This window comes from Aquila chrysaetos, chromosome 3, assembly GCF_900496995.4.
Source record: "Aquila chrysaetos chrysaetos chromosome 3, bAquChr1.4, whole genome shotgun sequence".
In the NCBI taxonomy this organism is placed as follows: Eukaryota; Metazoa; Chordata; class Aves; order Accipitriformes; family Accipitridae; genus Aquila; species Aquila chrysaetos.
This window is the reverse complement of record NC_044006.1, coordinates 64,085,360-64,144,453: the sequence shown is the minus strand read 5'-3', so window position 1 is coordinate 64,144,453 and position 59,094 is coordinate 64,085,360. Positions and strand designations below refer to the sequence as shown.

At 36.9% G+C, this 59,094-nt stretch overlaps 1 protein-coding gene across 6 annotated transcripts; it reads left to right on the top strand.

Annotated features, from left to right (window-relative positions):
- Positions 1 to 3,074: 3,074 nt before the first annotated feature.
- CUL2 (cullin 2) lies at positions 3,075 to 58,445 on the top strand. 6 transcript variants are annotated; one of them, XM_030009210.2, is made up of 22 exons: positions 3,075 to 3,228; positions 6,742 to 6,880; positions 13,189 to 13,291; positions 15,207 to 15,301; positions 22,732 to 22,837; positions 27,697 to 27,779; positions 30,544 to 30,630; positions 34,039 to 34,135; positions 34,228 to 34,338; positions 35,644 to 35,806; positions 36,975 to 37,099; positions 38,696 to 38,803; positions 41,060 to 41,119; positions 41,513 to 41,641; positions 41,748 to 41,834; positions 42,342 to 42,494; positions 42,895 to 42,972; positions 46,592 to 46,658; positions 48,460 to 48,662; positions 52,038 to 52,139; positions 52,883 to 52,999; positions 57,799 to 58,445. In XM_030009210.2, exons 2-22 carry the CDS (start codon positions 6,762 to 6,764, stop codon positions 57,928 to 57,930), a joined length of 2,325 nt encoding a protein of 774 aa, XP_029865070.1. In that variant the 5' UTR covers positions 3,075 to 3,228; positions 6,742 to 6,761; the 3' UTR covers positions 57,931 to 58,445. The 6 variants fall into 6 exon arrangements, with proteins under 6 accessions (XP_029865070.1, XP_040978073.1, XP_029865069.1 ...); XM_030009209.2 differs by lacking the exon at positions 3,075 to 3,228 and adding an exon at positions 3,293 to 3,339; XM_030009212.2 differs by lacking the exon at positions 3,075 to 3,228 and adding an exon at positions 3,338 to 3,452.
- The last annotated feature ends 649 nt before the right edge of the window (positions 58,446 to 59,094 follow it).

The following is a 59,094-nucleotide window of genomic DNA, read 5'->3' as shown; positions in this document are numbered from 1 at the left end:
AGCAGCGGGTACTAGAGGGTCCTAAAATCTGGCCAGCATCAAGAAATATATTCACAGCAGCAATCTGTAGTCGTATTTACGGTTGATACTATCCTTGTTTTAAAACAAGACACTTAAGGTGTGGTTTATCTGAACCAGTCTCACTGGGTTTCCTTTATAACAGAGCTTTGGATGCTATTTATCCCATCCTAATGTAGAAATCTAAAATGAGGTAAATGACTTGCCTGCTTCTCTCAGTATGAAAGGGGGAGCTAAAATGACTAGCTTGGCTCTAGAAATCTACTTTGTAAATGCAGAATTAGCCTATTTTAGAATCTCCTTACTGCATCTTAAGAAAAAAAAAATGTCACCATAATATTGGTCACTACTTGAAGGCAAGTGTACTGACTAATCTCTGCAATGAATGGATGGAAAGGAGATTTCCAGAAAACATTTTTGCATTTTGATGCTCTTTGGCTATATCTACACTCAGTAATGTGATACATCTGTAGAAAAGAACTGTTGGTGCTGAGGGCTTGATACCCACCCTACATGATTTTCAGAGGTTTTACTTCAGACTTTTGATCCCGTGAACATTAACAGTTGATTGGCTGGACTACCTGCTGATGTAATTGCCTGATTTATTACATAATTTTGGACAACTTTTTTTTTTTTACAGCTGTCCATGTGAAGACCACTGCCAAACTGAGAGCCTAAAATATTCATATTTTTTTAAATTTGACATCAATTAGATGCAATACTTTTTGAATAAACATAGAATTAAGATATTTTGGAGTACCATAATTATGTAAACCTGATACCTACATACAGTTTTACAAAGATACAGAAATATGCACTATGACAATCTCTTATTTAACGTAGACTGCAGAGTTAGCACTCTTATCATATGCCTTTAGAACTTGATTTTCTGTTTTCTAATAAAAGTGCCTCTTTATTCAAGACATGTTTAAGCTTGCTTCTGCAGAACTGAGGAACTGGACATGACTTCTAATAAAAAAGCAGCCTGAGCAATATTTTTCTACAACCAAGGAAAAAAAGAGATTTCAAAATTTGAAGTCAGTGGTTTTATACATGCACATGTAGAAATAGATCTCTGGCTATCATTGAGGCCTGAAGAAGTTTGTTCTGGAAGTTACGAGGAGGACTGTAAAAGAATTTTGGGTCCCTTTTCAGAACACAACCTCACTGTACCAGCTGTATATTTCCAGTGTTGCTATTTTCAGTTGGAAAGGAAAAAAAGGAGTAGTTGAGTAGCATGTAAAGGATACAGGTATGAAAACTCTCTTGCATAATAGGAGCAGCTGTGTGGTATTTCCATAATTAAACAAACTTGTGGGCTGAAATCAAACACAGGTTTCCCTCTGGCAGGAAACATACTCCAAATAACAGAAAAAAGAAGTTAGAATTATAAATGTGTTATATTTTGAGTGATGCAGCAATTATATTTGTAATTACTACACTGAATTTGATATTTATTTGAGTGACAGTTAATGTTCATATTGTCCTCCTATCCCTCACATACCTGAACTTTCTAAGAGAAAGGAAAAACAAACTGAAACTGCTAAATTTATAGTGAGCTATTTTTAAGATTTTCTGAACACAGATACCTTTTTCAAAGGAAATAAAAAGCACGTCCTGAAAAGTATGTTGTACGATATAACGGTACACACGCACCTAAGGGAAAAATAGTAAGGAGATTATATAATAGCCTGAAGAGATACTACATATTTCTTTGTAATCTAGTACTTATCTGTTAAAGGATCTCTTAAGAGTAATCTTTACCCAGAGAAGGGATACAGTTACTAAAAAGAAAATACTTTAAGTTGTTCGAATATGTAAGAATGGATAGGTTCAGGAGCATTAAAAGATGGAAAACAGATTTCCAGAGGGAAGATGCAAGAAACCGCCACACAAAAATTCAAGTGTGAGTTTCTGTAGCGTTGCAAGTTAAACTAACCAACCCACAGTTCATTTGGAGAGGGGGAGGAGAAACAGGCTTCAGGAATCAGATGTCTTTCTCCCGCTCTTAGGAATTACAATAGGTATCCCTCTGCCAAACAGCTTGCAGAGCCATGGTAAAGTGATAAAAAAGTTACACTTTTGCACCTGACTTTTTATGGTTTTACATGTTTTCAGGTGTACATTCTCTCTCGTCTGTCAGTCCCACAGCCTTTCCCCCATGAAAGCTGGAGATGGCTTTAAAACACACACTGTTTTTGTCTCAGGCACAAGGCTCAGGAAACAGGCCCGCACTTTCCTGCGAAATGGAAGGAAGCAGACTTTAGTTACTGCGAGCAAGAAGCGGGACGAGAGGGAGTTGCGAGGGCTCTCAGAGCAGCAGACTGCTGTTCAGTCCTGCCTCACTGCAAGTCCCGAAGGTGTCTGCATCATCAGACGTAGGCCATCTCTGACACGGAAAATACGTGTGCTCAGAGCACGTGAAGACCTTAAACTACTTCGTCTCCACAGTGACTTGACTTAGTTGTTTCCAGTAAAAAGTTTTTGTTGCCGTTTTCCGCCAAGGAGACGGCAAAGCCAGCGGCGGGAGCCCTGGGCGGCCAGGGCCGGGCCGGCCCCGCACGGCACCGCCGCTGCACGGGGCCCTCTCTCGCTTCAGCAGGTGCTGGAAGTGGTTTATTCGCGATCGGAAGTCCCCGCCGGGCGCCGGGGCCAGCCGGCCGCCTGCTCCCTCCGCACCTCTCCGCGGCGGGACAGGGACACCTCCACCTTCTGGGGGAAGGGAACGCTGCTCAAACGGACCCCTGGGGACCGAGGCATCCCGCGCCCGGGGGAGGGACCCCGCCCAAGGCTTTGGCCTCCCTGGCGCCTGCGGAGCCGTACAGGCGATCGGAAGGGCGGCCTGCGCTGCCGCGTCCCGCCGGCTGCGCGCCCGCCGCGACTCCATTTCAGGCCGCGCGGTGTCCCAGCCTCGTCGCCCCAAGCGGGAGGGCAGCGCGCATGCGCAGGAGGGGAACGGCCGCCGATGGAGGAGCAACGCGTGCGCGGGGGCCCGATGGGACATGCGCTGTGAGGCCCGCGGCCGGCCCGCTGCGGGGAATTCCGGCCGCCCGCGCTTGCCGTAGAGTGGGCTGTACCAAGCTCCTCTCCTCAGGCGGGGGGGGGTGGGGTCGGAAAGTGACGGTGCGCCGGGACCCGTCGGCCCCCGCCCATCCTGTCGCCGGCGGGGAGAGCCCGGGGGCGGCGGCGCGGCGGCGCGCAGCGCGGCGGGTGAGGAGGCGGCGCGGCGGCAGCGCGGAAGGGCGCGGGGCCGCGCCGCTGCCCGTCCCCGGCAGTGGCGGCGCCGGCGGAGGGGCGGGGCGCGAGGGGTGAGCGGCTTGGGTAATGGCAGCGCTGTGAGGACGGAGCGGGGCAGGGACCGCGGCCGCAGGGCAAGGGAGCGAGGGAGGCCGGCGGGCGGGCGGGCGTCGCTGACTCGGGCCCCTTGCCGCCAGGTAACACCCCCCCCCCCGCCCCGCCCGACCCGGTCCGGTCCGGCCGGGAGCGCCGCCGGGCTGATGGGAGGGGGCCCCGCGCTCGAGGGGGAGGCGGCGGTCCGCGGCCCCGCGCGCTGTGGGCGGCCGGGCCGGGCCGGGCGGCTGTGGGGGCGCGGACGGAGGCCCTGCCTCCCCGCCCGGGCGGGAGCGCCCGCCGCGGTCCCCTGCCCGACGGCCCGGGGGGTCATCCCCGCCGGGGTCTGCCGCTCGGCCGGGTCCGCCCCTAGCGAGCACCCGTCCCTCGGCGGCGTTCGTGTGGCAGCGCCCTCCCCCCGCGGGGCGCCGCCGGGAGGGGCGGGGGCCGGGGCCGGGTCCTGCCCTTGGCCGGCGGGGAGGGTGTGGTGTGGTGTGGTGCGGTGCGGTGCGATGCGGTGCGGCTTCTCCGGCGGGGCCGGTCATCTCTCCCCGGTGCGTCCTCAGCCAGTTTCGCTTTTGTTTTGGTGGGGAGCGCACGTTCCCCCCCCGTCCCCCCGCCCGCGGCCTGGCGGAGGGGGCCGTGGGGAGCGGAGTCCTCCCGCGGCTGCCGGGCCGGGCGGGGGTATCGGGGACACGGCGGGTGGTGGTGGTGGCAGGCGACGCTGCCGACGTGTTTGGCGCGGGTACTCCTGCCCTTGGCTGTTCGCCCGCCGCTAGCTTGTAATACTGTTTGTCGAGATAGTTAAATAGGTTGGAAATTTGGGGAATGTTTTGACACTCGCCAAAAACCTACATTTATTTGCGTGTACAAAGATATTCAGTATGACAGTGCTATCTTTTAAAGAATAAGGTGATGGAAGCAACATCCTTACGTTATCCTCGTGTGTAAATATGTTTCAACAGTATCTGCTTACCTCAGGGCTTGTCAGACAGGTATGGTTTCCCACCCCCTGAATAGTATAAACCCTAGGGTAGCTACTCTGCTGTGCTGTAATTTTCATAATTTATAATTTAAAGGTTACTCGTATCAGTACAAAACACTTAATACCCTAAGTTGCTGAGCTTCTGCACTGCTGATACTGAAGCACAGCAAACCCCCAAAACCCCAGCATCTTACAGAAGTTACACTGTCTTTGTTAACATGTTTATAAAACAAGTTTAAATTCATACTGATGTGAAAGCTGTAAGAGAATGCTAAATAACAGTCAACTCCATCTTCTTAAACTATTTAACTCCAGAATACCTTTATGAGTACGTGGATGCATAGTGCTTTATATACTATTAGGTTTTGGTGATATCAAACACAGTGTTACTGATTCCGTGTGATGTATTGTGGGGAGGACTTTTTTTTTCACTCTTCCTTCCTCCCCTCACTTTTGCTTATCTGTGAAAGAATGGTTCTTTTATCTTGTGGGTACCAAGTGTGTTTCAGAGAGCGCAACCTATAATGTAACACTCAACTAAGTATAACTTCATTACCACAAGAATTTCTTACGATTCTTAAAATTTTTGTGGACCATTATTATTTTTTCTTGGGGTCAGCTGAAAATACTCTTGTGTTTTCCATAATAATAATAATAATATTAGAGCTTTCAGAAGACTACTGCTTTTTTTTTCTTTTTTTTTTTTTGTCCTCCTCTCCTGGAAGTGAGCTCTGCTGTTGTTTACTTCTACTGAAGTTCATGTTTCTTTGAAAAGTACATCAGTTTGTGTCTTTCAACTTACTTTCTTTGGTGGATATCTATTTGTTTTGTCAGTTCTTACTGGTTTTCTGTGTAGTAAGCTGCTGCTGATATACATGGATTGAAGATTTTATTTCCAAAAGTGGTAATAACCATGTTGCAAATATAACAACTTAAATGTTTCTGCTGAACTGAAAATATTTATGCACCACTTACTGAGCTTTACTACTTCTTTAAAAAGTTTCCTGTTCATAAAAGCTAGGATAATACCACTTCCTTGATATTACTTAGTTGCTACTTGGTTTCTTTATGAAATCAAAGCAGATGTGGTTTGGGTAATACATTGATTACATTTTAAATGGAAACTGTTGTGTTGCAGGTAGAGGAAAACAACCCTCTGCAGTTCCTGAATTCACAGCACTTAAGGAGCTTGGTTAGTTAGGGTGGCATTTTGCATGCATACAGTATAAAAGTTGTATCTGTTTTTTTTTTTTTTTTTCTTAAACTGAGAAGCTATATATCCTACAGTTTGAGAGAACTAATCTACCTGAGAAAAATGAAGAGCCAGTAGCGGTTAAGGTAGAAAGCTGGTTGCTAAATAGTTGTTTAGCATGACATTTGATTCTTTCCCTTGCAGAGGTGTGCCTCTTGTGCTAAAAGTTAGTCACTAACTTTCTTTTTTCCCTTCTGACCTTGAAAATTTGGAAAGACAAGTTAAGAGTCACTTGTCCATCTATTTAAAATGGAAATAGAAGTATTCTTTCCATTTTTTGATTTAGTCTTACAATGTTGGGTTTCTGAGCAGGAACTAGACTTGCTTTGTGTATGCAATGTCACACATCAGGTCTTTTCTAGATTAGGTGCATAGGACAGAGACAAATAGAAACAAAGAGGCGGCCTTCACAGTTGTGTCTCTCAGGACCTCTTTTTTTTTTTAAATTACATTACTTTTTTTCCTAGTTTTATTTCAGTAATTTAATGTTTTTATCTTAATAAATCTCTTCCAGTATTTTTGATATGAAATTACTAACACAGCTTCTGTATTTTCAAGCCACGTCTTATTTGAAAGAACTCACTATTTGTCCTGCTGCACAGTGCAATAAGCTGCACAAGCTCTGCATAATGCTCTGTGTTTAGATGTGTTTTCTTTTTGTCATCCTGATCAAAGCTTTTGGGTTTTGTGGCTTTTTAAGTATAACACCAAAAATGTCTCATGCAAGCTTGAGGTGAACATAGGTTGCAAACTGACAGTAGTAATTTCAAATACTCTGGTAATACATTCAGTGTATTCCTGCCCAAAATTCTCTCAGATACAGCTGAAATAGTCTTTGCATAAAAGTGAACAAACAAAAATTTGCAGGAAAGTTGTTTTCTTCATATGGCAGTGTTATGAGGCATAATGTTTTTAGATTAATTGGTGTTACGTTATAGGCTATTCATGCAACATTAACGTTCCATTCCATAACATTAAAAATAAGGATTTGTGAGCTTGATTTTTGGAGGGTGGGGAGGCGGGGTGGGTGTTCTTCATGTTGCTGTATCATGGTGGTGCAACAGTATACAAAGTCTAAATTGAAAAATTCAAAGGAAATGTATTTTTTTATAAAATGATTGTGCAATGTTGTCTGACATGTTTAATTCTTCTACAGATTAACACTAAAGCCCCACAATGTCCTTGAAACCACGAGTAGTTGACTTTGATGAAACATGGAACAAACTTCTAACAACAATTAAAGCTGTTGTTATGTTGGATTATGTTGAAAGAGCAACGTGGAATGATCGCTTCTCGTATCCTTTAAGTGAAAATCTGACTTAATGGATTTGTGTGATGTGTTTAGCATGGAGTAGGCCTGCATTATGTAACAATTTCAGTGGTCTTGATTAGAAGCCCGTTGTAAGGTCATATCTGTTATTAAGCCTGTGGGTCAGTGGATATGTTGAAAGGGATGGGAAATTCTGCATATTTGGGAAGTATTCTATGTGAAAATCACCATGGTAATAACAAGTAAACTGGTCTGAGTTTTACTCGCTTTTAGTAGCTCTAATACTTAGCTTATGCTATAGCTTTTCACAAAAGTACATGCATTGAATTTCCCCTATTCTGATAATGAGCTTTTCTTGTATGCTTAAGTGTGCGTGTAACAGGGGAAACACCTAAGGCAGAGAACGCACGTCTTTAAATTTGGGGGTGCGGGGTGTGGTGAGGTGGTTCTGTTAAAAGGTGTCTCTCTGTCTCCCTCTTCTTTGCACTTCTAAGTGTACTGATGACTACCATGTTAGACTTTTCTATAGTAAGGGTTTATAAAAAAGCCTTCTTCCTTTCCCTCCACTGTTATTGCCTCTGTATTCCTGACAGTTAAGCTATGTTTAAAAAGAATTACTCTTTCTAGCTGTGATTGTATGGTCTTGCTGTTCAAGTCACAGCTGTACATATACTGTTGCAGTGAAAGGTTTGCATTTTACATGCAAAATGGACTTGTAATTTTTTACAAGATTTAAGTTTTGGTGAACTTCTTTTAAAAGAAGTGTAACTATTCTAACCAGTTATATCGTGCCCTGTGCCTATGCATTCATTAGCCATTACAGTGTGGTGAATAATTAGAGAATTTTAGGAGGCTTTGCAGCTGTTCCACAGCAATTTGACTGAGTTCGGTTTAATTATAGGGAGGAAGAACAGTTTAGACTTACTTGATTTGTTAATTCTTCTGGGTGAAAAGAGAAGCTCCTGAGAAGATTCTTATACGTAGATTTTTACAACAGAAGCTTATTCTGTGTGCAGGAGCTAGACTCTAAAGTCTCTTATCTTTCTGAACGTGTTACCATTTCTCAGAATTGCTTTCCCATGTGCCTGTGTTTTGAGTGTGTTCATGTGTATAAATACATAAAACAAAAATTTAGTTGCTCATAGTCCTTGTGGAGCCTTGTTCTATGGTGCAATAATCTTGAAGGAGCTCTTTCATTTTAAAACTTTGTAATTAATTTCTGGGGGTGTGACTCTTCACCTTGTCTTGGAGTCAAGTTCAAATGACTCCAAAACTTACAGACTTTTTGAATTAATTAGTTGTGCACCTACGTGCTGACAAATTTGTGCTGTAGTAATTCTTTCTAAGCAGTTTTTGAGAATTGCATGTTTCAGCCTTCAACAAGTGGTTAACTTCTGTAGCTTAAAGCTCTAAACATTAAATAAGGGCACCTAAAATAGATTTAAATCTAAAATAATAATTGAATGAGATGTTGGATTGATTCCTCTTGTCATACTGTTTTACTTTGAACTTCTTATATGGAGGCCTTCTATACAAGTCTGCTGTTGATCCTCTTTTGGGATTTACTGTAGTTCATTGAACATAAGAAAGGGAATGCTTATGAATAGCAGACTCGGGAAGCAGTCTTGGAACAATCATTTGGCATGTAATTCTTAAGACCTTACTTACTATCATCTCTTAATTATGTTCCTTGGAAAGTGGCACTACTGGTGACTGATTTGGCACAGGCATGAGCCTTTTGGCTTACTCTATACGGCTGAATGGCCTGAGGATCTTTTATGACTTGTAACTTCCAGCTTAAATGTTGATTGTTTAGTACTTCTGCAACATTTAACCACTCTGTTTTAACACAAACTGCTCACTGAGTATTCAACAACTCAGTGAAACTGGTTGTTCTATACAGCTGGTGTGAAAGCTTTTTGCAGGTTTTAAATACATAAACAAACCTAAAGTATTAATGTTGTATTTTAGGAAGATGCGGCATTTAAAAAAATACATCGTCTTATTCTTTGTTAGCTTTTTATTCTCTGTTAAATTCAGTTTAATTGGAGTCATCCGTTTCTAAACATCTACAGGGACTTTAAAGGAAATGTCGTATTAACTCTATTTTTCTTGCTGCTTAATAAGCACAATAAAAAGGTGACAAATTATTTGAACTGTGTGTTAATGAAATTTATGCAGGTTATTTCATTGATTATAGTACCACTTGATATTTGTGGTATCTCTATAGCTGAAACAATGATGTGGAAACAAAGGATAAGATACAGCAAAGAATCATGATTTCAGTCTGCAGCACTAAGAAGTGTTTGCTTTCTCTTGTGCTGCTTGAGACAGGTGAGATCAAATGGTGTATGCAGACTAATAGTATTTTAGGGGTGAGAGGCTTGTACTGTGCATATTCCACTTCTAGAACTAATTTTTGCCTCACTACTTCCCCAGAACTTGTTTGTCTTGAATACAGTATTTTCTTTGTAAGTCTGGTAATTTTATTGTTAAACATAGCTTATCTTTAAATAAAGCTTACATCTCAAACTTGAAATGCTAGAATGGCAATGAGCTGGGAACCAGAACTGTGTAAGAGTTAAAATCTTCTGGAAAAGATCACTTGAAAGACCATATGTCACTTTATTTAAACTGTGAGTCATCTTGAGCCACCTTTGACCTTCAGATTTCCTTTAAGGTCCTCTGCAGAAAGAAATGTTTCTGGAGTTGTTTCATTATCTGGTAAACGAGTGACAGTTATGTTTCTTTATTTGAGATATTATTTACAATAATTTCGTTATTATGAATGCTCTGTATAACTTTCGAGACTTTGCTTCTAACTGTTCAGTAGGCTAGGGAGCGCTCTTTAAGTTAAGAGGCTGACCAAGCTTGAATAGAGAGTGGTAGTTCATCTGTACTTTGATTACTACCTTTTAGCAGTAGAACATTTTTGAACGGGTAGAACATCAGAATCTCCGTGTTGTTGTCTTGGGTCTTCCACCAATGAAATAAATAGGATGAACAGTACCCAGGGAGGAAGGTAGCCGAAGTGCAAACAGAATTATTTTAAAAGTATGCAACATGGCCACCTGCTTTTTTTCCGTTTTTCTGCATGTTTGCTCTCCCTCCTCTAATCTCCCATTTTACAAGGATCCTATGATGAACCAAAAACATATAAACATGTACCTTTGACATAAGAACCAGCCCAAAGAGAAGGAAGAGTAAATAAAGTTCATGTTATCATGATTCTTGACTGTGGGTCTTCAAGTGCTCTATGAATTTTGATTTTGTTACAGAGGAAGACTGACAATCACAGAAATTTTCCAAAAGCTCTACTTTGGTCTTCTAGAGAAGATCTATGCAAAACATTCTGTTAATATATGGTCTTAACTAGAGGTTTTTTTAGCCCTGAGGACAATATTTGTGAGATTTTATGGCCTTGGATATAGTATTTTCTTGTTGATGGTAATTATTTTTTTTTTCCGTAGTTTGGAATTGCTTCCGTTTCCCATTACTGGGTAATGCCCCTTAAACAGCAACTACTGGAGCACTTAAATCACACAAGGATTTTGATGTTCTTGCTCTCAACACAGAGTGAAGGCCCGTAAGCAGCAGTTTGGCTTCAGCTTCCTTTGACCTTTATCACCTTGCAAAGCTATGTGCTCAACTGGAAGGACAGATGGCTTTCACTGTTAAAGATAAATTATTGAACAGTAAAGGCTTCTTCCTGATCTTGTTAGAGCCAGTAGCATAAAAAAACATGCTTTAAGTTTATGGAGTAAAATACCAGTGATGATTAATGATTCATCTCCCCTCAAAGGTTTGGTGTTTGGGTTTTGGTTTTTGTTTTTTTTTTTTTGTTTGTTTGTTTGGTTTTTTTTAAGAGCTTCACAACATTTTGAACACTACACTTAAATTTGGATTCTGGACTGAAAGATATAGTTAAATGAATAAATTAGTACAAATTGAGCAAGAATGTGAACTTTCTGTAACAAAGCTACTCTAATATGTTTTTGAGACTCATGGTAGTTTGTTATAGAAATCCAGAGAAACTTAGTATCCAGCAAGTAGAATTTGGTGTTTATTTTTATCATTTGATTGATACAGGAAAATGTGTGATGTGCCTGTGGAAGGGCTTCTGTCATTAAGCTGTTAGTTTATTTTCGAGGAGGTATGCAGACTGAGTGTCATATGTCAAGGAAGAATACTAGATTCAGCTTTCTTCATTTCCAAGAAAATTTGACTGTTCTCTAGAATAAGGAAAGGCATGTTTGGAAGATGTGCATTTTCATGAAGGAGTACAGATAATATTCTTGTTCTTAAATAGGTTTATTACAACCAAGAAACTTGTTTACAACTATCAAGTCATCTGGACTCCTAACGGAAGCCAAGGGCACAGAGGCTAGATAAATTCAGAGATACTTGTTTGCTGCTTTTGTCAGATAAGCTGCCATTATTATTGTGCTGTTGTGGTGAAGACTGCCTCTTTCCTCTAACTTTGAAATAAGCTGTTCTTGTAGCAGAGATCCATAATAGCTTTGGTGATTCAGATAGTGTAGTTGTGGATCTAAAGAGGAAAAAAAAGTCATGTCCCCTTTGCTTGTGAGTAGCTTACAAAGATTTCTAATTCTGGAATTTACTTTCTCAGAAGTATCATATGCATAGTGAAGAGGCTTGCTATCTGAATTATATTGAGGATGTGTTTGTGTACTATCCTTAAACTGACAAAATTTGGTTGGGGGGGTGGAATGTGTAAAAAAAAAAAAACAAAAAACAAAAAACAAAAAAAAAAAAAAAAAAAAAAAAACCCCAACTGTTCTTTACAATCTCTTTAAGAGAACCTTTCATTCACTACTGATTTAATTGTTTTGATATTTTATTGGCCATAACTTTGTAAGTTGGTGCAATGTAATGCTAGCTACTGTGACAAAGCAGTGCATATTGCCTGTTTTGTTTGTTGTGGTTTCCATTTAATGCTTCTTGCCATTCCTAGGAGAATTGTGATAAAGATAATCTATATGGATGAAATAACTGTACTTGAGATTAGACTCTGATTAGGCTCTCTGAGATTCCAGTTGCCAAATAAAGGCTTTTTTCCATTTAGTTGTCCTACATCAGTATCTTCTCTGTTTTGAGTAGTACTTCCATATGAAAAATGAAACATGCTTTTGGGAAAAACTATGTGATGAAAGTTTGACATTATTCTGTAGACTAAGCAGGTGATATGTTAACTGGGCTTATGTCTTCTAACTCTTTTTACACAGGCTTGTGCTTTTTTAAGGTAGACTAGAGGAAAACAGATCTTGTGTTTTCCCGTAATTAAAGAGCTTACCTTAAAAAGTAATCTATACTAAATCATTATTTCTAGCATGGCTGGTTTTATAAAGTGCCTAGACTTACTGGATAAGCATGATGTTTTTAAATAATTTTTGCAGAACTAGTTTATTTCCCACAGTTGTTGACCTGAAGCTTGAGTTAATCCTTGCTTGACTTTTCTGAAAACAAAGTTCTTAACCATAAGTTCTTTTCCTGACAAAGTATCAAGTGACTTTTTTAAAACTTGATGTAAACCTTACAAATGAAAGGTGTAGCTCTGCAAGATGCTTCAGGGATAAAACCACCTTAAGGGGTTTAACTGTTTGCTGCTGCCCATTTAAGTGAGCAAGTATAACTGTTTTCTGTGGCTGTGATCTAAACAGGATTATTGACATCATAATAATAGTTAAAACAAAGTTTTTGCATCCACGCCACCATTGTGATGACTTAATTTCCAGTGTCCCACAAAATGGTTTTACCTGTGGAGCTGGGGGGCGTATGCAGGGACAGTAAATTGTTTTGGACTTGTGGGAGGAAAACTTGGAAGTCAGCTTCACTTCATGTTTGCTCTGCTCCATATACTTGGCTAATCATGTTCCTAACCTAATTAGTGCTTCTTTCCATTATCTGAAAAGAGTCTCAGTTTCACATTGGCTGCAGATACGGAGGAAGAATTTTGGATGAAAGCTGCTTTTTCACTTTGAGATAATCGTATATTATTCATAGATGGCAAATAAGTGGTAGAAGCCATGTCAATGTGGGGCTACCAGAAGTACCAGTATCTCAGCTGTAACAGTCCCTCAACTTCCACTACTTAAAATTTATTACTGATGCTGAAAACTTAGATTTTTCATAAATCAGGACTTAGACTAATTTCAGAAAATTATCCATTTTATCTTTAGTGCTCAATGTAAAAAAAAAAAAAAAAAAAAATCTAAAATGCATGTGTGGGAGCAAAAAAAGTTCTGTAAATCTTAAATTTTGTTGGTAAGTTTTCACACTTTAAGCAGATAAAAACCTTGACTCTGAGCCCAGAGACATTTATGCTTTGTGTGTGGCCTATCCTGAACCTCTTGGAGAGAGACTTTATACTGAGACTAAAATTTTTTTGGAAAATCATGTACGCCATTTGCACAAGGTAACCTATACAGTTACTGATGTACGTGTAGGTATAGTTTATCCTTTCTTGACTTTAGGGACATTTGGTTTTTTTTGTTTTGTGTGTATGAAAGTATGCAGATTTTATGAGGCTAAATCACAGATGACAGAGTTCCAGAGACAGGAAAAAAAAAAACAACCAAACCCTCTTGGATATATGCAACACATAACACATAGCGTAATGTAGACAGATATATAGGTATCTGTATATATGCAACACAAAAGAAAGAACTTTCTTTTTAAGCCAACAGTTATGGTTTATATAAAATATTGCTTAGCTTGAAAACTAAGTTCGTTCTTTTCTGTTGAATGCTTTTAGTCAAACAAGTTACAGAAATGTCATCTTTGTCCAAATGTGCTGTAGTTAGTCATTAGCCTTGTGTTACAATGTAAAAGTATCTACTCTAGTGTCTTGGAAACTGATTGTACATACTCTACTAAAGACAACTTCTGAAATACATGGGAAATAAAATAACAAAAAAGCCTGAGAGGGGAGGAAGTAATGACAAATTATTTATTATGACAAATAACAATACTTGTATACCTATGTAGCTGTGAATTAACTTTTGTCTTGTCAGCTAAAACAGCTCATTTCAACAGGGTCACGATCCATCATGTTGAATATATAGGCTGGATGAACAGTGTCTCCTTGTATTTCAGTAAAAAGAAGTAGATTTAAATAAGTTGTCTGCCTGCCTTTGGTGTCTGTATCGGGAATGAAGAATTGCAAATTCTGGATAGTACTGCTAAATGGCTTGATGCAATTTTTTTGAGCTTAGGTACCTATGTATTTGACAAGCTAGGCTGGGTATCTTAATGGGTAGTTCCACTGGTTGCAGAGAGGATACCTCCGACACTTTGGTAGACTAAATCAGTTCACTAAACTGGCAGACAACTCAGCCAAAAAATTTCTCATTTATTTAGTGAGCTGAATGAACTCACTTAGGATAATCAGGGAGGTGCCAGCACAGTAGAAGCTGTGGTAAGTAGCGGAAGGCATGTGTCCGTTTTTTTTAAATTGACTATCCACCATTTGTCTTTGAAATAATGCTGGAAAACCTTCACAAAATTCATGCTGCAGAGGAAAGCACTATGGATTCTGTTTTGTCTACTAGCTTTCCTCTTTTACATTATTTTTGCATAGGCTGCTTTGCTGCTTGGACCAGAGTTTAAAATTACATACTCTAGAGAGAATTGTAGTTGAATTCCTAGGATCTCATCCTCCTTCAAAATTGTACTAATTAGTTTAAATTGTTGAACTTATTCCTTTGAAGTATGAATATATTTTGAAGTTCAGTACATCAACTTTTTAGATGATTCGCTTAAATTCCAAAAGATTTGGGCCTAGATTTGCAGAACTTAAGACATGTTTTAAGTCTGCACATATCTGTGCTTTGTTAAACTTGTTTTATTCCAGGATTCTTGGTAGAGTATAAGGGCTTGTCTAACAAGTAAGGCATACTGATTTTAAGTGGTTATAGTTGGGCAACTCCTCCAGTGTGCATGTGGCTGTGTGAATTTAAAATTTATCTGTGTCAGTGAGGGCATAGGTATGCGAGTTATCCCACCAGTATGATGTGAGAATATGAACCATGCTTATTCAAGCAAGTACTGCTGTAAAGATTAATAGAAAATAGTACATTATAGAGATTGTTCTTCTTAAATGCAAAATAAAGCAACTTCAGGTGTTGTAGCTGGCTTACCAAAACTTTATATTATGAAGACTTGTTAGTTTTATGGTCGTTGCAAAAATGTTATTTTTAGACCAGTTAAAGCTTAGGTATGGTCTTAATTTTGAACATGTGTTTGTTTTTCCAAAATTACAATCCTGTTATAACTTTGTATGTATGCTATTGTAATACTAATTTTAGTGGGGTGTGTGTCTTCTTTCACAGAGAGTTCTGGAAGCTGAAGAACAAGTACTGGTTATGTATCACAGATACTGGGAAGAGTATAGCAAAGGGGCAGACTATATGGACTGTTTGTACAGGTAAGCTTTGCAAAAGATTTGTTAAACTTCTGAAATGATTACAGTGATCTGCTGCTTAAGTCGAAGAACGTTGCTTAAAGAGAGCAATAGCTGAATAGGCCCCAGGTCAGCTTTGGAGAGAATAGAGTTACGGTAGCAGAACATGAGAAAAAAGGAGTCATAGTCCAGCAGATTTTTTTCTGTGCACTGCTCCTTACCACTGAAGTAATTATCTAAGATGATTCCTACTATTCTTTCATTACTAATATATTCTACCTCTGTTGTTTCTGATGTTACAGTGCCAAATATATTGGTGCTAATCAACCCTGCAGTGAAGTAGCTCATAAACCTAGGTGTTCTTCTACAAGGATGGCATTGTACTGAAGCATCCAGTTGAACCAGCATGGTTTGTTGCAAAGCTTAGCCACATACCTTGGCAAAAACACAGCTCTCCCTTCTAGAAGAGCCTTTCAGTCAAGGCTATGTGCTCTTGGGTCCTTGCTTTTCAGGTTAATGTTTGAATTGCAGGGATTGGAGAGGGAGTGAAAATTTCTCCTTATTTCTTTTCTGAGAACTTCAGAAACAAATAGACTGTATACAGGCAATCAATTTTACAGGTTTTTTTCAGTAGATTACAGCCAAGTCTATAAATAAAACCACGACTAACCCCTGTTATTTTTGTACTTCTACTGTTTCCTGTATTGCGAATGTGTTTCGTTGCTACTAGTGATAGTTTAAGCATATAAAACTCAGCCATTCATGAGATGCTAGAATTATAACTATATTATAATTTTGGATTTACTAGGATTTGGATTTTAATTCCACTCTGTAGGTTGAGTATTCTAGTGTCCATTATGCATATAATACCCAGCAGGTAAATATAACTTATGAGGAACTGTTAATATTGAACTTACTTGATGGTAAGATGTGAGGATTTACAAAGGGTTTCAAGACCTTTGCTATTATGTTAGGAGATATGTATGTGATCTTGTAGAATCTGTTAAATTATCGCTAGCAGAATGGGAACAAATGTGATGGAGTCCATCCTGGGCTTGCAAACTTTAGTTCCATAACTGGAGAATTGATACGGGGAGGGGGGGGGAAATCCTTTTTAGCGTGTATGAATCTCACTGATTCTGCTTTGTTTAACAGTTTTTCTGAGCACTTGAGTGCTTCTGGTCATAAACCAACAAATTAAAATACTTCTCCAGCAGTCTGAACCTGATTTTTTTGTTTTATTTTTAAACAAGCTAGAGCATTTTTTTCCAGTCAGTTATTATGCATACAAACCAATCTATGCATATATATAAGTTCAGTAGAGTGGTATTCATATATCAGTGAAGCCAAGTTCTTAAACTCTGAAGTTAGTTATTTCATGCCAACTCTGCTCATTCTAACTCTTCCTGCTTTACATATGGTGTTTTGGTCCACAAAATGTACTTGTTAGGTGTTCTGTTGGAAATAATTTCACCTCAAAGTTATATCTTTTTTTCTTGGTGTTGAAATTCTGAGTTTTGTCATATACTATCTTTTAAAAGTCTCTAAAGAGTATGACTTTGTGAAAGAATGATTTTTCTCTTCAATAATAAAATGTACATCGTAATGGGAACTAAAAGACCCTCTCATATGAAGGCAAGAAATAATTCAGTGCTTGATTAGTAGAGTCATAATAACTTTCATGCATTGGAAACGCTTCAAGTGTTAGGTCACTTTTTTGTTTTTTGAGAGAATGTTTTGGGTGAAAGTACTTCTGAAGACCATAAGAAGATATTCTGGGTTTTATAAAGCAGTTGGAGTTCTTCTCTTACTTACACACCTGCTCTCAAAAAAGCACCATAAATTAGTCAACTCTGTTGTATCCCAGGATCTAATTTGTATAATTCTTCCAGCAATGAAAACTGATTAATCTTTACTGCTAGTAATCTTAATGTTATTTTTAAATAGATTCCTTTAAATAGGCTTGCATCTCTGCTTCTTAAGCCTTCTACCCTGGTAGGTAATATTTGAGTTACTACTAAAATGTGAGACACTACTTTTGAGCAAAATTAATAAAATGCAAGACCAATCATATGACTGGCAATGCAGTCAAATGTTTTCTTTCTTTGATGTTGATTTTGTTGTTGTTGGTTTTTTTTTTTCACCCACCCCCCCGGGTGCATTTTGCTAGCAAAACAAATTTGGATTCAGTTTGAAAACTAAAATTCCATACATGCTTGACTAAACCAAGGTGATAAAACTGATGGAATAAAGAACACTTGATATTAAAGAAACTTCTTCAGTTATTGTTTTTGTTAGTTCTGATGATAAACATAATAGATAAAAACAATGCTGGACATTGGGGTTTATCAGTGTCTTGGTGCTGTAACTGTTTTCATAGGTAATTGTACTTGTAAAAAAAATGTGTTTTGTGTACCTTTATTTCAAGTAACTGGAGAGTTTTCTTATCCAGCAAATTGAAATTAATTTAAGTAATTTATTTTTTTTTAAAACAGCTGAAGTTTTAAAACCAGTTCATAATAACATCCTGAAAGCTAAACACACATAATGCAGCTTTTGCTTTGTTCCGTTTTGTCTTTTTTTTTAAACACTTGTAATAATACTAGCATAATAATGTATACTAATTTTTAGCTCTTTAGCCTAATCTTAGTTCTCTTTCTTTTTGTACTTTTATGTGAGACATCTTCCTTCCCCTTCAGGATTAAACTTCAGCCGGTTTTATTATGATAGGAGTAATTTGTATTCTGATTCTAAGCATAATATCACAGTAACCTGTAACACAGTTCAAACTCATTAATTCCAGCCCCCTTCTCATTTTTTAAGTGTTAAGAAGCTGCTGCTCTTCATCTTGCTTACTAATTATGTAACTTAATAAATATGGGGAAGATTTAAACAAACAAGAAGTGCCATCAACATTTGAAACCTAACATTAATGGTATTTTTCTACTGAAACTTTTTCCACTGAAGAACTGCCTTCATTTTAGGCTATAGCATTTGGTACCCCTGGGAAGTTTACTTCCACGTCAGGTATTTATTATTGGTCTCATTATTTTGATATGGCCCTTGCATTCATAAAATTTTAGTATCTACAGTGCTTTGTTGTAATGAAATGGCTTTCATTTATTAGCTAATCCTCCAATTGTGGTAGATTACTTTAACCCTATTTTACAGATCTGTAAACCAGTGAATACTTCATCTGTGCTTAAGAGCGAATCAGAACAGATACTGGATTATGAAAATTTCCAGTGCTGAGCACTTGTATGTGTACACTACTAGACACGATAAAGCATTATGCTTGGATAAAGCACAGTGGTTCTGCTGCTTTTTGTATAGCTCTTGTGAAGTCACCATTGCATGCTTTCATTGAAACATTTAAGAAAAAAAAAAAATAGGCGTGAATAAACCTCTGAAGGTCATCCATTTCAACCTTATGCTTGGAGTAGGGCTAGCTTCACAGTTAAACCAGGTTGCCTCAGCCTTTGTTGAGTCAAATTCTGAGCTCCTTCAAGGACAGAGATTTTGCTGCCTTTATGAGCAGTCTGTTTTAGTGCTTGATTACTCTAATTCTAAAAAACTTTCCTGTATGTCTGTCTGGAATTTGTCATGCTGCAACTTGTGTCCATTGCTGCTTGTCTTTTATCCGTGCTCCTCTGAGAAGAGTTTATCTTCATCTTATGTATGTCTCATGCTCTGCATCCTAGCTGTTTCAGTGAGCTTTCTCTGGACTCCCTTCCATTTGTCCAGATCTCTTGTATTTGGGTACTCAAAACTGCTCATAATGTTCCAGGTACATCCTCACAAGTGCTGAGGGAACAATCACCTCCCTTGACTCGCTGGTACACTCTTGCTAATGCAGCCAAGGAGGTGGTTGGCTCACTGTCGGCTCTGCAAGGCAAACTGCTAACTTAGTATCCACCCATGAGGAATACTGTTCATAACTGGTCCACAGATAGTTTTAGCACCACTGACCATATAAATGGACATGGAAATTATCGAAAGTATTAATACAGTTGCTAATTTCTGTTATACAGTAATGTACCCATTTATAACTTCGTCATGTGATTGCATATGCATTCTGTAGTTTGCAAAGCAATATAATTGTGCAAGTGGTAGGTTGAAGAAAATCTTGAAAAACAAACTGAATACTTCTGAAAACTAATGGTAATATTTAGTCCTAGCTAATTAGGTACTTTTTTTTTAAATTGCCTCCTATACATCAGAACAGTGAATGATAGTGCCATGTAGGGTGTGTATCCATTTCTCTGTCCATGAGCACCTGCAGTGGCCTGTGAAAATTGTTAGCAGGGTACTCTCGGTGCAACTTTCTGAAAGCAATTTCCTCGGCACTTGGTCAGGTTTATTCCTGTATACTGTTCTGCTAGACTCCTGTGCCATTTTGGGGATCAGTATAGCAGTCTGACTATGTGTGTGGAAGGGGGACGGGGTGAAGAAAAGAGTCATTGCTCAGAAGTTTCTTCTTTATCTTTGGAGAGCTTTCAGAGGAGGAAAAGATTCTGAATAAAGGGCATCTACCCTTTTTGCTTAAAAAAAGTATGGTACTTCTAGAAATACATATAATCATGTCTGTTGTTTTGTGGTGTCATATCATGGATGGACAAAGACTTAAAGGAGGTAGATTCTTTAGGGTTTATCATGGAGAACATAAGAAAATAACTGGGAGCTGACTTGAGACAGGTACGCTCTTAGGTTTACTACCTTCAAGCTAAATTTTACCATGTCTGTTTTGCCAACACTAATATTTGTTTCTTACCTAGGAATATGTAATTCAAACTACTAAAACCAAATAAAACATTAAAAGAAAAAAATACACATCTAATCCTTCTGACAAGGCTTTGCAAAGTCTGTCCCCCCAAGGACACTGCGTGCGATTGAGATGTGGAAACATTGCTTTGGGAATGTGGCTACTGTGTCTGGAATAGTAATCTGTGGTTAGAGTGTTGTCCTTCGTTGATCTAAAAGTACCAAATACATGAAAGTTAGCAGGTAACCTGACCCAATAATTAGCTACCCTTCTAATTGTTAAATTAGTTTTTGCAGGGTTTTTTTGCTAAATTCCTTGTAAAAGATCATATCCTTTTATTTTGCTGAATTACCAAGTCCTTTATATCTGAAGAAATACGCCCACAAAAATATTCATGTACCAGACATTTCCCAATATTATCAATTTAGATGGAACACTGTCTTTCAGTATTCCACTGTAAAGTAGGTATTTGTTTTGAATGAGTCTTGTAGCACTCTTGTAAATTCCAAACTTTTAACTTCTTTCTGGAGTGGAAGCTTGGTGGGTGTGTTTTGAGGTGTGGGTACCAAAAGGTATATTGCTTTGCTAATAACATGAAAGGAAACCTCCATTTTCTCATCTTGTCTGCCATTTTCCTCATCAGATAGTAAAGCATAAGCCTGCACAGCTGCACTCTCAAGTAATTGCGCGTGAGCTGTGTGATCAGGTGTTTCAAATTTTCACCTGAAAGTTTTATCTCAATAGTAGCAAGAGTCTGGAGAATTTCTGGTATTATGAATGCATGCCCAATCCTTGTCCCCGCAGTAAGTTACAGATGAACCTTATGGATTGTCTTCTAAAAGTAAGAAATAGGTGAAGTATTTGAAGTAGTTATTCAAGGTGAAAAATGGTTTATGACTTCAGTGAAGTTGACTTGAGATTATACTGTTTACACATCCTTTGCAGTTATTTGCTTGTGCTTTGTTCTGGAAGTTGATGGTAAAAGTAGGCGAAGGGGAGAGGAAATGTGGGCAAATTTGGTTTTGGTTTTGAGGCAGAGTATGGTGACGCTCTTGCCACGAGTCATTCTGTCTGCCCGCTTCTTGCCACCCCCTTTTTGCTTGAATCACTTAGGTCTTTGCAGGGCTACCTGATCTATGTTAAACTTGTTTATTTACTTGTGGCTACATTAGTTTTAAGACAGATCAGTTGTCCAATCTGGATTTGTTGAAGAGAGAGGGTGTGAATGAGGAGAGCATAGGGCTTTCCTTTTTAGCAAGCTTAACAGGAAAAAGCAGAATGGCAGCTGCTAGCTTTGTTCACGTGGTGAGGGGCCGGAAATATCATCAAGGAGCATGCCTGCTTAAGGCTTGTGTTCCAACTATTCTGGATGTCCACACAAGTTTTATATGAGATGACAGGCCTGTAGCCTCCTTCACAGACTTGCATTTACAATTTATGATGGTTATTGGTGGTAGCAGGCGGCTTAAGTACTCTGTAAGACTCTGGAGTCTGCAAGTAGGTTAGGTCACTGTGTTCCAGTTTGTCACCACTGCGCTATCACAAGTCTTCATTCTTTGTACTCTGTGGTGTCCTAAATCCTTTCAAGTGCACAGGTTTCCATAGTGTGTTACTCCTTTTCTTCTTTGCCTGTCATTTGTCTTCCTGTTGAAAGTGTTCAGACGTCACTAGTCTGATGCAGCCTTTGAAGCCTGAATCTCCTGAAGTGCTTCAGTAATCTGGCTCTCTTTAGTGTCTGAAACTGGGCGTCTCAAAACTGCTAGTTAGATTGGAATTTAAAAAAAAAAAATTCTCAGTTACCTCATTTAAGCACTAACATAACAAATATTGTAAGGGTAGTTATGAAACATATTAGAAGTTTTTTCCCAGTTATCTGGGAAAGAGGAGAATGGTTCAGTTTAAAAATGTTACTATATTTCTTTTAAAGGGAATCCTGAAAATTAAAAGGGACGTTTTACCAGGTCTTGCGCAGAAACGATTTTCTGTTATTTATAAAAACTATGCATATGATAGTAAATACTAAATACTAAAATAAAAGAAACCGTTTATAACATTTCTTCTTTATAACTGTTAATTAAAATAATTTCTACAAATTCTTCTCTTATCTTTAGAATTTGTAATAGAGCCGTTTGCTAGTTACCATGACCTGTGTAAGGGATCATAACTGACAAAAATTGACCCTGTAAAAATTGACACTATTTTTGTGGTTTAGTCCGAGAAATGCAAAATAATAAACAGTACAGGTAGAAGAAAAGACATTTTACTTAAAAATATTTGATACTCAGCAACATTTTTCTAACATTAAAAATAAATAAATTACTATTACTCTAATACTAGTCAACTGCTCAGAATTTAGCAGTTATTGTGCATATACATGTATGAGTAATATGGCCATGTAGGTTGAAAGGTTGGAGTCTTACACAAGTATATTGCACACCAAGAAAATGCTGACAGTGATGTATCAGGCTAGTGTTTGATATCTCAATTACTAACACTGTACTGTTTTAATATGATGTAAGATCTTTTAAATCAGTCATTTTTATTTTAAGAATTCCCTACCAATAGCAATGGCACTGGTTAAAAGAGGTTATGTTTTGTGATGTGGAAGACATTCCACAATCCCAAATTTATTTAAAAAAAATAAATATCTTAACTTTTGCCTGTTTTGATTAGACTGTCTTTATTTCAATAGGTACCTCAACACACAGTTTATTAAGAAGAACAAATTGACTGAAGCTGATCTTCAGTATGGCTATGGAGGAGTGGATATGAATGAACCATTGATGGAAATAGGAGAGGTAGGTATCTCTAAAAGTGGGAGTGGTTATAAACTGTGCTCAGAAGCGCTACAAGTTTAGCTTTGTCCTTCTAAATTTTGACTTTTCTGTGTCACAGAATCTGCATAGTTAAATACGGTAGAAGATGTAAGCAGTGAGCCTTTTGTAAAATGAGATTACAGTTTTGATGTAGAAAAATGTGGTGGCCTAGGGAAAAAAATAAGCAAATTTGAAAACTATTGGAGAACTTCAGTTTACAATGTGATAATAGATACCACTTTGCAAAAAAAACCCAAACCGACCCAACAACTTTGGTTTATTAAGTGACACTACTATCTAGAAAATATTTTGAAGAAGCAGTACTTTTGTTTTTGGAAACCCTTGAAATACGACTTTTAGGCTTCTATTTCTTGATGTCACAAAGTGTAACAGCTTTTTTTGAGATTAGTCTTCTGCGATACTGTACATCTTATTTTCTAATGCTAGCTGTTTTGTATTTCTATTGTGGCAACTTGGATAGAGATTTTGAAAGAAAAAGTAGACATTCTGTGCACAGAAGTATCATGTATAGAGGGCTTATCTTTAAAAAAAAAAAGTAATTTGCGGCAAACACAAGGGTGTTTACACAGTTACTAATGTAAATTGGAGAGGCTGAGAGTAATTTTTAAATACCTATAAAATGAAAAAAATTGTCAGCAACAGGACTATGTTCTAACTACCCTGTGCACTTCAGCTATGCGGAAGTGAAGTATACATAATTTCTGTCACTTCACGGCTACTGCTACCATGAAATATAAGAAAGTAAAATTAAAAGACAATTTTACAGTAAAAAAAAAAACTTTCACATTTTTCAAAACAAAGTGTTTTAGTATGTTTCTAAGAAGATTTTGAAAACATCTTTTCAGTCTGAATCAGAACAAAACCACAATCCTGAATACAGTTGAATAGAAACTTTTCTTTTGAATGCTTGTTTGTGTATCTGCTTTGTGTCTATATGTATACACACTGCTAGCTGGAGAATTCATTTTATTCTGTCATCATCTGTAGTGGTGTATTGTTTTTTTTTTCCTTTCCTCTACATTTGCCTTTTTCTCTAAAAGGGAAGTGAATGCTACTTCTCTTTTGGTTTCAAAAGCTAGAGAAAAAGCTTTTTTTTTCCTTAATGTCAGAACTTGACTTGTCAGTGGTTACTGTTCTTGCTCTTTGATTTCGTTGTTTTAAGTAGGAGATCTTTGCTGCCTTTAGTTATGAGTAAGGAGAGATTATGATGCATGAAGAAGCATCTTTTGTGCTTCTGACCCAGCTACCCAGCTGTTGAAGACAGCACTGCAAGTTGAAATTGCTAATCCTCTGACAAGTTGGGGGTGGGTTGAAAAAAACACCAGAAACATGATATACTTTAAGTCAAGTCAACGCAGGAAAGGAAATTCTTCTCTTGTCTACCTGTGCTGTCTCCAACACTTGCTAATCAGTGGCATCTGTAAAAGGCTTATCAGAGTTTGGAAGTGCATATTGCTGCGCTGTTTGTGGTATCTTCAAAATGGCATAAATGTTATTTCTTATTTCCTCAGACTGAGATTTAGCCAAGTCTGTTCCCACGATTGTCAGAGGTAGTCCTTAGCTCTGTGTGAATGACTGTTAGTTCAGCTGCTTTGGGGGCTGGGAATAGGTCTGGGCTTGTTCTTGGGGCTTGGTGATGGTGATGTATTTATGAATTCTTGCCCTGTTTCAGTGTGTTACTACTCCATTGTTAGGTATGACCCAAAGGATGGTTGTGGCAACTTTTGTCCATAACTTTCTGCCCTAGTGCATGTTTACCGAAGAAGAACAAACAGCAGACCTGATAATTCAGCTTTTTTTGAGTATTCCGTTTTCTTCATGTTTATGGAATTATAAGCAGGGCAGAAGGACAATGACACACACTTTTCTTCAAGCTTCCCAGCAGTTGTTCCTAGGATGGTACATCCCTAGCTCATCATTCGGGCAGGTTATGGGGAGGGTCAGGATTCTTAAACTGTAGCTGGCAGCCTTTGGGTTTTGATGAAGGTGTTTGGATGATGATGTCAGGAATTCTGCTAATGAGTTTTTCATTATCTCACTCCAAGACTCCTTCCATTTCTCTTTACCAAATACTGTTTTTGTAATCTGTAGTAGTGGGAGGTAAATTTTGGATCTTGAGGCAGTAAAGTTATTCTCTATACATTACTGGTGTAGGATTAGGTTTATGGCAATTACTCCTTTGCCCTGAAAAGGAATGGAGACTTGAGTCCTACACTCAAGTAGTTTAATGCATTAAATTGCAGCACTGTTTTTGGTGAATTCATTGCCCCCAAAATAAAAGTAGTTCATATTCCTTGACCTACAAGGCACTTGCCAAGTTTATCAAGTCTTTGTTTTGAAAGCATTTTCTCTTTTGTTATGGTTCCTGTTTAGGATTCTGTCTTTTATTCTTTGGATTGCACTGAGGGCTTTGACAAAAGTCTTTTAGTTGTTCATCACTTCAGAATGGAAGGAATTATCATTTATCCCTTTTTAGATGACTGAGATGATCTGTCCCTTATCTACCCAAGAGCAAACATGCATATGTTATATATAGTTCTTTTCAGTCTCAGCATGAAGTTTCAGAAATAGTGCCCAGTATTTGTAGAACCAGAACTGTACCCTCTATGTACTAAAGTTTCTGTCTCAGTGTCACTCGTGTGTGCTAATGAAACTTTGGGAGATTTTCAGTAATCTTAAAACAAGTACATGCTTGCTTAGTTGTTCTGGGGTGCGTAACAGTAGGTACATGCAAGAGACCGGAGGTGCGTATGTGATGTGTATGGGCATGGCATTGAGCAGTTTATCATCCTGATAAGCGCTCCAGACATTCAGTAATTGTTGTACTAGGAAAAATACAGGATGAGATCAGTTGATGAAGGTAGTCTGCCAGTGCTTGCAAGACTTTTTTTCTTTTTTTTTTTTTTTTTTTTTTTTTTGCTGTCCATATGTTACAAATGGATGGTGGAGGATACTGCTTTTCTGAGTTGAGCTCCTATCACCAATTTCAGACTTCCAAGTTTTCAATGACTCTACGGGAGCCCTAAGCTAGAAGGTAGTTAAGATGTGCCTTCTGTTTTTTCCCCCGTCATGGGGCAACAGATTCAGGAAAATGGAGGAAACTGCCATGTTCTGTATCTAGGTGGAGAAATAAGATCAGTCCCTCTCTTCAAGGAGAAGAAAGACCCTTGAGCATTAAGTTCCTGGATTGACCTGTCTGTAGTTTACTTGATGAGAAAATTTCAACAGGCAACTTGAAGCTGTTTCAGATTGGTAGATATGTGAGAGGGACCATGTTTCAGAGACCACATTGCAGAATTGAGTCACTGAGGTCATCCCCCTTCACCTCATAGTCACAAAATGAGTCAGTCTTTTTTTTTTTTTTTTTTTTTTGTCTCTCCAGAACTAGCTTCTTTCAGCACTCTCTGCTGGATGAGTTCCTGATGTCTCAGGGAAACTGTTTTCCTCTTAACTGTTCTACTAATACTGTCCACAAGGCAAGACAATGAAAATCACTCTTAAGGCAACTTTGATTTCAAAGCATTATTTGTCTGATTTATAAGCAAACCTTTACCTCTTCTTCGAACCTGGTTATAATGCAGCTTTACCTCCCAGACTTCTGTACCCTGTATTACAGCATAGGTGCTGAATAGCTGTGACAGAGCAAGTTCATTTGTCTGCTCTTTAAAAGGATGATTTATTTCACAAATTGGATCAGATTGGATACCTAGTTGATAGCTAGATGCCTACTTTCAGTTAAGACATACCTGATCAATATTTCAATTTTTACAGCTAAGGACCTGTCAGTTGTGTCAAAGCTTTCTTAGCAGCCATATTCCCTCTGTCCTTGCTGATTCAGGGCATTTCATTTTTTCCCAGCCTATTCCTCACTGGTAGCTGTTTTTAGAGGTCTCAAATGTGTGTGGTTATTCACCCCCCATTTGAGGGATCACATTGTCCCCTTTGGGCTTTAAATCTGGTTTTGACTTGTGTGTAAAAACTCCTTTGAATGCTTGCAGTTGTGTTTTTAAAAATGGTATGTTTTGGGAGCAATTACTTCACCCACAAGAGTTTGACATATTTGAGTCCATTTGATCCCTCTAATGATATATTAGGAATAGGGTGACCTATCCCTAATATGAAGAAGATTTGAATTCCATTTAAGTCAAATATTAGCTTGCCAGTGACTTTGCTCAAGCTGTATGCATCTTAGTTTGGAGATGCTCTTTGTGTGTTGGATATAAGGTTCTGTATCTTTGACAAATCGGCCAAGAGACTTTCCCTTTTGTCAGCTGAGGCTTATTTTGCTATCATTTTTAGAAATACTGGTGTCTGTACACATTCAAAAACTTCAGATAGAAAGGAATCTTACTTACCTATTACTATGCAGATGTTTTGTTTGTATGTACACTTAAAACTTGCCCTCATAACCAGCATGTTTAGGGTCCTTATATGCATTTGAGAATCCTTGACAGACTGGAACCAAGGAATAAATCAGTCCTATTAGATGTGTAGGAAGCATGCAGGCTGGGAAGCATGCATTCAGACACTGCCTGACTAGAAATTCTATGTCTGACACTGCTAGTGTACAGATCTGTATGATATTCATCCAAATGCAGTCAGATGTTCTAGAAGAAAAATGATAAAATAATATATTTATATATTGACAAATTGAGGGGGCAGGGGGGCAAACAATAGAATTTAAAAAGGAGAAAGAAGAGGGCATCTAAAAATTTAACTTTTAAAATTCTGAATGGGGAATGGTGTCATCCTTGGTTTTGTTTTGAGGTGGGTTTTTTTGTATTTTTTTGTTGATATAAGCTTGTATTGTGTCCTGACAGCTAGCTCTTGATATGTGGAGAAAATTAATGATTGAGCCACTGCAGTCCATCCTTATTCGGATGCTCCTCCGAGAAATAAAAAAGTGAGTGCTTGATTATTTTTTGCTTTTACACAACGTGGGGGTATTGTACTTTTTTACTTTGAGAAGTCTGGGGACTTTGACCAAATTCTTCTATGTTTTTTTGAAAGTAGCTTCTTACCTGATTATGATGTTCGATCAGTTTTTCTCATTGTAGCTACATATTTGTGGTTTGCATATGTGGAAAAAGACTTGTGAAAAGAAAATAGTTGATTCACTGTAATCGGAGGGTAGTGATCTTTTCTGTTTCGGCAACCCTTCTTATCAATGGGATTGGGGAGTAGTTAGGGTAATTCCCCAGGTCTCATAGGATGCCTTTTGCTTTTTTCTCCACCTGATGCTGACTGCTTCTGGCTTCTGTGCTGTCAGTAAACATAAGGACCAGGACTTATGCAAGGATTTGCCGAAGCCAGAAAAGCTATGTTGCTTTGTATGGGACCCAAAACAATTCTTGCTTATCTGCCAGGAAGACTAAGCTTCTGGGTTTCTGTTGTTCCGAGGAGTGACTTCACTTAACATTCTTGGTGCTTTACTTGAACAAAATGGACTTTTTTTTTTTTTTTTTTTTTCACTTTGAGGGAATTTATTATATCTTTGTTACTTTTAAATGAAGACCCTGGTAGTTGCAGGACTTGGGGCTTTTTAAGTTTGGGATTAAAACCTTTATGCTATTTAACTCCTAAAGGATCTTTTTAATTATGAATGAACAGAAATGTTGAAATATACTGCAGACCCTGTGTAGTTGTAAATTCCATCAGTTTCTACACTTTTACCACTGTATAGGGTAGCTCTAGAGCTGCTTAATGACTGGGGGTTTTTTAATGTGATTGCATGCCTGACTCAAGTGACTCGGCTGGTGTAGGTAAACTGAAAGAGTGAGGTAATTTGGCTGATTGAGATGCCTTGGACATGCACTTAGTCAGCCAAAAAGCATTAAAAAACTGATTTTAATATTATAATTTTATTTTTCCTTCCTGAATTAAATTTTTGATGACTAAGTAACTGACATGATGTCCCTCTCATGGTATTTCTGAAGCCACGAAGTATTTATTTGCTTTCAGTTGTTGAACCATGCTTCCTTTGTAACCTGTGCTAATGCTGCTTTATCCATATGTTTACTATCACAATTTATTTTTACTAAATGAAGAGTCCCTGATTCACGGTGAAGAAAATGCTTTGTTACATTAAGCACAGTGACACTGAAGACTCTTTTTAGTCAATCTGTATGTTTCACTGGTGGGTGGGAGAGGAAATCTGTGTTAAAACCTTTCTCAACAGCCATCTGATGCCTCTTAAAAGTAATGGTATGTATTTACCTTGAGGCTGACTGCAAACCTCACAAGGTTATTTAGATCTAGACTGTCACTGGCTCCGTGTGGCGTTAGATCTTGAGACTGTAACAAGTTGATGTTCTTTGTTATTAAACCATTTGGAAAGTTTTAAATAAAACTTGAGTCATTGCCTCTAATTTGGGTCTGTATTTTTTTCCCCTCTGTTATTAAGGATTCTTCTGTGTGATCTCAGAGAAGTTAATTCAACTCTGTTTCTCAAAATACACATCCAACAATTTGTATTAAGTTTGTTCCAGCCACTTTGTGATCTGCCTATCATGTAATGAACTATATAAGAGAGAACTTATTATAGCTGTTCATCATGGTATCATGAAATGTAGGGCTTGCTATGGGTATTCTGAGGATGGCCTTTGCATGTAACTATAGGCTTGTTGCTGTTCTTTGCTATGATTCCAGTGGTCAATATGGTTTGTAAGAGACAATTTTAAAGACTTCGCTGCAAATAGCTGCTAAATGTCTTTTAGCGTTGAGTTCAGCAATTCAGGGATTAAACAGTGTCTTTGAAGAAGTGGATATCAATAAGTTACACCTATCAGAGGTACAAGAATATGCATGGGAAGTTCATTACCTAAAAAATTTAATAAAATTACTAATACATGTATATATTCAGAAACCCCTTCATTAGATGGCCCTCTTAAGTGTAGTACATAAGTGTGTGCATGGTTCAATTTATTAAAATGTTTTACAAAAAATTAAAATTTAAATAGATGGGACAGTTGAACTTCTTATAACTGGAAGATTTTGCATAGTATGCAACAATATGTGGAATCGATAACCAGCATCGTAGTCAACTGGTTGCATATAAAAGTATGTTTATTACTGTGCTGGAAAAGGTAGGGGGAGCAGAGGCACAAATTTTGCTGTCAGGTTTCATTTTATCAATGTATTTAACTGGAATTTTAAGAAGACTTCTGACTAAAATCTTGAGCATGTCTACTTTTTAGAAGCTATAAACTTGTGCAATACACTATACGTTAAAATTAACTAAACTTTTTTGGCACATGAAAAATAAAGAAGTACAAGTAGTGACTTGTGGTTCAGCTGAACAAGATGGCTAAACTGATCTAAGAGTTTGCTGATGCCAAAAAGGATCAGGCTCTGCTCTACTGTCTTTCTTGCGCTGAATTTGGTGCTCATCTAGTCTGTTAGTGAACCAGCTCAACTGCTAATATGACAGAAAACCATCTTGGCTAATATTTCTCCAGATTGGCATGATGAGTCGGTTCAGCAAAGAATTAGATGAGTGCCAAAGCAATGCAAGAGGGATACAGAAGCCTGTGGCTGAGCAAAAGGGAGCAGGATTACGCCCTGTGAACAGCAGAGAATTGTTAAATCACTTAAGCCTGTCTTGTCTGACTGCACTCCTCTTAATACAGAGTTCTGAATATAACACACTTTCTTCCCCCTCCCTCTAGCCCAAGCACTCCTCCTACAAGGCAAGCTGAATATCAACTTACGCATTTTTGTTTCAACACAACAGGAAGCCGACAAGATCTCGAATTGTGAGAAAATTCATCTATGAAATTCTTAAACAGAAATAATTTGGAAATTATTCAGGTGCTATCTCAAATGACAGTGTGATTAGTACAGACTAACCAGGAGAGGCTTCTCTACTAAAGATAACTAACACTTTCTAACTAACCAAACCTATTCCTGCCTAAGCTGATACATTATTTATGTCATTTGTTTGAAAGGAAAGCTATTAGAAGTTAATAACTTCTTAAAAAGTGTTTGAAACAGGCTCTTTATTTCACAATGAATTCTGTAGTTAATTGATCTGACACAGCAGAGCACTTCTTCTGAATGATGGAATCTTCTTTTAATGAATAGAGTATTTATTCTTGTACCTTAAACTTTAAATATGTTCTATGGGGCTATAGTAGTACACTGGACAATACATGTTAAACTTCCACTGTTAGCTTTAGTCCTAAGATAGGAACAAGATGGAGTTAATATAAAACAGCACAAAGTCCTTGAGCTTGTGTTCTGTAGTTTTCTCCATTTCTTTTGAAAAAAGAAACTCAGCAGCAGCAGAATTAGTGGAACTTGTGTTTCTAGTGCTTTATCTTTTTGTCCAGATTCCCCAGCAAGCATCATCATTGCCTTCTACACTCCGAAGATGTCCAGTGACATCCCTGCTTCAAACTGTACAGCAGCAGCTCTGTAGCTGTATGCATCCATATTGCTTGCTGACTACTGCCAAGAAGGAAAATATGCACTTAATAGACTTCCACCCTGGTGGGGTCACCAATTTCTCTCATTTTAGTGTGGCAAATACTCTTTATTACTACAACTTCCATGAAATTCATCCTTGAAACTTCTGAAATGTCTGTCAAATTTTGTTGAAACTAGCCATTTGTGTTACAAATTCTTGGGAGTGGAGTGCCATTGGTGTAAATAACAACCTGAAGATGCTGCCAAAGTGGAAAGAATGATAGTTTTGTGACATATGCTATTTATCTTGGAAATAGTGTAGCTTTTCAGATAGGTTCATGATGAAGTTCATAACACAGTTCTGTCAACAAATTTTGTGACAACTTTGCTGTAAATGTATAATACTCACCCACTGAGGAAACCTATGTTAAGCTACTAAAAATTCTGCAAGTGTGGGCATCTTATATAAAAAACCAAAAAAACCAGAAAAACCCCCTTACATGATCCTGGCAGTTGTTCCAAACATTATTTCATTGGCAACCGCATCCTTGCTACCTCAGTAGTCAGAAGTGGATTTAAATTCTTTCTTTTTGTTGTGTACTACCAGCTACCCAGAAGGCTGGCAAGGCTGGTTCTATGTTGTGTTCTTTTCGTCTGTCGCCTTCATGCCATCTGGCCTGTGCTTCGAAAGCCTGTCTCCTCCCTTACAGCTCTTCCACGGAGCATCTGCCTCCTGTACTTCTACAGCTTTTTCCTAATGATATGCTGACCTTCGAATCCCCTGGGCCTGACCTTTGCTGCTCCCTCTCCTCCCGCGTCTGTGCGGGCTAAGGTCTGTGAAGTGGCCTGTGAACTGAGCAGGGGGGAGCTGGGTCTTCATCTGTTACTACAGTAATGCTTCTTGTGTTTGTGTCACAAGACATTGCCACAGTGTCACCGGTATCTTTCCAGGTCCAGAACCCGGCGTGCTAGAGGTGGACTGGACTGTCTCTTGACAGAGCCCTCCCTTGTAATGTGCTCAACTTTTAGTTATGCAGCTTCTTGCACTCCGTGACGTGGTGCTATGTTCACAGGCTGCACGCGTCCTGCAGCTTACCGTGGTCCTGAGCCCCTCCGGGGTGCAGCTGGGTCCGGGCCCTGGTCTGGTGTTACAGTTCTTCCCTTCTGTGACGTGCTGCTGCCTCTGCCGTCGTATAACCAGACCCAGCAGAGGGTCGTTGGCAAGAATGCATTACATGTACCCAAACCCAGATTTATTCCATTTGTTCAGCTACCAGAACCAGAGGAAACCTTTCTGTCCCCCAGGGGAAAAAAAAAATAATCAAACCGTCCCTGCTGGAGCAGTTACCTATTAGGTCAGCTCATTTGTTACGGGTGACGAAGCTACAGAAACCGTGCAGTGACTACTCGTAATCTGTTAGAGAGCTAGTTCCTCCTACCCATTGTGAGCTTAAGTTTTCAGATCTTAGGACACAGTGGTATTTAAAAGCAATACACATAATTAACAGTGTTGTGAACGTATGAATATGGTCTGGTGTATGTAATATGATGACTGCTGGTGCGGCTGTCCCGGTAAACTTCCCTAGCTTATGGGCATCCTCTGGAGCTTTTATCAATTCCAAACCAAAATGAATGAAATTAGCAAAATTATTTCTCCCCCATTCCACCCCAGCCTAGATGGGTATATGGTAATGTTTGGATTTGAGGTATTTTTGCTGGCTTTAGTTTTTTTTTTTTACATTTTAATTTTTTTTAAAATCACTCATTTAAATGACTCACCTATACCAACGTAAGTTTCTAACAGAGAACTCATTTTGTCTTTTCAATGCAATCTGGGTAAAGTAAAAGTTCTTATTCTATATACATATATACATGTATACATATGTATTTAAAAAAGAAAAACCTTTGAAATTATAATTGCTGATGCTTAAGTGTTAAATATACTTTTATAAATCATATTTTAGTTCTATTTAACACCTTTGGAGTTAAGGAATACTTTTTACTTCTTTGTAAAGTGTATGTGAAAGATGGTCTTTTTTAGAACAGTTCATGTTTTAAGAAAGTCTCTGCTGCTCTGAGTGTGGGTCTGTTATTCCCAGTCTTTGCAAAGGATTGAACACTAATGTTTTTAGCATGCAAAACACTTGTTTTAATTACTTCTGTTTTCAACTGAATGGGACTAAAAAATAATATTTTCTTCACTTGAACTTGCTCATTTGAAGCCAAGAACTTGACTGGAAAACATAAGGCTTTCCTTTTCCAAAGTATGATTAAAAATTGTGACAAAGCGCCATGTCTGTTATTTGTTCAACTTGACATCTACATGTTGCATAGTAGATATTCAGAAAAGAAAATAGCATGCCTCTTGATGTGATGTTGGCAAAAATTATTTTTTGGGGCAGGAGTGTGAAGGTAGTCTATTTGATAAAGGCTACAGATACAAGATGGAACTTATTGTAACTTTTAAACTACTTGCTCAGAATATGTAATTTGGAATACTTACATCCTTAGCAAACACTTGGAAATTTCATGACCTGCAAATGCTTTTGAATAGTTTATGTATTGTTATTTCAACAATTTAAATGTATGGGAGAGAAAGAAAAGTACCTTTTAATTTTAAGATTAATCTTCATTTTGCCAATTTAAGCAGAGGAATTCACTGGAAAATGTTTTCATCCAATGTTATTTCATTTGACTGTCAGATGAGTTACACTAGATAGCTACATTCTCATGAATGTTTGCTTTGCCTATTTCAGTGATCGCTGTGGAGAAGACCCAAACCAGAAAGTAATCCATGGGGTTATTAACTCCTTTGTTCATGTTGAACAGTATAAGAAAAAATTCCCCCTAAAGGTAGATACACATTTCTGATTTGTGTTTTTAATTTTGAATGTTAAACTATTATATGTATTATTTGTCCTTTAAAAAAAAATTCTCCCTTTTAGTTTTATCAGGAAATTTTTGAGTGTCCTTTTCTGAATGAAACAGGGGAGTATTATAAACAAGAAGCTTCAAATTTATTGCAAGAGTCAAATTGCTCACAATACATGGAGAAGGTAAGAGATTCTTCTGTACACATGCAATAACTAAAATCTAATATTATCAATTTACTGATAATTGTAATACATGTTTTCCTGTACAGTTCCCATGGTTGTTCTTTGTTGTATGCTTTCATGCAGTTTAAACTATACTTTTTGGTGTCATGGTTAATCTGAATATAAACTACAAACCTTGCCTATGGGTGGACCGGCAGCTTCAAAGTGTTTCATAATAAATGATAAATCAATTGCATGAAAAGTAAAAAAAAAAAAAAAGGAAGAAGAAAAAAAGACAAATACCAAAACGCATATCAGGTTCATCAGTATTGCTTCCTCACTTCCTTGTTTTCCTTCTGTTTGTAGTAGCATAAAATGAGTTTTAATGATACAATGGTTAGAGAAGACTATATGATAGAGTTGTTACAGAGCATTGTTAAAAATTACATATTCTGAGGTGGATTTTTTTTTGTTTTGCTTTGTGGTGTGTGAAGTCAGGTTGTGGTTAAATTACTTGTAATTCTTAAACCTTGCTTGATAAAGCAAAGATTAATACAAGATTAGGAGTCAGTCCTCAGTGCTATACTGTCCACGCTAAAAAGATAGAAGAGTTGAGGAGAAGGCAGTGAGATTGCTTTTAAATAATGAGCATAAGCTAATGATTGCACACCTGAGATGAAATTCAGGGTCAGGCTAAGACTTGAATTAAACCAAAAGAAATGCAGATTAATTTTGTCTATCATTAGCAGTCTGGTGCTGCACTACTATCCCTAGGGTCACCTCATATTCACTAGTTATAATGACTTTTATGTTAGTATTCATATGACTGACTTCATGATAATGCCTGTTTCCTTCATTGAAGTTATAAAGAGAGTTTTTATTAATAGCTCAGATGTACTCCTGTACCTTTTGAGCAGATGTTTACGTACAAGCAGATGGGTTTGGAACAGTGAAGTGATTCTTATAGTCATATAATTAGGTATTGTGGTAAAACTTTCTCAGAAGGAATAAGAAGTATGGTAGGAGAAATTGGGGAAGACTGGTCACAAAATTGAAGGGAAGAAGAAATTTTGAGAACTACCAAGTGCTATTAGACATCTAGCAGTGACTGAGCCTAGTCAGTACTCGGAGTAGAAGATTATATTAATTCAGCAACAGCCTGATTCAAAAGAGCAAATTTAATTTTTCAGCATCCCAGACAAGTTCTTTTTTAACTTTGTTACTTACTCATGTCTCTCGTTCTACATACATACACTGTTGTATGTTCACGGTTCTATAATGGTGGTTAGTATTTCATCAGCTCTCACTGTAAAAACATGTCTGTAGGTTTTAGGTAGATTAAAAGATGAAGAAATGCGGTGTCGGAAATACTTGCATCCCAGCTCATATGGCAAAGTGATTCATGAATGCCAACAGAGAATGGTAGCTGATCACTTACAGTTTCTACATGCAGAATGTCACAATATTATCAGACAAGAGAAAAGAAGTGGTAAGTCTCAATGGTCACAAAAAGCGTGAAGTGGTTTTTGTTGTATTCATTTAGCATTACAATTTACTGTCTTTATTCAATGACCTTCTATGCACTTAAGCATTTTCAACTAATACATATTGCTCATCTAGAAAGCCCAATTAAACCCTGAATGACATTTTTCTTTTACCATGTAATTCATTTTCATTCTTCCAAATATATAGTCAAAACCTTCTTTTTACTGTTAACAATTCTTCTTTCAGCCAATACTCTTTCTCTTTCCTTGTCTTAGTCGGCTTAAAAACACACTGAAGTCCTGTGTCCTGTAGAATTGATCATATTTTATGCTTGTGTTTTCATTTGTAAACCAATGGCTCTGTCTTTACAGATTTCTTCATCATCATTTGACAGGTCAGGATTATAAAATATTTTGGCTTCTTTTCACAGCCACTTTTTATTGTCCTGAATCTTTTGTGACCTCTCTTCCCAAATCTTTTTTACAGAAGCAGATGTTCTTATAGTTATATTCCCTGCCTGACTAAAAAAATTATACTTCCTGATGACTACATGCCTCTTACCCTTGAAAGAGTGCTTATTCTTGCATGGAAGATGGTATCTATTATGTGAAACAAATTATTTTTCACAGTCAAACTTAAATTGTATCTAATAATAATGTTCAGTTTTCAGAGTTTTGCAAATTTGATCAGAGCTTGGATCCTTTTTTTGCAAAAAAAACCCCAAAACCATAAAAATTGCAGTTGCTTATTTACAGCTTTTCTAACCTGAGAAAAATTTCAAGCCACCACTGGAGGAAAACAAAAAGTCAAGAAGATATCTAAACTGATTTTAGTCAGCTGCTGCTAAGGGAGATTTAGGGAGGCCAAGGATTAAAATAAACTGACACAATACTTTTCCATACTAGCCCACCTCTCCTCTCGGAGTCTCTCCTAAATAAGAAATATTGGAAGAGTGAGGTGGTCACAATGGCAGTGCTCAGTAAATACTGCTATTAGCCCTACTCTTTCCTCTTTTTCTTTTGTCAGTGATCCAGTGTATGTTGAATTTTTTTTTCAAAACAGTTGGTCTTGTTTCGGTCTTTTAAAAGTTCTGTGTGAAATTATGATACTATATTAAGTGTTGATTTTTAGCGTTTCTAAGCATATTCTATAAAAATGTATCTCTGTTACAGACATGGCAAATATGTATACTCTACTTCGTGCTGTGTCAAGTGGTTTACCTCATATGATTCAGGAACTACAAAACCATATCCATGATGAGGGCCTTAGAGCAACCAGCAATCTTTCTCAGGAAAATGTGAGTTTCCTCAGGCAGCTGAAATTACCTATTTGATTAACATTCCTGATGAAATGTTTACCCTTTTCTTTTTTACTCTATTCTGTTTTTTTAATTTTGTCTATATGAAATTGGTTTGAAACATTACGGATAAATTGTAACTTCTAATCAGCACGCTTAGCTGTGCAACACATATCTATCCTGAGAGTTGATTGTTGTGATCTAACCAGAAACAACTACAGCTAGATATTTCTCATTGTTGTTTGTTTAATGCTGTCATGGCAAGTAGGTCCTTTTGTTCCATGTATGTATTTTTTTCCTGAATTTCTCTAAGTCAGTAGCATTTACTGTTCTGGTACATTAGGAACCAATGATTCCTTTTAGTTTAATTATATGTTATTTGTAAGGACTTGACATTCTGTCCTGATTTCAGTGTGGTTTTTTCACTAATAGCTTTGTAGTCTCATATTTTCATGTAATTTCTGAAAATACTGTAGCTTAATTATTTTACTAAAGTGTGTTAAACTTTTTTCAGTTAATATGTATTTAAATTAATCAATTCCATTTTTGTTCCTCTAGTATTGCTGTTCAGAAACAAACAAACAAGCTTTTATTTGGCATTATATTTGTACATGTATACATCTTGCTGTCTAGATTTGTGCTCACTTTAGGATGGTGACTTTAGCCATCCAGTGTTTCTGTCTATAATAATACATAGACACCATCTGTTGTAAATTCACTCTTTTATTGACTGCTCAGGAGTGCTTAGTCTTCCATAACTCCTGTGCGCATACTGAAAACGGGCTGAAGTCTTCAGTAGTACAGTTTGCTTTCAAAGTATTTATAAGTTTGTCGAGCTTATTCTTTCAAACTAGTAGTGTCTACACAGGGAAGTGAATGCAGAGCCACGAGGGTGATGAAAATTCACAACCCTACATAGATAAATTCAAAATGTGAAATACTTGCTCCACTGTGTGGATTAAGTACTTTGTTATCAAAACATTTTTACCGCGTGACCTGGAATGCACTTTGGGAGCTGTGATGCAGCCAGTGCATTACACACTTGCATTACTGCATGCCAGTTTGTCTACATAGGACTTCTCTAATTCATTTTAGTAATTTCTGTACAAAATGTTACGCTGAAATGTGGTGCACTAAATTTGATCAGTAACTGTCCTACGCAGGAAAATTCAAAGGGTTTATCTGGATTTTCACTCTCTGAAGTCAGTGTGTAGGAGAAGCAGCAGCTTACTTATTTCAGTAGCTTATTGGCTTGATTGCTGTATTTACATGTTAGCACTAATGATTTTTGAAAGGGCTAATTAGGGATTTTAGGGTATGATGGAAAAGATTAGACAGCATGAGAGCAGTATAAACTCAAGTCTATGTTTGATAGCAGGACTGTAGCCATAGACTATTTCCAAAACATGCTCAAGCACAGTAGTGTAAGAGTACAACAATGCAGAATCAATCCTCTCAAAGACTTAATCACTGTGATTTTAACTTTTATCAAAAAGAATAATTAGGAAAAAATGTACAACTTATGTAGGTATGTTTGTGTGTAGATAGTACTACTTTCCTCATTAACTTGCTTTCTGTTTTATCTACCTTTTTTAGATGCCAACTCAGTTTGTGGAGTCAGTTTTGGAGGTACATAGTAAATTTGTTCAACTCATCAACACTGTTTTGAATGGTGATCAACACTTTATGAGTGCTCTTGACAAGGTAACTTCTACTTAAGTAAAAAAAGCATTGGAAGACAAAATGCGGGACCCTGTTTCAGGTTGACCAGAATTCTTCAGGGCATTAACATATGTTCAAAGATAGAGTTCTTGTGCAGTTTTTCTAGTTTAGAAATGCAGTAGAACAAAAGACAATGCAGTGTTAGAGGAAAAGGTATGTACAAAGGAAACCACTTTAATAACTTAAATGTTTTTTCTGAAAGAAAGACCTTTCTTTTCATCATAATTCAAAACACAAAGACGGAGCTGACGCATTTAATGTAAATTTAAGGGCAGATGATAAATAGAGAAATTGTGGGTTTGTGGAAGTTTGGTAACTCTTACATGCGTTTGAACATGAATTTACTTGCTGCCATAATGTTTAAACTCTGATTGCTGATAGTATTACTTACATAGAAGCTTTGTTTAGATTTTTTAAGTTGACTACAGAGAATATCTGGAAAATTATGTTACTTCAATACGTCAATCACTGTCACAACAGCTAACTTTTTCCAGGAGAGAACTGCACTTGAAGTTAAATAAGCCTGTTTAGGGAAAGAGACTTGCTGCTCTTCTTTGAAATCCCTTCATGGCTATGCATTTAAGATAACAGTTCTAATTGCTATAAATTTTAATGATGATAATAATAATAATAATAACAACAGCAACAACAACAACTAACTTTATTATTATTATTGTTAACTATTATTACTAAATTCTGCAAAACATGCCTGGGCTCTTGAGGGATTAGGTGATTCCTAAAAAAAAAAAAAAAGTACATTTTATCTAATCCATTTGTTAATTTCTCACCCTTTCCCATATATCCTTGTATCTTTTTACTAGAGAGTGCACTTAACTACTTTCCTATCTATAATTTCCTGTCATAGAATGCATGCATACGTTTCATTGCTCTTTTGTAGTGTTTACGGTAATTGTAGTTTGTAGTTAGGGTCATAGTCTAAGCTTTGACAATTTTCAGCCAAGGTTAATCTGGAAAGACATAGTGATGAAGATACCAGTAATAATATCAATAGTAGTTACTCTTCTGTACTCGTGACATTGAGAAAATAATTACTTAGTATTTTAAAACAAATACTTATTTCAGTACCTTAATACATTTCTGTCTCAATTGCAATTAATGTCCTGTACCAGAAGGTGGAGTAATATGAGATTGACAACTACATCTGCTGGCACATAGACAATGTACTTTTTCCTTAAATACATTGATTCTTCACTTCAGCATTCTTTATTACAATAAATATTTAAAATCTTAATCCCTTGTCAATTTTTCATGGTAGATATCAAAACTGCAATTGTTGCCTCTGGTATTATTGCAAATGAGTGCTCTAAGCTTCAAAGAGTTTCATATTTCTTGTCAAGCCATGCATTCCTTTCTCACAGGGATTCTAGGGACCTGTTATCAAATATTGGAAAGTTGAGGCATTGTATGAAAGAGTTGCTTGTTATTTCTTCCTTATAATAATAACAATAATAATGTTTTCCTTCCATAGAACTATCATTCCTAGGAACTATGGTCATGCAATATTTTTGGTTCAGTATTAGTTTAAAATGTTAATTTAAATATGATAATGTAGTTTAGAAACTAATCTTCATGATTCTGATATCTTTGTTTACAATTATAAACTGCCGTTATCTCCTTCCTTTTCTTTTTCATCATATTCAGATTTTGTTCAGGTACCATATTTTTTGTACTGCATTGCTTTGAATTTCCACTTTCAACAACACTTTTTTCTCGTCTTTAGTCTATCAAAAAATCCAACAACCAAAAGATCTTTCCTTTCTTACTGTTGTGAGCACACCATGTATTTTTTTCAGCTCAAGATACATGCTGCTGATGTGCTGCTGCTCAAATCTGCTTTATCTACAATTATTCCTCAGTTTCTTTCCATCCATACTTTTGGACCATACATATTGCTGTATACCAAAATCTTCATACTTTCACATTTAAGTTTCTAATCAGAACTTAATTTGTTCTCCTGCTTTCTGCAATTAACTTCTATTCCTCTACTCTTTCCACTTTTACTTAAATCTCAACTTAAAAATGTTCAACACACAAATTCTCACAGAGCAGTAATTCAAACCCTTTTATTCATTGTTTTTTTTTTGATCCCCTTTTGTGTAGTTCAGTTTTGTAGGGTCTCGGATGGTCTTTGCCCTGAACATGTTTTTGATTTCTTCAGATTTCATAGAAGAAAAAGTTTTAAGTTAGTTACATTTCTTTCTCTATGTTCCTATGTAGGCTTTGACATCAGTAGTTAACTATAGGGAGCCCAAGTCGATCTGCAAAGCACCTGAGTTGGTAAGTGATGTATATTATTGTAGAAAGTAGTAATACTTTTTTATAACTGTCAAATGAATTGGCATAGGGTCCATCACATGATTATCCATTTCTCACACTGAGTCAGCCTCAGGTGTGTATTTCAGTAGTAATAAATAACTTAAGCTGCACACACATTTTGTGGGTGTTCAAAATTGGTGCAGTTGTAATTTTTTATAAAGAATTTGTATTTTCTTTGGATGTAGTATGTATTGTTTACCTATGAATAGAGCCCTTGTAATAGAACATAAGACTGCAGACTGTGACTTACTTCATGCTTTAACATTTGTGTAGAAGTTTGGAATACCTTGGCATACATTTGTTCTCAAGCTTGACAAGTAGGTTTGGGTTTGTTTTTTCTTTTTTTAACTTGAGCTGGCCAAGTACTGTGACAACTTGCTGAAGAAATCAGCAAAAGGAATGACAGAGAACGAAGTAGAAGACAAACTTACAAGTTTCATTACTGTTTTCAAATACATTGATGACAAAGATGTATTCCAAAAGGTAACTTTTGATATTCAATAAATGTTAAAATGTTACATTTAAAGTATACTTGAAGAATGTGGTTATGCTTTTAAAAATCCTCATATCTGATTTTTTTTTTATGCAGTTCTATGCCAGAATGTTGGCAAAAAGATTAATTCATGGTTTGTCTATGTCTATGGATTCTGAAGAAGCCATGATTAATAAACTAAAGGTAATGTGATATTCTTCTAATGTAGAATAAACAGGACTATGTAATGTTGAGAGGGAGCAGCAGAGGGTGCTAGAGATAACTTGGCAATTAGATCCTGTTTCCAATAGCTGAAAGGAAAGACTAATTTCTTAGTAGTCTATGAAAGCTATATGGCCAAGTATCACCTAGGCATTTGAGATTTTTATGAAGTTTTGGGCTGTTTTATTAACTGTGTTCAAATAATTCATATTAACATTCTAAAAGTACCAAAGACTTTCATAAACTAGCTCTGTCTTTCAATTTTATAAAATAACAATGTTCATACAAATCAATGTATAGAAAGTGAAACTAAGATAAGTGTGATAATTTTCTTTTATAATGTTTGTTTTCTGTTGTAACTAGTGTTCTCTGTAAAAATTATAACAACGCTTCTGCTGACTAGATTTTCATACTTCAGTAGTGAATGTGCGTAATTTATATAATAAGTACTGTTTTCACTGTGAAACCTGTAACAATATTTCTTCACAGCAAGCCTGTGGTTATGAATTTACCAGCAAGCTCCATCGAATGTATACAGACATGAGTGTTAGTGCTGATCTCAACAATAAATTCAACAACTTTATCAAAAACCAGGACACGATTATAGATTTGGGAATTAGTTTTCAGATATATGTTCTACAGGTACTAATGTATGTTTATTACTATTGAGTTATTTGTACTTAATTAATTTTTATGGTTTGATAACAAGTGAACAATTTTTCTAACTATGAATACTTCTCATATGGAAACTTATACCTTGTGATCATTATGGAATAATTTATTTTCCTAGTGTTTCTTTTTAAAATTAACCCACTAGCACACTAAACAATAGTGATGTAAAATGCCTTGTGTTCTTGTCTTGAATTGATACCTCAGTGAGGCATGCATAATTAGCAGTAAAAAATGAGCAGTAAAACTTCCGGTGTAAATTGAATGTCTTATGGTATAGTATACACTATAACTCTGTTTAATAGTGTTATTTTTTCTTAATGTATATGTTGTATGAAAATGTTAATGCTTTTATTTTTCCTGATACCTTTAGGCTGGTGCATGGCCTCTAACTCAGGCTCCTTCTTCTACATTTGCAATTCCTCAGGAACTGGAAAAAAGTGTACAGATGGTAGGTTAGTAGGAAGCTTCTTGTAAACATGTGAAAATTGTAAAACAACTCCAAATAAAAGATCATCACTCTAACAGAGAAAAACCTGAGCTGCTTAATTTTGTTTGTAAATCATGGCTATCCTGTTTCCCGTCCATACAAAATTTGGAAGAGTCACCCAAATGACATACTGAATTGATGTATGTATTTGCATAGCTTTATTTTTGACATCTCTCTTCTACACTTTGTGATTGATGAGGGAGATACTAATAAATGCAATCAAATGAACTGGGTTGATTCTTAGCTTTAAAACCCATTCCTAATATTTAGATAAAAGAAGATTTTGTTTCTAATATTAAATCTGGACAGATTTATAGCAGATTAAAACACAGGTACAGGTTTCTTGTCCTGTATTTCATAGGAGCCATTCAAAATCAAGCTTCGTGCAAACTTCGTTAAAGCGAAATTTCTGAATTCTCAAAGCAGTAAAGGTTTTACTTTGGCCAGATATTCTCTTTTTATGTGATTATTTCTGCTTTGTAGAGGTGGAATGTTTTATTACTTTTGATTGTATTATTGTCTTCTAAATGTTCCCTGTACACTGTTTGTGTTAAAATACAGAATGTGTGTGTTGATCCTTGCTGAAGTGTATTTAATGGTGAAGTACATTTTAGGCAACAAAAATTTCATGTTATTTGATATAACAAGATTTTTTTAGGCAATTTTTATAGCTTAAGTAGCTATCTGATATAAATTATAATGGCAAATGTCTGTTTCTGCAGTGAAGGAGCTTTTTCATGTACTACTGCTAAGTATTAGAACTATTTATTCTGCTTTTATTTCTGCTGTGTGAAGTGGCACTTGTTTTAGTAATAGAATAGTTTCCAACCCATGCTATGGAATCCACAGAAGGTGATTGATGACATTTTGCTGTTCTTTGTGGGCTTAAAATAAGAGTATTGTCAGTCGTGCCTCAGTCAGAAGACTGTTACGGACTTGCATATCAGAAGCACCTCAGAGCTGGGTTGCTTGCCTAATTTCACTGTTTTGCCAGTTTAAAGGAGCAAATGTTTTCATTTGTCACCTAGTTAGACTTAATGCTGTAAATTATACTCATAATTCCCCGAGGAAACAGAACATGACCTTGGGGAGTCTTTGAAAAATTGACAATGTCTGCCTTTACTGTCAAATTTGATCATTTGACCCATGAAGAGAGAGTTCTCTCAGGATTCTGGCTGGGATTCAGAAAGAAAAAAACATTTTGCAGTTGCACTCCAAACTGTGGGAATACCTCTGTAACTGGGCAAATTGTTTAGCAGCTTTTTCAGGCTCCAAGACTGCTGGAGCTTCCTATAAATACATATTTATTTGAATGGTGTACAAATACTGGTTTTCATACTATGTAAGCTTGTTGGTAGAGAAACACCTGATTCGTAGAGGCCAAAAGTCCCCCTTTTTATATTTTCCTTCGATGTTAATCAGAGTTGCCGGACCAAATCAGAGTAAGCCAAATTGATGTGTACACAGTGTTGGCTATGTGGGGTTTAGGGAGGTTTGATCCCATTTTAAGGAAAGATTCTTTAAATCTGCTTAAGTTTTTCTCATTACCAGAAAGCAGTTAGACCTTAAATTAGGATTAGTCTGCAAGCCACGATTTCTTGTTTCTTTCAGATGGGAAGTATGAGAGCAAAACTTCTGAATTCTTTTCTTTAAAAAAAAAAAAAAAAAAGCTTAAATACTAAACCTAAGGTTTAGCAGGCACTTGCCAATATATGCAGTCTGATTTGTTCTTCTCGGCTATAGGGCTAATACATAGGATAAAGGTCAGAGTTCTATTTTAATTTTTCTGCTGGATTTTCAGCCAAATTTCAGTTATTTTCAGAGGACATACAAGAGAATGCCAGAGCTACTAAAATGCTACTAAAAATCCCCATTTTTATATTTCTCCTCACAAGCAAAATGATCAGACTCTTACATTATATATGTTAAAATAAAATCTTGATTTTTACAAGCCTTACCATAAAATTCCACTTAGTCTTTGGAGAAATTCTTCTTTTCCTTCTTGTCAGAGCATCTTTTCTGTATTGGTTTAGCCCACAGAATAAATAAGGTGGAAGCCATGTCCTCAAAAGGTTTTTTAGATTCTAGAATATCTTTAATTGTTCTTCAACATCCAGTGCTTCCCTTTGTTTCCTAGGGCTTTTTCTTATTCTCTCTCCATTGCTTCCTAGTTTCCAAGAATAGTAGGATTGATGGATTATATATAATATGAGAATAAGATGATTTTGCTGCTTTTCTGTAAATTTTATTTTTCTTATCACAGTCCACAGGTCATTTATGCCCTTCCTTTTCTTATTCTCCTTTGATGAAAATGACATTTAAATGTACATAAATATAGCTTTGAAAGAATCTTCTAGGAATTGCATTCCTAGAGTCTTGTGGAAAGTAGTCTCATTTACAGTAGCCAGACTTGTGCACTTTAGTGCCAGATTTCAAACTGCATAGCTTATTTTCACTTGCACAAAACCAAAAACTTTGTTTCTTAAAGAAGAGAGGAATTTTTAAGTTGTTTTTAAGGCCTTTTCTTGTTTAGAGGTAATTTTTTTTTCATATTCCTGTTCTGCTATATATTTGTGTGTCTGTATAATTTAAATATCAGGAAAAAAAGCTTTCCAGAATGATTGATGTAGCACTTCTCATAGTGACAAGAAATTCATGTAAAAATCAAAAAAAGAAGGACGAAATTAGCTTTACCACTAGTGCTAGTTTTGCATATAAGGTTTTTTAAAATACTGATTTTGAGGGGATGCTTCACTTTTTGGGTGTCAGCACAACTTTGAAATGTTACTTAATCATAATTGTGTGCTTCTTTGTGAACACAGGTTTTGGAAGGTTTCAACAGAAATGTGAGGATCTGTAGCCACGTATTGATTCTGAGATGTTTGCACACTATGTAGTTGTGTCTAGCCTGAAACCCAAATTGGAAGGTGGCAAAAACTGTGCCCACTTTCAAGCTTTGTCTTTTGGAATTCTCCCTAAAAATATGTTCAGGAATGTATGATGAGATTCGTCATGAAAGTCAATGTGTAGCTGACTGAGGGCAATCCTTCTTAACTAAAAGCTTATGGTTTTCTGAAGGATGTTGTTTAAAAAAAAAAAAAATCAATAAAATGGATTTTCTGAATTGATTTTAAGTAGGAAATCAAAGCCTTAGAATATAGAATGATTTCACCAAGGTGAAAAACTAAAAATAGACATGTTTTTATATGGAATTGTAGGGAACAGAATAATAAAACCTAACAAGATTGATTGCTAAAACCTCCTAGAAATTCTTTTAAATTCAGTAGAGTTGGTACTTTGGAACACTGTTTAACTACAGTATTTTATGCTTTGAGAGTATGAATGTGTCACCAATCTTTTTGATTTAGTCATCAAGTATGTTAATATGTTCAAGTAGTTCAGTAAATGGCTGATGTTCAGTCATCACCTATCTTCTAAAGGAAAATGCTGTCATGAATTGATCTGCAATGTTTGCATCCACAGTGGTGAACGTAAAACTAGTATTTCTACACTGGGCTGGTAGTGTGATAATAAACTATTTTAAGTAGTGTGACTAATTGAAGTTAATTTTGTTTTGCAGTTTGAATTATTTTACAGTCAGCATTTTAGTGGAAGGAAGCTTACTTGGTTACATTATCTTTGTACAGGTAAAAATAAGTGCTTTGCTAAACTTATGCTCTATACAACTGACAGTTATTTGTTAAAAGTCCTTTTCAAATGGCAACAGACTTTATATGCAACATAATGTTCCAACTCTAAAGTCAGCTGACTTGCTCTGCATTATAAATTAACTTAATATTTGCTGCTTAGTATTTTCAAAATTTAAGTTTTGTAAACTTGCACATGTTTTCTGTGATTTATTAAATCCAAGTAAAACTAGGGTTGTACATTCTTAACTACAAAATGGCACTGTAGAACTGCTGAGTTAATAACAATTGCCCTGGAATTGTGTTGTGGATTAACCCCAGCCAGCAACTGAGCACCACGCAGCTGCTCACTCACTGCCCCCCCAACCCAGTGGGATGGGGAGAGAATCAGGGGTGGGGGGTGGAAAATAAAACTTGTGGGTTGAGATAAGAACAGTTTAGTAGGACAGAAAAGAGGAAAATAATAATGATAATAATAACAATAATAAAATGGCAATAATAATAATAATAAAAGGATTGGAATATGCAGAACAAGTGATGCACAATGCAAGATGCACAGTTAGTTCCTGAGCAGTGATCCCCCCCAGGCCAGCTCCCCCCAGTTTATATACTGGGCATGACGTCACACGGTATGGAATATTCCTTTGGCCAGTTTGGGTCAGCTGCCCTGGCTGTTTCCCCTCCCAACTTCTTGTGCCCCTCCAGCCTTCTTGCTGGCTGGGCATCAGAAGCTGAAAAATCCTTGACTTAGCCTAAACATGACTTAGCAACAACTGAAAACATCAGTGTGTTATCACCATTCTTCTCGTACTAAGTCCGAAACATAGCACTATACCAGCTACTAGAAAGAAAATTAACTCTGTCCCAGCCAAAACCAGGACAAATTGTTTCTGTATTATCAGATGTCTCTTAGCTGAATATTAAATAATTTTAAAAATGCATATTATACTATTTTACTCAGATATGTATGTAAGTAAATGCGTATATATATTTACTTATGGTTATATTTACTATATAGAAATATACGTTAAAAAACATTTTAGAAGATATATATACAATTGTAGCTTAGTTTAGTAAGTATCAGTCAATCGTATTTTATTTCAAGTGTTTTCAGTATCAGGCTTTAATGGCTGAGCACCACAACATATTGCATGGAGCTGAAAACCAGGCTAGCATACAACAATATAATGTGATGAAAATTTAGTTCTGATAAAAGAAGATTGCTGTTAACACACACTCACCTTCACACAGAAAATCTAAATCTGTTTTCAGGCAGATTTCTTCAGTGCTTTTTTTCCTCTCTTTTTTTTTAATTTTTTTTTAAATTTCAGGGGAATTTAAAGACTATAAGAATATTGTGAAAAATTTTTAATGACAGATCTTTTATTTTGTTTTTAAATCTTTACTTGGAACAACTTTCCTGTAATCACTATTCTGTGATTCTGTGTAAGCTATTACTAATTGAAGTTTATGCATTGTAATGTGTTGAGGCTATTTGGAATTTCCTTTTTTTATTACTATAAATTATATTGCATTATTCAAATTCAACACTGTAGGTTTCCTTTTTTAATGAAAACACTATTGTTCTAGTATCTGTAGTTAATCAGGATTATTCTTGCAGACCACATTCTATATTTGTAAATTCACAACATCAGTTTTCATCTTCCCATTTCAAGTGTTAAATGCATACTCAGGTATGAATTGAATGTCTGGAAATGTATGAGGAGCTCTAGTAGTTAGGCTTCAGATGACTTTTCAGCACATTCCATCAGTTTATAAAATACTACTTGTACCATTACAGGTGAAGTAAAAATGAATTATTTGTGCAAACCTTATGTAGCCATGGTCACAACATACCAAATGGCAGTGTTGCTTGCCTTCAACAACAGTGAAACTGTCAGTTACAAGGAGCTTCAGGATAGTACACAAATGAATGAGAAGGAACTGACAAAAACCATCAAATCCTTACTTGATGTCAAAATGATCAACCATGACTCAGACAAGGTATGCAGTAATGATATAAAAAAGTTTCCTGTTTTCAGTCTTGTGATTCTAATATTTGTTGAGGGCTTTTTTTAATATTAAGGAATCCACTGTTTGCTTTTTTTTTTCCTAAACTATGTTATTGACCCTTGTGAACAATTATAAGTTTGTATTTGTAAGGAAAGAGACAAGAGGAAGTAGACTGTGTCATATAGGGTTTCTATGCCTATAACAGTATGGAATGCTGAAAAGGTAATAATGCTAGGACTGCTTATTGTTTGTTGAATTTAATTCATACAGCTTTCGACTCATTGCTGTTGGAGGGGCTGGCATGACCCAGACTGGACAGACCAGGGAGTCGTGTTTAATTCAAAATTCCCTCGGGCTAAATTAAGGTGAAACGACACCAAACGATCAGTTAAAGATTTTATTCATGACAGAAGCAAACTGAACTGGGGAGGCGTGGTAGTGGGTAGCAGGGTTTCTCACTACACTAATTGGCATAAGACTACTTCTGTAAACCGTGTAACCATATACATCAATTCAGGGAATAAGGAGATCCCTCCCGTTGAGTCACGAGGTTCAGAGCAGACCCCCTTGCTTTCCAGACTCCTCCTCAGAGAAGGGCCCAGGGGCGGCTGGATCCACTCTTAGTCTCAGACTTGGTCAATGGTTTATATCTTGAAATGGATGAGGTGTAGGGATTGTGGAAAAGGAAAGAGAGAAGAAGACAGAGAGAGAGAAAGGAGGAGAGAAAGATTTCACCGGTCCTGGGTCCAGGGCTGGTTCAGTCAGCCGAGGGGTCCGGTCCCGGTGGGCTTGTGCACCCGGGGCTTCAGTTTGTGTCCTTTTATCATCCTTGCCCCTCCTTCAGGCGGGCAGCCGAACTCGTCAGGTTCATGAGCAGTTTGTGAGCCTTTGGGCTTGGGGGTCGTTTGTGGAGTAACTTCTCCTTCCCTGCAGACAGGGCCATTGTTTGATCTTTGTACCAGAACAGCTTATCAGAACGGGGAGCTGCGCACCCTCCAGCACCCTCCAGCACGCCCTTTCCCTCCTGTTGCTGATGTCTGAGCTGATGGGCTTTTCACCTTGGTTCCTTGCTGTGCAGCGTTTGTCTTTAAGCAGAACTTGCCCCACCACCATGGTTGAGACATTAATTCTTTCAGTCTCTCACAGGGGAATACTCTTTAAACATACCACTTTCCAATTTGCACTGAATCATGGGAAGGAGACCGAGTAGTAAACCAAAGAGTCTTACAGAGATCCTAAAAAAAAATATTTGTGGGATTGAGACTGAAAGTAACAACCACCATGTTCTTCCTTGCTGGTAGCTTGCAGGAGGAGGAAGGAGGAAGAAAGACAGCAAGGAGGGTTTGTGTGAGAGGATTTTTACTGCAATTGGCCAATCTCTATCATTCCATGAGTTTCATGAATTGCAGTAATGTCTGAACTTTGTTTGTGGTTAAGGCAATGGTTGATACAGGTTCTGGTTTCTGACTTCTGTACAACTTACGTGAAACCAGTTACCATTTTTCCCATACAGCAAAGGGCACAGATGTCTGTTATGCAAGAAACACTATGGAAGTGCCTGTGCATACCATACAAACTTTAGCATATGCTTCCAGCTAGCCCAGAAAGCCTGTTACTCAGTATCAGGCAGAAGAAACTAAGATAAGCTGTTCACTTCCCTTAGGAGGAGAAATCCAAAGCTGCTCTGATAGCTGCTTTTTTTTTTTAAATCAGGAAAATACTAGAAAATGGAAAGTGACATCACAAGGAAGATCTGATGCTTGGCTGAAGCATAGGACATATTTCCAATATCTAGAAATGAGCTCAGATTGGAACAGTTGCTGGGAAGATGTCTGTTAAACCATGGGTGAAATGTAACACTGGGAGCTATTATAGAAAACAGTGAGATTTTTCATAATCTTAGAAAGTTGCCCATTATTTAAAGGATTTACATTTATTTATAACTGTTCTATAAGGTTTGCCCAGTTTCTTTAAGCATATGTCATTGAAGAGTGAATGATACAGCTTTCCAACCCTTTTACGTTTTAATGTTTACCACTGTGTTTTCTGGTTCTTTAACTTCTAGGCTGTTGTATTCAAACGTCTCTGCTAATTCTGTTTTCTTTGCACTCCATCCAGCAATGTGAAAGCAGATCTGTAGACAGTCTATCAGCTTACTTATTGAATAAGCCAGTGGAGTTTAGTGGCTTAAGCAGTGAAATTAAATACACTAACTTCTCTTTACCAGTATATGAGCCAGAAAGAAAAGTACAGTGTGTTAAATGTTGTAGTTTGCTTTTGTTTGTTCTTTTTCTGAAAGAGGAAAAGAAAACAAGAAACTTTTGGCAAAATTTATTGGTTCATTAGAATCATGCTTTTTGAGTTCATGCACAACACACAATTTATTTTGGTTTATACTCAACCATGTAAGCAGAATAATGTTAAAAGTTAATGTTACCTTATATTTTTTAAAGCTGTCGATCTTTCCCCTTTCATGTCAAATTTTCTATCCTATGCCTGGATATTATAAAATGTTATAATAAAGAATATTTGTTGCAGAATATAAAATTAGAATTAACATTATTTTGAGTATATACTTAGATAAATATTGACTGTGTTTACTAAAGTATTTGCGCTTGAGGCAACCATCGTTTGGCAAGACTCCAAAGTCTAAGGAAGCCCAGTAACTTTCTTCTGCTGGAATTTGGTAGTACTTGTACAGACTCTTGCCTGGAAACTGCAGAGATTGGTTGAGTCATCCTGTTAGTTGAACATAAAGGTGTTTGGCCTGCATAGAATAGTTACCATTTATTGAAAGAAATGGACTTTTATTTGTGGAAAAGAATTGAGATTCTTACAGGAAATAATTAGAAAAGTATAGATAGATGTGGAACTGTAGAAGTTGCAGTTTGTCAACTGTTTCTGCTATAACATAACAAAATGCTTAGATGTTCTTCCTTAAGTTCTGGAAGGCAACATTAGTAGTAGTTGTGAAAGCAACAGCTCTCTCTTTTGAGGTTCTGCTATAAATAAATGCAAATCCTACTTTCCTTGCAGGGAGAAAATGAGTTTAAATGGAGAGTGTTTGCAACTAAGATAAGCTGTCGAAGTATTAAAACAGAAATTGCTTTAATCATATTGACTTGTTAACAAAATTCATGTATGTCAAAGTTCTTTATACTGTTTTGTAAAATAGGCTTGATTTCTAGGTTAATTAAACTGTAGCATAAAAAATATTGACCTGGTTCAAGTGTCATTTTAGAATTTCTAACTACAAATCTGAAATTGTTTGTATGTATGCAAACCCCTAACTGTGATTTTTCAAAGTAAATTGTTACCATTTTCTGGTTCCATTTCTGATTTTTTTAAAAAGAGTCTTTATTGCAGGAAGATATAGAGGCAGAGTCTACGTTTTCATTAAATATGAACTTCAGCAGTAAACGAACAAAATTTAAAATTACTACATCAATGCAGAAGGACACGCCACAGGCAAGTATTCTTTGGTGTTCCTAGCTTGAACAGCTTAGGAAGCTTATTTTTCTAGAAACAAATTTATTGTATTAGTTTGGTGTAAGCAGATGTAAGAGTCCCTGTGTAAGATTTACATCACCGTAAAGAAATTGTTTAATTAATAAGTTTAATGCTTAAGCACTGCAAATCTTTTGTACTTAAAATATAGGCAAGAGAAGATGGAATAGGGAATAAGAAAGTAGAAGAAAAAGATAAACAAGAGCTATTCCTCTTGTACCAAATGGGATTGACATTTAGCTTGTCTTATCTAATGAGACTTTTTTATTGGTGGTGTTTATAAAAGCAACTTATTCCAGGAACAGCAGAACCAATCAACTCTGTTTTCCTATGGTTTTGTGTCCTTCGGCAACTAAAATTAACTCCAGTGTTGATAATCTGTGTTCCCTCTGTATCTCCTAAGACATAGAATTTTGTACAAGAGACATATGGGCTGCTAAACTCAATACATTGTAGTAAATTCTGCCTGCCTTTCTCCCTAGCAAAAATGCTGGTTTAGATGTCTCTCCTACCTTCCTGCTGACTTTCATGAAACCTGATATTCTTGATTTATGGAAGTACTTTGCCTGGAATTGAACTTCACCTAGATTTTTGTATTAATTGACCACTTTTAATAAAGGAAAAAGTATAGATTCAAGATACTTCTATGAAGTGTTTATTGATCTTACTATATTTTAAGCATTACTGTTCTTCCTATATTGCAGGAGATGGAGCAGACCAGAAGTGCTGTAGATGAAGACAGAAAAATGTATCTTCAAGCTGCTATAGTCCGTATCATGAAAGCACGTAAAGTGTTGCGACATAATGCTCTTATTCAGGAGGTAAGATAAAATCCTCTTCTTCAGCATGATTTGATGAAAGTCTTCAAGATAGTTGGCTAAAACATCTGACCACAAAACTTTCCTGTGTCAAAACTATTACCTCAGTGAAATTAGTGAGAATTGCATTGGAGTCTACTTTGAACTGCAGTACTGGAGCACTGGCTTGATCACTCAATCTTGTAAATGTTTCTTAGCACTAAAGCATTAAGTGCCTTTGTGCTTGCTCTTCCCTGTTGGCTGGTTCTATGCCAATGGATGTTGTATACTATAAGAATCATTGCCAGAGCTATTAGGTTCAGTTCAAAATGTGAGTATGAATATTCTAGGTATGGAATTTTCACAGAAGCACCTAGCCAATAGTGAGCTCTAATCATGATTTTACTCTAATTCATGGCTTAAATTTTAAAAGTTGTCTTGAGTATATAGACATGCACTTCTTAATCTCCCTTTTCCATTAAGCAGTACAGTTGTCTAGATTTTTTAGATTCTAGATTAATGATCCGTGAACTGTCACAGACTGGCTGGCAAGGAAGTGCTATTTCTTTCGTTGTTCTCACACTTTCCCATCTGTGCTAGTTGCCTGCCTAATTCTGTTTCTTATTCCAACCTAACCTTTGCTCCTACCAACCAGTTCCCAGTTTTAGTTTTCTCAGCCTTCCAAGGTGTTCATTCTTCTGTCTAATTCATTCTTGTGTCTCCTGAGCCTTGTTGGGTAGCTTCAGAGCAGACTGGTAGGAGAGGGAATAAAGATTCCTGCTGTATTTGACAATTTTGAGCATGGAGGTGGAGAAGCATTTAGTCATTTTAAGATCTGCTGTGTGCTTTCTGCCTTGTGGTGGTGGAGGAAACAGTTTACCACAACCACCACTTAATTTTTATTTCCTAAAAAAAATAAGTGGCTACAGAGAGCTTGTGAGCCCAGAACTCGCAATGTGAGACATCTTAAAGGTTTTGGCTATTGAAATAGTGCTTGTACACAAACACTCTGAAAGCAAGCTTAATTTAAGGAATCTAATTTTTAATATCTAGAAGATGAGGCAGCGTAGGTCCTGATTATTCTCAAAATCTTTGGTTATTTGGTTTCCTGTTACTTAAACTATCCATGCAATTATAATGAAATCCTGTAAGAATTTACAGTTAAAACTAGAAAATGGTAGGCAAGCCCTGTTTCATCTTTGAAAATACTTTTTTCTCAAATTCTCTCAAAATTCTCTCAAATTCTTAGAAAAAGTTTTCAAAGTGTACTTTGCTTGAGATCAGTTTGTAAGGGTGGAATAGATTACAAATTTTTATGTTTCGGAAACAAAAAATCGTTTCTGGTTGCTTCTTCCTTTGTTTAACTCAGGGGGCACTATCTGACATGCCTCTGCTGCATTTTGCTCTTGCAGTGCTCTTGCAGAATAGTATGGTCTACTTAGCATCAGGAGGTTTTTCATGCTTTGTAAGAAAGATGGATGTTTTGATTGTTACTCAGTTACAAGCTAAGTAGAGAGTAAAATTGGTGCTCCACTTACCTATCACCAGCCACATCCACCTGTACTGGTTTTTTACCTTAGCTTTTAACTAAATTTATGACACTTTTGGAAATCGTATCCTTTATCATTTAGTCTGTAGTTCTTAATTTTGAATACTACTTACATCCTAGATGGATTAGAGCATTTAAAAATGAAGGCTAGGCTTCTAACTAATTGATATCTATGCTGCAGTATAGTGTGGGGACCTGATGTAGCCTTAAATAATGTAGCCTTAAAATTGTGAAACCTCAAGCAATAAGGTGAAGCAGTGCCAAAATCCACTAGGGTTAATTTTTCCTTCTTTTTTGCACTCTGAATTAATCTGTGCCAATCTCAATGCTACCTCAGCTAAACTGTTACTGGGACCTGAGCTTGATTCTTTAAAATATTAGGTGTCTTCTCTACAGTCTGTGATAAAGATGTACTCTTAGGCACTTCAGAATTATTGCCAGATTTTAGAGCAAATTGCGGGGTGACACATTTTTTGTATAGTTACTGCTTAAACACACAGTTTAAAATCTCATTTTAAGTGGAAATTTTACCTAATTATGTCTGCATTGAGCTCAGTAACTCTGCATTGAGCTCAGTTTTGCTTCATGTTGAATCAATAAGGCCAAACTGCCAGGTGGTTCTGAGCTGAACATGCTCAGCTTTCTCACTAGACTGACTGTTACTAAAAAATGAATAACCATCACTTCTGCTAAACTTTTAGACTATGCATAACTACTTGGCTGTACAACTTCCTTTTTAACCTTGTAGTAAGATTTGATTTACTGTCAAGAGCCTTTTTATTTCTTGATATTGTTACTAATTATGTTACTAAATATGGTGACATTGTAACTTTTATCATGATGTTTATATGCTTATATATGATGTATTTACTTAAAATTTCTAGTCTGACTTCTTGGGGGGTAAGAATCTTTCAAAAAAGAAGTCTGTTTAGTATGAATGGTTAATATTTTCTCACCTCATTAATATTTTTTTTCTGAGATATAAGGGCAGGGTTATACTGTTGTTGGAGATATGATTGAAAGACTCCTAGCCTTAATGTAGTTAGCTCTAACAGTTAGACTACAGCACCACACATTCATTTAGGGTGAGGTGTCCAAGAAAATACTCAAGGCCCTTGGTAGACCTTTATATGTCAGCATGTGGTCTTTCCTGAATTGTTAATTGTGTTAGATACACCCTGATAGTTTTACTTCTAGCTCCATGCTGCAGTCGCTTGCAGGACAAGGTAGCTTTTCCCTTAAAGTGAATAAGGTTGGTGGGAGTAGTGAAGGGGAAAGCTTAATGCAGTCATTCCCAGAAAATTTTTTATTCTGACTATCGGGTATTTCTATCCATCCTTCTTATTTGTATTATCTTTGATAAAACAAAAAAACCCAAAACCCAAAAAAACCTTACCAATACAAAATTCTATCTTTTGTTCTTTCTGTCCTAAGTAAATACATGAAGTATGATGATGACAATCAGTTTGAGTGTAGGGCTGAAGTTAGATGAAATCTGAGCAGATCTATTAGCTTGTTAGCACCAAGTTTCTTCTCATTTGTACTGCTGTGGAACGTACCAGACCCTTGGCTGCTAGCCCAACAAAACTCGCTCTTTTGAGCTTTTTGTTTGCTTTGCTGGGTGAGTTCTACCTGGTGAGTTCTGTTGGCTCACAGAGGGCTCCAGCAAGCCTTAGAGCTGGGACAAAGCCAGCCGTGAAAAGTTGTAAAGAAAACAGGAAATCCAGCTGAAGTAAAAATCACTTTATTTACAGAACAAATGAGAAACTACAGGCAAAATATATTGTGACACTTGAGTAGTAAGAGCTTTTGTTTGAAAAATTTTCCAAGTTAATAGATATGCATATTCTGTTATTACACACCATTTCCTCCTCTTCTCTACAAGAGAATGGGCAAAAATAAGAACTATTAAGAGACATCTAAAGTTTTGCCTGGCAGTTTCTTCCAGAATGCATATATAGATTTGTTTTTACAATAAATAATTTTTTACTGTGTGTGTTACAAAGTTCCAGCGTAGCCAGATGGAATTCACCAAATTGTAGGTCTGTCTTCAGTGACTGAAGAAAGAGAGGTTCATCCTGATTGTCTCTAATTGTATAGGAAGGGAGGTCAGCGGTAGGGGGGCTCCATTTACACCTTCTGGGCAGCAGAGCAGTTCAAGTGCCTTCCAGGAGCAGATATACAGCACTACATGGGCTGATTTTAGACAAAACAACAAATGCAGCTCACATCTCATATCCTGGCAGCTGCAACAGCAATGAAGTAGTGTAACTTTACAAAATTATTACTACTTGGGCTGTGTCTTTTGTGATGAAAAGTGTCATCTAGGGCTTTTCAGCAAATTTCCTGAAAAAGAAGTGTTATTTTTTTTCTTGCAAGTTTGATTGCCTAGTGCAGTAGAATCTCTGAGCGTAGGTTGCATTTTTAATGTATTTAAACTGTGCTATTCAAGAATGAATAAGGTCTTACTATAACATCATAGTCAGATTTTTTGGTAATTTGCTATGTACCTGCTTACATGTCTTCTAAACATGTCTTGTTAATGCTAGAAAGAAAACACAGGTTTCACAAATCTTTATTAAATGAAAATGTCTTCTCTGGCTTTTTATGATAACAAAAGTGGTGATGTATGTGAAGAAAATTGTGTTCAACTTTAGAGGTAGTTTTGAAAAATACAGTCAAGTGAAATTTAACCATTCAGAATTGTATAAACTTAGGAAGACTAAGATTAACACATTCTTCAGACATTTCATTTCCAAGTAAGACTGCTGTAATTCAAACAAAATTTGCGAGTCCATAAATTAAATATTCTGGAACAATGAAAGTACATAAACAGAAGTAAAAGGGACCAAGTTTAGGAAGAGAAGTCAGTTAGCAAAGCCAGCATGGAAAGGCACATATGGTCTTACAAAATTTTCACTTTGCTTAAACTGTGATAACAGGGAACAAATGTGTTAATATTAGATTAATTTTTAACCTGAATATTTATCTTCATTTGTACTGTGGCAAATTAAGCGAGCAGGAGAACTGAAAAGATCTGGTTAACGTGCAGGCAAACTGAACCAATAAGCTGAGCAGTCAGTTTAAGTGTCCTGACGCTAATGTATAGAGATGCTTTGTTGATTGTTATAAATGAACTATTCCAGGTTTATTTAATCCTGTCTTCAAAAGAAAAATATACTGAATTTGCCTTAAACCCCTTAGTGAATATCTCTATAGCATTTATAACTGTTGTAAATAAAAATAACACAAAAAACCTGTCTTTCTTTTGCAGGTAATTAGCCAATCAAGAGCTAGGTTTAACCCAAGTATCAGCATGATTAAGAAGTGTATTGAAGTTCTGATAGACAAACAGTACATAGAGCGAAGCCAGGCCTCTGCAGACGAATACAGTTATGTAGCATGATGTTGCTATCCTGCAGGTATGATTGTAAGGAGATCATTGCTGTCACTGTTTGGTGTGTTCCTGTGGGAAGAGGCAGGCCTGTGCCTCCATAATTGGTCACTTGGCAGCCCCTGTTTTTCTGCTGTTTACAACATCACCAGTGCCATGTCATGAGCGTCAATGAAAATGCCTATAGATATTTCAAGCTCATGTCATTATGACATTTCTTAAAACTTTACTAAAAGAATGAGTGAAGTATTGCTGAAATGTGGAAAATTGGTTGGGTACCATGCTTTTTTTTTTTTTTTTTTTTTTTTTTCCCCCCCTTCCCTTTCACGTTTGCAGTTGATGTTTTTTAATGTATCTTAAGACAATGTAAAAAAAAAAAAAAAAAAAAAAAAAAAAACCAAACCACAAAACCCCCAAAAAACTAAATATTGTAATATGACAGATAACCTAATAATTGTATCTACATTAAAATGTAAAAAAAATGACGGACATGATACTGCTGCTTGTCAAATAAAAAAATAAAGTTATATAATGTGTCTTGAATGATTGTAGAAATGGATATAGCATTAATGTCTGTAAATATTATTCAGACCTGGAAGAGTAAAAATAATGTTATGTGTTTGGGTTTTGGATAACCTCAGAAGTAGATCTGACGTAAGAACTAATTTATATAAAACTGAATACCAGGTATGTTATGTTTGATGTGATTATAAAAAAATATTTATGGTTAAGTGCACATCTTGTTTTCTTGAGATTAGGCTAATTTACATTCTTAGTGCCTGAAGGCCTACTCTGTGTCTGTTAATCTCACACTGTAGGAATAAGTTACAAGAAAAAATAAACAGACGTTTGAGGGGATTTAAGTAGTGTAGTTCACAAAGAGTTAGGAAGGGTTATCATGAACATCAAAGATACAGTTCAGTGGCTTGTGAAACCACCCTGTTAATGGGAAAGAATATAGCAGACTGGTAATTGAAAAATGTTGTTTCATTAATGCATTGGGTAGAAACACTACGTGGATAGGTACCTATGTTTGTTTCCACATAAGCCCATACTGTTTCTTTCTTGTTTTCCTTCCTGACTCACATGGCTGTATTTATCATATTTTGTTTTCTTCTGCCCCAATTAGATTTCTAGCTATTTGGGCAGGACAAGAGATCTGTGGGCTGTTTCATG

What these genes read in the sequence shown, in the direction of transcription:
- CUL2 (XM_030009210.2), top strand. Translation starts at nt 6,762, where the DNA reads ATGTCCTTGAAACCACGAGTAGTTGACTTTGATGAAACATGGAACAAA. An exon ending in TTCAGATATATGTTCTACAG is followed by an intron (nt 42,495 to 42,894) that starts GTACTAATGTAT and finishes TGATACCTTTAG; the next exon opens with GCTGGTGCATGGCCTCTAAC. An exon ending in TGGAAAAAAGTGTACAGATG is followed by an intron (nt 42,973 to 46,591) that starts GTAGGTTAGTAG and finishes TTTGTTTTGCAG; the next exon opens with TTTGAATTATTTTACAGTCA.